This window comes from Littorina saxatilis, linkage group LG1 (genome assembly GCF_037325665.1).
Source record: "Littorina saxatilis isolate snail1 linkage group LG1, US_GU_Lsax_2.0, whole genome shotgun sequence".
NCBI classification, from domain to species: Eukaryota; Metazoa; Mollusca; class Gastropoda; order Littorinimorpha; family Littorinidae; genus Littorina; species Littorina saxatilis.
The window spans coordinates 75,508,600-75,580,688 of NC_090245.1; the positions used below are offsets into that span (position 1 = coordinate 75,508,600).

Consider the following 72,089-nt stretch of genomic DNA (forward strand, 5'->3'; position numbering starts at 1 on the left):
AGACCACTTTTTGTTTCATGCTGATAACTACCTTGTTTTCGCGCAAAGAAGTTTCATTCTTTCTTTAGGTAACCGTTAGGCCTAATTAGAGCGAATTAGCTTTTTAATAGACACTGATTCGGCATTAAATACAGAAAATTTCACAACTGGTCCATATTAGGAGCCTGGGGTTGTTTGAAGGGGTGAATTTAACTGGCTTGGGACAAACACAGAGATACAGACTACTAGAGTAGTCTTTATCTGTGTTGGCACATCACGTAACCGGCGCAGACGGTTAACACGAGTCAGTCAGTCGGCCACGGACAACTTAGTATGGAAAAGTGCACATATACCATATATATATACATGAAGTTGCTAGCGTAGCCGGCAGAACGACTTATTTGCCAGTTTTGCATGATAAATAAACGTGTTGGCTCAGTAGAGACTCAGTTGACCTCAGTTGAACAACTGCATCATTTTTGTTATGAAACTGTTTCATTGCCAAGTGCAAGAAGAGCGCGTCAAGAAGAAAGAGAAGAAAAGTTAAACTAGCTCAAGGGGAACTACTTTCTCCTTTATGTTGAAATGTCAGCTGTACGAGTGCCTTCCCTTACAGCCGTCTGAGAAGCACAACAGACACTACTTGATACGCACATTATACACTTGCAAATAAGTAACAGGCATGGGAATTGTCCGCCATCTTTTGTCCCCCTCAACCGAATTCCGATGGGACATAGTCGAAGGCACGAGGAACTCCGTTGTTCACCGCTTTCATAACCATTATTTTTTTTTCAACGTCAGCTGAGGCATGTGTGTGTGTGTGTGTGTGTGTGCGGTGTGTGTGTATGTGTTTGTGTGTGAGTCAGTGTGTGTGCGTGCGAGCGTGCCCCCATAATAGTCTGTCTTTTCTTTTGAGGCATTATTTTATGGTGAGGCCCTGTGTTTCCTTCAATCGATGGACGCTCGGTTGATGCGTTCATAAAGACAAGTATGTGAGCAAAAGAAGATAGTTTACTGGATTGTATGGGATTGGCTGCGTGTTATACTAACACCGCCCGCGATTTCCTTTGCTCATTTCGAACGCTGTACTCCGACGTGAAATACTGCATAGGGTGGCCGCAGTCAGTGGTACGTAAGCTAAGTGCGCCCTTTGACGCGCTGAAGTGAATTCTAATGGGACATCGAACCCTGTATAATATTACCGCCGCGTTGTTCAGTACCCGGCGGAAGAAACGCGCCCACTGTTGCAAGTGATTTTTCGTCATTTTCAAATTGTCGTAAAATATGAACCAGATAAGGTACATAAAATAGGAAGACAGATTCGTGGAGGATATTTTACTGGCTGTACGATTAGTGCATATTATTTAATCTTTTTCTGTTTTTACCTTTTCATAAACTGTGTTATACAGGGTAGGGGTCAAGTGAGTTGTGATTGCAGGCGAACATGTCACTTCGATACGTTACAACAATAGTAAAAATGTATTTTTTTCAACCAGGTAAAGACAGTTGTGTAGCAAATTCATCTCTCAACATGATCATTTAATTTGAATTATTCGCCAAAGCGTAACATAATTACAACAAGTCGCGTAAGGCGAAATTACTACATTTAGTCAAGCTGTGGAACTCACAGAATGAAACTGAACGCACTGCATTTTTTCACAATGACCGTAGTCCGCCGCTTGTGCAAAACGGAGTGAAACTGATGAGCCTGTTCAGCGCGGTAGTGGTTTCGCTGTGCTGCATAGCACGCTTTTCTGTACCTCTCTTCGTTTTAACTTTCTGAGCGTGTTTTTAATCCAAACATATCATATCTATATGTTTTTGGAATCAGGAACCGACAAGGAATAAGATGAAATTGTTTTTAAATCGATTTTGGAAATTTAATTTTTATCATAATTTTTGAGTCACTTGAGAAAAAGTGACTCTATGTAATCGGTCAGTGTTAGTCTGTCCGGCCGGCCGTCCGGCCGGCCGGCCGTCCGTAGACACCACCTTAACGTTGGACTTTTCTCGGAAACTATCAAAGCGATCCGGCTCATATTTTGTTTAGTCGTGACCTCCAATGACCTCTACACTTTAACGATGGTTTCGTTGACCTTTGACCTTTTTCAAGGTCACAGATCAGCGTCAAAGGAAAAATTAGACATTTTATATCTTTGACAAAGTTCATCGGATGTGATTGAAACTTTGTAGGATTATTCTTTACATCAAAGTATTTACATCTGTAGCCTTTTACGAACGTTATCAGAAAAACAAGGGAGATAACTAGCCTTTTCTGTTCGGCAACACACAACTTAACGTTGGGCTTTTCTCGGAAACTATAAAAGTGACCGGGCTCAAATTTTATGTGAACGTGACTCCCAGTGACCTCTACACTTTGACGTCTGCTTTGGTGACCTTTGACCTTTTTCAAGGTCACAGGTATGTCTTGAAGGAAAAAAATTGAAATATCATATCTCTGAAACTATTCATCGGATTTGATTCAAACTTTATAGGATTATTCTTTACATCAAATTATTTACATCTGTATTGTGTTGTGAATAGCAATTTCTTCCTGTCCATCTGATGCCTCATATAATATTCAGAACTGCGAAAGTGACTCGATCGAGCGTTTGCTCTTCTTGTTATATTTTTAATTTTCAGAGCTTGTTTTTAATCCAAATATAACATATTTATATGTTTTTGGAATCAGGAAATGATGTAGAATAAGATGAACGTAAATTTGGATCGTTTTATATAAAAAACATTATTACAATTTTCAGATTTTTAATGACCAAAGTCATTAATTAAATTTTAAGCCACCAAGCTGAAATGCAATACCGAAGTCCGGCCTTCGTCGAAGATTGCTTTACAAAAATTTCAATAAATTTGATTGAAAAATGAGGGTGTGACAGTGCTGCCTCAACTTTTACAAAAAGCCGGATATGACGTCATCAAAGGTATTCATCGAAAAAAAACAAAAAACGTCCGGGGATATCATTCCCAGGAACTCTCATGTCAAATTTCATAAAGATCGGTCCAGTAGTTTGGTCTGAATCGCTCTACACACACACACGTACAGACACACAGACACAGACAGACACACACACATACACCACGACCCTCGTCTCGATTCCCCCTCTATGTTAAAACATTTAGTCAAAACTTGACTAAATGTAAAAATGATCATAAATCACTTAGACGGTGTTAAAAAGGGTTGTTTGGGAAACTCGTATAAACAGTGACTGTGACAATATCATTTCAGTAGCACGGCAAGGCAATATGAAAGTAGTAGCTGAGGGGGAAGGGGGGGGGGGGGGGCGTTAGACGGGTGTTTGGATGGGTTTACTGGGCAATAATAACAAAAGTATATATAAGCCATGGGCCGTTTAGTGTGTGCATTGACTGTTTTATCGATTTATTTTCTCGCTGTGAGTTATCATAGTTTCAAAAAAGGCTTAACCTTCTGCTCGTGTTCTCAGCCTTGAGATGCATTTCGGAGTTAAATTGAACGGCTGCATTTCGTCTCGAATGACTGGCACCTGAGATCCAGTATCCTTGAGTGTATGCGCACAACCAGTACTTGAGCGTCCTGCGTTTCGTTATTTACGTAGCCGAACAACTACACTGCCTTGACGGATCTGACTGCCGCCACACTGAGGCACTAGAAACACTGAGTTAATTGTGTGGATATCATAAGCCTCAGTTCATGACTTGACTGTATGCACGGAGCTTCCTCGGAAAGCAAATGGAGATTTATTTATTTATATGGGAGATTTATATAGCGCTTGACGTTCTCTAAGCGCTTTACATATTAATTTCTGCCGTGTGGGATGGAATTTTTTACACAATATATCACGCATTCACATCGGCCAGTAAATCTCAAGCCATTACGGCGAATATTTACTTTTCACGGCCTATTATTCCAAGTCACACGGGTATTTGGTGGACATTTTTTTTTATCTATGCCTATACAATTTTGCCAGGAAAGACCCTTTTGTCAATCGTGGGATCTTTAACGTGCACACCCCAATATAGTGTACACGAAGGGACCTCGGTTTTTCGTGTCATCCGGAAAATTGCTTACGCCCCGGGTCGAACTCGCAACCTCTCGCTTCCGAGGCAAGTGCACTTACCACTCGGCCACCCTTTCAGTGCAGTGAGGGAGAGGGAGCCGTTGTGTGTCCACAGCGGGCGTTGATTACAGCTTTTATGATGACATGTGTAATGTTCCATAATTAACAGGCGTAAAATTTTAAGGGTCTTCATGAATTCTGACCTTTGAAAGTACTGGACAGTTTTGCGTGAAACTGACATGGGCCTCAGTATGTAGTAACTATAGACCTGCCGTTTTAATCAGCACAAAGGTTAGACGGGTGTTCCTATATAAGTTGCTTGCATCTGTACGAACATAAAGTGTTTGCAATTAAAGGTCTCACTTCAGTGAGTGAACTTTAGATCATCAGTAAAAATACTGCTTGAAGACTCGGAAATTCAGTGATATATGTATGCAAAGCGTTGAGTTTCCATGAACACTGAGTTAAGTGGTCGATTCAGTAGTTGTTATAAGACGTACAGCTGTTGTGTGTGTGTGTGTGTGTGTGTGTGTGTGTGTGCCACGGTGTGTGTGTGTGTGTGTGTGTGTGTCAGTGTGTGTCAGTGTGTGTGTGTGTGTGTGCAGTGTGTGTGTGTGTGTGTGCCATGTGTGTGTGTGTGTGTGTGTGTGTATGTGTGTGTGTGTGTGTGTGAGTGTCAGTGTGTGTGTGCGTGTTTGTGTCAGTCAGTGTGTGTGTGTGCCAGTGTGCCGAGTGTCACTGACTAGCTGTGCCGGGTGTGTATGTCAGTGTGGATGTTGCAGAATGTGTGTCAATACTGACAATATTTGTGCATGTCACTCAGTTGTGAGTCAGTCAGTCAGTGTAGACAGCGCTGATTCCCTCAAAAGCTACTGGCCAAATGTTCATGAAACGCTACTGTGAAACGTAAATTCGTCCAGAATAAAAAATAAAAAAGACTTTTTGATACACCCCTACTCATTGTTTTTGATTGCAGGATGAACTGTGAGTTAATGTGATTTGGAACAAATAAATGTTTTAAGCCTTCCTCAGTTCCTGTGCCTGTGGGCTTCGGTCATTTAAGGGAAAGAGAGTTGTCCCCCTTGCCGCCCAACAGCGCTGTCGTCGTAAAATGAGCGAAACTAGAGTCAAGTAGAAAACGTTAGAGGCAGATTGTGACTGTACTGCGCCGATCTGACCGCTCCAGGAGGGAAAGCTGGGACAGCGAGACATGCTATATGTCAGGTACACGGAAATCTTCGCGAGCAGCGTGATTTTGTGTGTTTGTGAACGTTCCATCTGTTACTGTTGACTGCCCTCAACAGGTGAGTTTTGGCATTCTCCCACTGGGCTGGAACTGACGGTTAAGCGGCACTGTCACAATCACATTACGATTTAACGAAAATGTCATACAAATTGCAGGCCGTATCTAGATTCTCCGTACTTTCTACGAATGGGTCGATCTGACTGATAAAATATACCGGTACATCCACCACTCTCTTGTTGCAGTTGAAAGTTTTACTTCAGCAGTGAAGTTGTTGAAGCTTGAGATTACAATTTACACTGGACTCCACTTCAGCTTCTTCCTGTCTACAAAACCAATGAAAAGGAAATCTACTTTAAATAGAAAGGAAACCTTTGAAGGAAGTTGACATTTCTGAAAGGTTTAAATAAAACGTAAATGAAATGAGCCAAAATCAAAACAACAGAAATAACACACCAGTCCACACCGTGAGACACACACACACACACACTAACTTGACTAATAGTAACACAGTCATGGAAAATATTCTGCTGTTGTGTTAGGAAAATAAAAGCACAGGTCTGCTGTTGTGTTAGGAAAATAAAACCACAGTCTTGATTGTAAATAAATCTGTAACTTGCAATCATCATCACAGTTGTGCGGTATTGATTTCAATGTAAATTTGATCACACAAGTAACAGGTTGTTCGCAACACACACTTGTTGCTTTTGCTGTAATGTAATTGATAAGAAGATTACAACAGTGTGTGAAATTAGTAGTTGATGCATAGCTATTTATGCGCTTGATTAAGCTTAATGAAGAGGTATATATATATACATGTTGTAACAATCTGCTAAATTTTAAAGCCCATGAGTTTAAATTGATAGTGATGAAGGCACTCGATCGATCTGTGATCACAGAGAGGTTTCTTTGTTCAGATAATTAACAGCAGTTGTCATTATTGCTTTATGGCTGATAGTGATGAAAACACTTGCTATTGTTTTAAATCATAATTAATTTGACAAAACTCAAAGTGTTCAATGGGCCCTGCCCCGTGGGTGTACAGATGCTACTGCCACAGCTGTTGGAAAATCATCTCTATCTTAATCTTATTACTTTATTTTTTTTGTTTTTGTTGCCAAGCACATCATTGTGGGGCTTTTAATCAATAACATGCATCCGTCTACAATGTATTATCATTCATCCTTCAACATGTATAATAAATATGTAAATGGCAAGTATACAAGACATATATTACAACATTAGGACAGACAGACGGACATATAACATACCGTTCGCCTACAAGTAAGGCCGGAGCATAACATAACTAAACATGCAGATTACAATACTGATAAAAAGAAAGAGAGGGAGTGGGGAGGGGGGGGGGGGTTAATGATGGTGGTGGTATCATTTATAATGTATACTCTTAGATAATAATACAAATAATAGATTCTTCTTGAAGTTCCACCCAACAATAATCAAAAGTCACTAAAATACAAGACACCCATACACCCATAAGATTGGACAGGGTGACAGACAGATAAGAGGATAAGACAAGCAGACAGACATAAGACATAACACACACACTCTTGCCTAAAGTCTTATAAAAACCTACAATTTTAAACTGTGGAAAAAGTGAAGCTGTGTTCAATGGGCCCTGCCCCGTGGGTGTACAGATCATTTGCTACTGCCACAGCTGTTGGAAAATCATCTCCATCTTATTACTTTATCCCCGAGTACGCTAGTACAAGGGCTCAGCAGACGTTAATTGTGTGTCTGTGTGTCTTTCTCCGCTTAACAGCTTATTGCTGGGAAACTACTGGGCGCAGTTCGTTCAAAAGTTGATACACTAACTTGATAATAGGTCCGATTGATCGTATTAAAACTTCATAATGTTACCTAGGACCTAAATGCGAAATAAACCACAAAAACGACTTGGCCGTAGGAGGAGTTCACATCGGCGGGGCAACACGCAGCCATTGACCTGATAGAACAGCCGAACGCGTCACACAAAAATACGTCATGACAAAGTTACACGCAAAGCGAAAGAGACTTTGACGTCATTTACTTTTGTTCGGAATTTTCCGTCTGTTCCTAGCTTGTCAGTGAAGACCTGACATGAGTAAGCTTACCCAAAACGTCTTTGTTCTCTATTCTCATCGCAGCTGTGAAATAATCAGTCTTGTGTCTCGGTCGTGTAGGTACAGAGTTTGCTTCTGCAATCATTGTGTTCGTGTTGATGGCGGCTTCATAAGACAAAATAATAAGCGAATCTATCGCGAGGAAGACGTTTATGTACAAATCACCGAACCCAACCCATTTTGTGTGTGCATTTTTCTGAAGAATAAACTGCATGTGGTTAATTTCATCCGTTTAATGCTTGTCGAAACATATCTGATCACAGATGAGGTCGCAGTTTGTAGGTTGATTCTATGAATCGGCCAGAGATAGATCTGCATTTCTGGTCAGAAACCAACATTCACACCACAGACATTCCAAACATTTATATTTATTGAGCGAGCCAGTCTGAAGAGTACTCGGGTCCAGCGCGAGCGTTTTTTATTGTTATAACAAAACCATTATGAATTCCTAAGGACCACACAACTTTGCTTAGGTGTATACGGGAAATGACGTACATGAGCTTGTAATTACTACTGACCAAGATGTCTGTTATTCTGAGTTATGTTTTGATTCAAATCGGACAGTCACTGTTAGTGTTATTTACAGTGTCAGTTATTCAGACACATGAGTTTGCTGGTTTGTAATTTTGCGCGCACATGTGTGTTATTGCTTGCTTTTCATTTTTCAAGGGTATCATAAAGCTTGACAGGATGATATATTAATTAATTTATAACAATACATCCCTTTCCCATAGCATAAGTCCTGATGACAGCTCTACATGCTTTAAAAAAAAAATAACCGCCCCCCCCCTCACACACACACACACTCTCTCTCTCTCTCTCTCTCTCTCTCTCACACACACACACACACATTCACACAACAACATCCAAATCTTAATCATCAAATAAAACAGAAAAGCAAACTAAACTGTCTTAGCAATAAGATGAAGCACAAAATCAACAATGCCAAAAATCCTTTAGGCATTGATGCCTAAGAACACAATCTGTCCAGAAAATGGGTAACTATCTGAGTTTTAACTGTGAAGTGTCAAGCTACGAGTACGAAAGTGGCAGACCCCCATTTGTAATACTGAAGGATATCTCATATGGGTGTACAGGCAAATCCGGATAAGACGAAATTGAAGGGACCGAATTGTTATTGTGTCCTATCCGAAATTTCGACTTGGTCATAGTACAGTGGAACCCCTCTCTAGCGACCTTGAAAATGTTGACAAAAATCGGTCCTTATGGAGGGGGGGGTCCTTACAGAGGGAGGGGGCGGGGCCACAAAGAAAGTCACCTCAGATTTTCTTAAAAAAAGAAAACAGAGAAGTTTGAGTTGCTGACGACCGTTTCCTCAAGCAAACTGCTTCGATTTCATGTTTGACATTGTCGATGGTGTCCACCAGTTCTGGTGCATGTTTCAATGCAAAAAGAGTTAGTTTCTGAGCAAGCATTTCTTTACAGCAGTCCCTGCAATGATGAAGGCCCTCCGAGAAAGAGAGTGAAAAATCGGCCACCGTTCTCAGCATCGCGTATCTGTGTGTAACCTAGCTCTTTCATTGACAAGATACTCTTGTTTCCCTGCAGCCTTGACCAGTGAGTCGGTTACCTAATCTGTGAACCCTTCAGTTGTGTTGCTTTGTCAAAAGTTAGACACAGTCAACTAGTTTTGCTCTGAGTGAACAGTGCAGCTGGCCTCAATTAGCCGGTGACACCTCTCTGGCCACAGCACCAAACAGTACATGGCTGGGGGAGAGAGAGAGAGAGAGGAGGGGGGGGGGGGGGTAGCTGGCTAAACTCAGTGGGGTGTCCGGTGTCACCGAAGTCAGCAGGAAGAGCATTGGAGAGAAATAGAGAGGTGTACTCTTCCAAACAATTTCCAAGGATCAGTTGTCAGGGCTTAGGGTAGTCAGTGAGGAAGAGTGAGAGCGGTTTGTGTACAGTCCGACTGAAGAGTGAAAAGTCACTGCCACAAGATCGGCATGCAGTCAATAAAGCCAGACAAGAAGAATGATTATGACATGCGGCTCTATCTGCTGTTTTTTTTTTATTCAAACTGGTTTTCAACGCGTATTCTCACAAAGCATCTGCACACCTGCCTCTGCCTCTGTGCTGTGTTTGACGGTGTGGCTGCTTTCGTATGATGTCAGTGCATGGTGAGTGCGTTCACTGCCTTGTCACCACTTCCCCACTTTTTTCAGAATGTTTTCTTGGAGTTGGATAATTCTCCTTACTCCTCGCCCCCTCCTTACTCCTCGCCCCCTCCTAACTTCAGTTCATACTTTATTGCGTGCCGACTGACCAGTCGGTGTGGCGTCCGTGTAGAGAAGAAGGGAATAAGGTTACACAATGCGCTAGTGTGAGACGCCAAGTTTCGTGTTTCGAGTTGCTGTAGTAAATATAGAGTAAACTTTGTCTTTGGGACTGACTTTCTGTTGTGTGCTATCCGTCTTTCGACTTACGTAAGAGAAATCCCATTTCGAGCTCAGGGTACTTTGTACACATAGATAAAGAGGGATAATTCCGGACCAGAATTTCTTTGTGTGCTAAGCGAATTTTTGACTTAACCGTTTGTGAGTTAGCTGGATTTGCCTGTAATTGTAAGCTGAAGCAATCAGATGACAGATAGGTTGGTTTAGGGATAACTGAGTCACTACACCAGACCAGGAAGCTTGGGAGATCAGATTAAAGGTGCAATCCTTCCCCTGAAAACATTTGGCTCACCATCTCAGATTTGGCCAGGCTTTTTCGTGGGTCAAATCTTCCCTTTCTTCAGACACATATCAAACATCAACCTACTGACTGCCTTATGTGCAGACTGGACATTTTATATCAATTAATTTATCAGATTGACACAAGTGTAGCTTTTAAGAAATTTATTCACACAAAAATCCAATTCTGCATAACGAGCAGCCAGGATGGTGATTTTTGGCTCACGTAAGTGTGGCCTATGCGATCGTAACTTTGTCTGTCTGTGCGTGCGTGTGTGTGTGTGTGTTTGTGCATGTGTATGTCTGTGGTAGAAACTCTAACATTTGAAGACGTCACATTACATTGACGTCACATTATGACGTAAGAGGGTTAGACGTCACGCGAAGGAAGTACTGAAAGTCTCGGTCATTATTATTTTGAGCGGGCCGAAACTAGTGTACATGCAGACAGACAGATCTAGATCTAGTGTCTCGCTTTCTTGCACAGTTTCACCTATTCTCTTTCTCTGTGTGTGTGTGTGTGTGTATGTGTGACAGAGTGATTGAGTTTGTGTTACTGTTTGTCGATTTCTTACGTGAGCCTTGATGGCTTCGCCTCTTGTTGGTTATATTTTCAACTGGAAGGATGTTTTTATCTCATGTAAAAGCCTGGACAGGTCTAAGATGGTCAATTCATTTACATGGGAAGAACTGTGCCTTAAACAATTTCTCAGTGTTTCAGTTCACATTTCAATGAAGAACATGACCATGTTTCATTTGCTTGGGAATAGGTGAATCTAACATCAGTCTAAACACAGAGATGTGCTGTTTGTGTCTCTGTCAGTCTGTGGTGTGCTCACCTGCTTCGGATAACTGTAGTTTGCTTCTTTGAGCATCAATCCTCTTGTGTGTCACGATTTATCATTGGTTGATTGTGTGTGTGTGTGTGTGTGTGATAACTTCTGAACACAATCACTCATCTGCTTTGTTAACAGCCAATGTGGGAAAACAAGCAGCAGTCGATTATTTGCCAGATGTGACAAGCATTAATCAATAGAGCATGTTGGAGACATTAACACATTAAGTGTTGAATCTTGCCAGACAATTTTTTCTCCGGTCAACTTGTTTTCATCAACAAGGGAGCAAAGATCTGCTAGTGCTACGTACCTCTTTGGCACATGTTAACTGTAAACATGGGAAGTTTTGTTGTCAGTACACTCTTTAGGTAGACTTTTGTGTAAAATGGGCAAAGCGATTGGCAAACTAAAGAGAGCACTGTGAGTGGATGGATTGACCTATCAATGACAGTTACAGCTTGGATAATATCTTGGGCATGGACGATTTGGGTTGAGTGGGTGTGTGTGTCATAAGCGTGGATGTTTTTTTTCCCCAAGAACATGCTGTAAATTTAACTTCAAGTTGCATGGGGTCTCTAGCAAGTATGATTGTTTCTTTGCCTAGATGCACAAAAGCGTCCTCCTATAGCTACTGATTATACTTTATTTTCTTGTCTGTTCAGGTTTGTTTGATTCTACAATTCCAAGAAAAGAAGTAAAAGGCCTTGTATGGTAAAGTCGGACAAGGCCTGTACACCAAGATGAGAGGCCTTCTTCACCTGGCATCCCTTTTCTATTGCCTAGCAACAACTCTGGCAGCTGTGGTGGATACAGGTGTCTCCGCCTCTTCTGCCACATCACATTCACACATGGACATTCTCATGAAGGGGGCCAAACCTCTACAGGTAAGTTTCTTGTGTGTGTTATTGGTGTGCAGATACTTACTGTCTTTTCGTCAGATGAAATTCGAGCTGGAAATTGCACTGCCCGGTATTTTTTTGTTTTCTCTAATTTTGTGTGTGGGTTTTTTCCATGCCCTTACACTTTCGCTGAGAGCTTGGGATCCTCATCATGTACATGCTTGCATACAAGGGTTTTGGACACCAACAAGTTAAGAGTGTGCACAAAGTGGAGTGTTAAAATTAAATCTCTGAGCAATCCTGGGAATTACAACCTCTGACAAGTGACAACTGTAAAGCAAGGTACAGTACTGACTGAGCTATGCCCCCTGCCCCCGAAGGTTCTAATAATTTGTGTCTGTTTGAGGTGGTGATGCAGTATGATGGGTTTTGTTTGAAGCTGTACAGTGTTGAGTGTTTTCTTTTCATGACCTAAGTTTGTATCATGTGTATAAGGAACTTGTTTTTAAATCAGGCCATGTACAGATAGGACACAGTGATTTTAAAAGAAAACTATGTTTTGGCTCCTGCAGGTGTAGTATTGATCAAGTGTAATGTGTTATTTGACCAGGTGCTCTGCAGCTGACATGTCAATGGAAAAGAGGGGTTTGTTGGGGATGCTCAAAAGTGACCTGAAAATAGCATTTTCCAGATCAATTTTTGTTAGATTTTTATCTTGAAAAGTATCTTGAGATTCTTGGAAAAGACATTGTGTCAGTTTTAGATTGGCTGTGATTTTGTTCAATGTTTTGTTAATTTGTCTTGCACATGAATTAGAACTACATGTAGAAGCGCAAAGAAGATGAATGACTTATTTTGGTTTCATGTATATAATTTGTATACATCTTCTATAGTTGATGGGTTGGAATAAACAAGAACGCAGTCTAAAACTTATGTGGTCTTAATATATCATCATTGACTGTGAAGATATTTGTGTGTGTATATGACCCTGAAATTGGCGCCTCTCTGTGCTACTAGCTACTTTGTCTACTGCAGCTGCATGTACCAAAGCATTCAGTTTTATTGATCCCTGCATTGTTACCTATACTTTCACTTGTATACATTGTCTCTTCCAGCCTGATGCTTATCTGTGTACCAGTTATGAAGTCAATGAAGAGGAATTGTATGTGGGTGAGTTGCAACTTACATCCTGTTACATTGACAGTTGTGCCAGAGTGACAGTTGCTTTTTCCTGTTTGTACTATTGGGGAAAAAATGATAGGGTTTGCACTGCCTGGGAATCATGCTTTCTGAAAATGCAACAGCTGGGGCTGTGATAGAATAAGAGGGGAATTGCTTACTTTTATTTACATTTTATCTCCATCTCTGAAAGGGTTATACGTCTGTGTCTAAAGTTGACGTGGTGGAACTCCCTTTCAGTGGGAGCCAGACAATGAAAATGAATGTTCAAAGCTGAGCTTTTTTTTTAATTTTTTATACTTGATATAGGGTCATGTAAATTTCATCGGCTGAATGTTGACCTTTTGTGTGTGTGTGTGTGTGTGTTGTCCCTGTGGTGTAGTTGGTTCATCATGGTTGTTAACATTATGCGCAACCACTGCAAATATGAAATGAGCATAGAATACTTTAGCTTAATCAAGTTAATGTCTACAGCAAGATTTTAATAATAATAATAATAATAATAATAATAAGAACATTTATATAGCGCTAAATCAAAAACTTTCGTTAAAAAGGCTTGCTCTAAGCGCTTGACATCTAAACTAAAACGTCATTCACACTCTTTACAATGATGTACAAGAACTTCATGTCACACTCTTTCATTCAGTATTTTGATCATTAGAACATGTTTAGTATCTATAGCTTAAAAACAACAGCAGAAAGTCAGTCTGACACTTCTGACATGTTAAAAATTGATCAATTGCAGGAATAACTATGTCTAGATTATCATGGGCAGTGGAACCGTTATATATTCCTTGAAGATGAGACGAGCTGAGATCTATATAGCTTAGTGGTACTTACGGCTATTCTGCATGTTTTTGAAAGAAAAATGATGATGCCTGCTAGATATTTTGTGCTCTTTTTCGTTCAAACACATGCAGATGAGAACGGATTATTCATGTCTCCACTGGTAATTGCCCCTGACAGCTATATGTAACTCTGTCTGCCTCACTTTCAAGGAATAGAACTTTTCCACAGCATGTGAAAAAAAATCTAACAGAATTATTTCTGAAACATTGTCTATTGTTAAAGCGTAACATAGTTTATTGAGCAACTACTCTTGCCAAGAAACAAGCAAGCAGATAAATAAACAAACAAACTTGTCCAGGGTGTTGGTCGTATGGTTTGAATTTATTGGATTTTAACCACTTGTTTGCAGTGAAATTTGAGGCCCTGGCAAACGCTGACACAGCTCATCACATACTGATGTATGGGTGTCAGGATGGACCCTACAGTAAAGATGACATCTGGTGGGTATTAACACGTTCATTCAGCCAGTAGGCTGGCCGAAAACAGACGTCAAATATGTGTGTATTGTAGGATATAAACGCTATCAGCACGAGTGTTGCAAGTGTGTTGATTCTTGTTGACATACATGTATTCCTTTCACCCCTATACAAAAAATGCAGCAGTGTTACTTTCCTTTTATGTAGGTGTTGAAAGTTGGACTGTTTGTAAAGTCAACTATGTCCATGTTTTTATAGTTATATGCTTTGCGTTTCAAAAATGTTAACCTGAATGCTTTCAAATCTTAGTGGCTGGTGGATCATTTGCTAGAACTGCAGTTTGTGTGTTAGTTGGCACTACCCTGCAGGGTTTAGACTCAGTAATTAGTGAGGTTTCCTGCTTGCAAAGAACATAGTGTAAAGTTCTGTGTTCAAATGGTAGTTTTATATGGACAGATACTGCACACAAGGGGCAGTCTGTGGCCTGAACAAATACTTCATTTTCAAATCTCTAATTTAATAATATATATATATATATATACGACAAGGACCTACCAAACCAAGTACTCTGTTCTTGGCCCTCTCTTCCGAAGTGAAATCTGTAATATAAATAGAAAATTAAAAATCTAGAATATGTCTCAGTGTGAATAATGGCGTCGCATAAATGTTCTGTTACTTCCTTTGTTTGTCTCCCAAGGAACAGAATTTAGAAAATGAAGCTTGAATCGGTGACTTGGTCATACACTGTACCAGCAGTGGAAAATCGTTCATGAAGTGACCCCAAGAATGTGTATGTGTCAGTTTTGTACATGTATATAATTATTTTTAATTTATCTGGGTTTCAGGGGATGTCCACCCATCTGCAGAGGTGGTCCACAGCAGATAATGTTTGCCTGGGCCAAGAATGCACCACCCACACAGCTTCCGGATGGTGAGAGCTGGTTTCTTGGTTCTGGTGGAATTAAACTGCATGTCTGACATTGTGAAAAAATGATACCTAGTATGATACAGCCTAACCTAACAGGTTGACAGGCGATGGAGCTTTTTATGTAGCATTGAACAAGATGAGTAGGCTGTGTGTATGAAAAGCATTTTGATGTCAAGAAGGAAAATCTCAGTTTCACATAAGTTGACAAGTATAAGGCCAGCAAGCGTGAAGGTTGGCCAGCAATGTTGGAATTTATGAAGCTATTACTGTGGGATATTACTGTATTGTAAGTTTAAATGATAGTGCACACTGACTGGTTCATTGAATTTTTTACCTCGATAGGGAACTTAAATAGTTGTTCTTAAAATAAATAGTTATATTATGTATCTGTGAAAATACTTATCCTTTATTCTTTGTGGTAATGATAAGGTTTTTTTTTATCTCTTCACGTCAAAGTAAAACTTTTGATGTGGATGTGTTTAATCACATGGTGTCCTGTGTTCATAGGGGTTGGATTCAGGATTGGTCGGAGGACAACAATTAAAACCATAGTGATGCAGATCCACTATGCAAAATCTTTCAGTGGTAAGCCTGTCAGATGTGTTGACTGGTTAAAGCTCAGTGTGTGGCTGTGTGAGTAAGAGAGAGAGAGAGTTACAGAATATCACTGGTACTGTGGACCCCCTCCCTGGTCCCCAATTTAGTTTTAGACCCCCCCCAATTTAAGACAACACCTCCCAACCACCTTTTAAAGACTCAGATTGTTCAGTTTCTGTTTATAATATATCTGTAAACTAACCTCCATTTTAAGACTCTTCTTTTGAGGCATGATTTTGTGAGAATTTGGTGTTCTGACTGTACTGAGATTGGGAGTGGGGATGGGGTTATTGTAAATTATCTGCTGCAACTCCATGACCGTGTCCAACTAGGGGTACCCTCCAGCAATTAGCCACATTTTGTCACGAAAGGCTATAGTGATTGATGAATGTACATGACAGGTCAGAGGGACTGGCTGGGCATTAATTGTGTTTTAGCCTGGGGTGATGGATTTGGCCAGTTGACAGGTACAGCAAGGGGTGTTCTCCTTCAGCATATTACCTGGCCCTAGAAATAGATTTTAAGGAAGTAAATGACTTTGTGGTGTTGACTTTGTGTGTACTTCACAGCATTTCAATGTGAATGAACTTGTCTGGGGGGGGGTAAGTAGGTAGCGGAGAGGAGAGGAGGATGTAGATGAAGGGGGAAGGAATGGGAGAGAAAAACTCAGCAAGACTGCTGATGAACAAATGTTTACTGGTGTTTGGGGATACTGTTTTGAGGTTACACACCTTGTCTCAGTGGATGTACAACTATTGGTAGATTAGTTTGCGGATCATGAAAAGTTTGTGCTTTTTCATGACCGCAAACCAAGGCCCATACTTTTTAATTCAGGTAGAGGGTGTGTGTGTAATCTATTTATTCCACATTTTGTCTTTGTTGTTTAAACAAAAAGGGTGTACCGTACTTTTCGGACTATAAGGCGCTGCCGTGTATAGGGCGCACCCCCTACTTTTTAAAAAAAAAATGAAAAAAGCCTAGAATAAGGCGATGCCATGGATAAGGTGATGGTGTCGTGCATAAGGCGATGGGATGAAAGAAAAAAATGAAGAAAAACATCGTACATAGAAAAAAACAAAAAACAACATCAATGATCAAACATGGCGACCGCTCAAAATCGGCAGGAAACACTGTTTCAAACAGAAAGTCAGGGAAAAGATCAGCGGTACCTCAATCGTCACTCGTCGTCGTCGTCGTCACTCTCACTCCCAGAAAATCCAGAGAAATCTGAACCCTCAGAGTCCGAACAAAAGAAGTTCATGAAAGCCGCTGCTGACATGGCACGCGAGCGGTTCCCACCCGTCGAAGTAGATGGTCCAGCTGTGTCCTCATCTTCCGTTTCCGGTTCGGTATCGTCCTCGTCGTCTGCTACAGCGTTGTCAGCTTGACCGTCTGCTTCGATGATGCCAGCTTTCCTGAAGCCGTTGACGATTGTTCGTGTTGACACCTTCTCCCATGCCTTCACAACCCAGGTGCACACCTCAACTCAACTCAACTCAACTCAAATTTTATTGGCTTCAATTTTCATGGAAGAATTTGTCTTGCGCTTGGGAGAAAGTAAGAGTATAACATATAAAAACAGCATTCATATCACATTTCATGTATCACACACAGTAATCACTAGTATAAGCCTACAATTATCACATTTGTACCTGTATCATACATGCAAATAAATAGTATCACATTTCCACGTATCACACACAATATATACATTACATACATACAGCAAGCTTCCATCTCCCGCGCCCCCCCCCCCCCCTCCCACACATACATATCCTCGCACGTGCGTCGACTCCATACAAATGACATCATCAGTCCATTAACTAAAATGCACAATGACTAGTAGTGGGTACATGATACTTAATACGTGCTCAACTAGACCTGCTAACTAAAATAATAACAGAAACAAAAACAAGGACTGGGCACAACATTTACACGTGTGTGACCTACTTACATCAGGTGCCTGTGATCTATAAATAACAATGATTGCGTTTAAAGTAAAACATGAATAATGCCGATGTTTACTAACAATGAATACATAACAACTAAGATAAGAATGTATGTGTTTTCATAATATGATTATTTTATAAAACACAGTGGGGAAATTTGGAAAATAATTTTTATACGAAACTGCGCACATCGAGTCGAGCTCTGTAGCGTGTGTGTTCGGAGGCAGGAGACACACATGGCTGTGGATATTAATTGTTCGGTGGATTAAAAAGGATACCCCGACTTCGGCAGGGCAGAAGGAGGTACAAGACGGTGTGCTGTATTGCTGTGTGTGTGTGTGTGCTGTGCAGACATTCTGTGTTATGTGCATGTTCTATTCTAGTCTGTCCGTAGGCTTCCTCTGAGGGCCTATTGTGTACAAGGGGAGGTCACTTCCGCCTTATAAACAAACACATGTGGAGACCCACAGAAATACCATAGCATCGTAATGAAAGAGGGCAAAAATACTGATAACAGCAAGGTAAGACAGGTCTAGGACATTATTTCTAGGACTGACTAAGCAATAGAACAACATCATGATCTTCATAAGCAAATGATAGTGAGAACAAAACGAAATTCTTACTCTTCTGACTGCTCCCAGTGATTGACATTCAAAACATCCATCCTGTTCTATTCTAAATAGTTGTAAAAAAACTTCATAAGAATAGTATTAAACATACATACTTAATTTGTTTAAACATAATTCTAGTGTAAAAGTATACTTTATAAGTTGTGGAGATAATTTTAAAACATGAAGATAAAAAACACAACAATAACATGACAACATTAGAGTACAATGCATTCCTAGCTAGCTCTGAGGAAAACACCATTGTACATTTTTCAGTTTCACATGCATGCACTAAGTGGTATCATTAAGAACTGAGATGGCGGATGGAATAAACGACTTCCGCATGCGAGAGGTTCTACACTTTGCAGCTCTGTATCTACAGCTATCTCTGCGATGGTAGCGCGTCGAAGTCGTCCCGTTTTCGTGAAGGAGTGATCGCCTTCACTCATCCATGCTTCCCACAAGCCACGAAGATGGGTCTTGAAGGGACGATTGCAGGAGATGTCGAGGGGTTGGAGATGCTTGGTTGTTCCTCCTGGGATGATGACTGGCACAGAGTTCAGTTTGCCGACTGCTTCCTTCACGTTTTTTTGTGATGTGTGCTCGCATGCTGTCCATCACCAACACAGACTTGGTCCTGCGGAAGAATCCGCCTGTACGTTTGCTGTAACACTGCCTCAGCCAACTCATCATCTTTAGCTCATCCATCCAACCTTTGGGATTGACTTCGACGACGATCCCTTTCGGAAACTGTTCCTTCGGCATGGTTTTACGTTTGAAGATCGCCATCGGTGGGAGTTTTTGGCCACTTGCTGTGCATGCGAGGACAACTGTGAAATGTGTTTTTTCATGACCAGTGGTGCGCAAGTTGACCGACTTTGCTCCCTTTTTGTTCACTGTGCGGGTCAGAGGCATGTCAAATTGCAGCGGCACCTCGTCCATGTTTATAATCTGATCGTGACCGACACTATGTTCCGCGATCACTTCGGAAACAAAATTTCGGAAACTGACAAGTTTCTCTTCAAAGTCGGGCGGTAACTGTTGACACATTGTTGTCTTCATGCGAACCGACAGATTCCTCCGCCGCATAAAACGAAAGCACCATGACGCTCTCCCAGTGAATTCGTCAGTATTCTTCGCCGCTGCCATCTCCTTTGCCTTCAATCGAACTTGAACGGTTGAAACGCCTCGACCATCGGCCCTTTGAAGATTAACCCAGTCCTCCAACTCTGCCTCAAGCTCTGGCCAGCGTGCACCTTTTCCGCGGAAAGACTTGCGTGACTTTTTACATCCCAACAGCTGACCTCTCTGTTTACGCCATTTGCGAACCATGGATTCATTCAGGCCTAGTTCGAACGCTGCCTTTCGGTTGCTCTCCAGTCGTATCGCAAGATCGATGGCTTTAATCTTGAAGGCAGCATCGTATGAAGCTCTCTTCGTTTTCGGCATCTTGACAGTGACAAAGTCGAAGTGCAAGTTGAAGCGGTACCCAGTTGAAGTGTCAAGAGACCGACTGTCGACTGTCGTGTTTCAACGCAACTAGTGTTCAGGTAATTTTTTCGGCGATCAACATTGCTTGAATTGTGTTCACTTAAATGGTTGTTAGTTGCTCATTGATTTCAAGTTCACAGTGCTCGTGAAACCTATTTTATCCGAGAATAAGGCGACGTCGTGTAAAAGGCGACTCCACGATTTTAAGTAAAAAAAAAAAAAAAAAAAAGTATCGCCTTATAGTCCGAAAAGTACGGTATTTATGCCACCTTTTGTTGGTTTGTGTCAAGTCCAAATCTTGGTGTCACTGTCAGTCTACCTATGCATTTGGAAGCAGATCTATGAGTGAATAATGCACAGCAGTGTAGTTATCTCAAAATAATTCTATCCCGTTATCATTTCACAGCACTTATTTGGGGTTCATATGAAATCAGACACACTTTTACATTAGCAGTGTATCTGTTTTTGGATTTTAACTCTTTTAACTTGTTATTTTGCTGTAGCGGCAAATGCAGATACATTTGTGTTCTTCTCATGTTTTGCTATGGTACGGAAATAAATTTGTGTCCATATAATATAGCAGATGACATTCTTTTGTTCATTTACCTAATGTGTTATGAAAGTTAAAATACTGCAGGAATATTGGTTTTTTGAAGCAGTACAGTGTATGCAACTGCTTAATTTCCTAAGATTTGATTGGGCATTTGCTGCATGTTTTCTGTTTATGAAATGAAACATTGTTGACTGTCAAATGATAAATTTACGATCAATCGCAGTTTTTTTGTCAAAGTTGTGAAGTATGAGAGTTACAGACCTTGGTAGTTGAAATTGGAACCAAACAAAGACTCAGCTCTTAATTGTTTGATAATTGCTTGTGACACTGTTCCGTACAAGGTTGATTTTGATTCAAAGTAAAACAGACCTTGTGGTTTTATATTGGATTTGCATGTGTTCAAGTGTATAGGTGTTACATTATGTATGCAGTGTTTGCACCAGGATTGTGTGTTATCTGCAGTTGAATTTTTTAATCGCAAGAAAGTAGTTCCCATCGGCCATGACTGCACCCCACAAGCTATTGAGGATTCAGGGTGGTTTTTATTTGAATATTTCCTGGTTGCTAGGGGAATACGATAAATACACACCCTTCTACTTTCTAGCGTACTGATGGAAAGAAGCGGGGTGGTACGTGATATGAGATAAAATATGTGAACATTTTACTGTTATTAGCACTGTACATTTTGTTTGTTAAGTTAGTTGTACATTGTACAGGTCTGCATATCTTTATACTGTCAAGTGCTGCTGACCGTTTATGTGTGAGTCTGAGGGAAGTTGGCAATTGTGGTGCTGCGTTCATATGAAAAGCCAATGTCAGTTTTCTCACGGTGGACACCTATCTTGATCTTTATTGTTCCAGTTGACGAGTCTCCAGACAATTCAGGCATACGATTGCACACCACTACTGAAAGGTGAGTAGTACTTGTTGTGGCTCACTGTATCATAAGGCATTTTTTATGTATGTCATGTTAAAGTTCACAGTGATAGAGGTTTATCAGTAGTCATTCTTACATCTGTAGGAAACTATTTCTGACGATGTGCACAGCAAATGAGTTGTCAGTGATTTCCAGTGGATATGTCTGTTGGTTAGAGAGAGTACTAGCTGGTGTGTTTGCGTGTGTGTGTGTGTTTGCGAGTGTGTGTTTTCTTTTGTATGAGTGAGTGCATGTTTGTGTGTTTTTTCTTGTTAACTGGAAATGTCAGATTATTATTGTACCAGGTATAAAGTGGAAGATACTGGGAACGTTTGTGTGTGCAAGTTTGCTTGTGTGTGTATCTGTATATTTGCAGGTGTGAATGTGTGGTTGTGGGAGTGTGTTAAACTGAAATATTGATGTTAGAAATTGCAGCAATACAGTGAAGGTAGTCTCAGTTTTTCTGTGTGTTTTGCAGACAACCAAACGTGGCTGGCATTTTTCTCATGATGTCATACAGCTTTGCTGTGCCGCCAAACAGTCCCAGTAAGTGTTGAGTTTGTGGTGATCAGGGATAATTAGTTGATTTGAGTTACAGCTGGGGTTGGAGGGGGGGGGGGGGGGGGGGGGGGGAGGGGGGCATAGGCAGAGATACAGATGCACTGTGTTTGAAGATTGTTGCTAAATATCTTATGTAACTTTTAGTGTGCTTTTCTAAAATGTTGAAGATTTCTGGTTTTAAAGAATTGGTTGTCTCAGGGTTCGTACAGGTCATGGAAAACCTGGAAAGTCATGGAATTTGATTTTTAATTTTCCAGGCCTGGAAAGTCATGGAATTTCAATTCAAGTCATGGAAAGTCATGGAATTTAACAAAAATAAGAAAGAAAAAAAATTAACCTTTAGCACGCCAGCGGCGATTTTCGTTGCCCAGCCATTCCCCGATTTGCGTCACCAGCACAAGGCTTGTTCGTATGACCAACTTCTCGTTCGTATTTGCATACGAGAATAACGGTATTTTTAACGGCACTTGAGCCAAAGCGAGGCTCACTTCCTTCCGTTATCTCGTCGTGTCGTCTGCGCTGCATTTGAGTCGGTTTCGTCGAAGTTTTCTGCTTTTGTTTTTGCATCGATAAAGTACATTAGCGCTTCGACAAGCAAGATGGAGGATGATGAGTTTGAAACTTTCTTTCGAGTTGTTTCTTGACAACAAAAAGTATGCGGAATTGGAACGAATTACCGAGGAAGATCTTCGCAATGAACTGTGTATCACGGTGAAAAAAATGACAGTTCGTCAAGTCACAGTGACGGTTACGAAACGGAATTTACGAAAGTGCAGATGGATACAAACAGTGGCTGGTCCAGTTTAGTGAAATGACAGGACCAGCAAACATTACCGATAATCTGACTGCGTAGCAAATGCTTGATTTGCTTGTCGAAGAGACACTGCGTAGAAACTGACTCAAATTCAGTGCAAAGCAAGCCAGTGTCAAAACTGGCAATGACAAGACGTAAAAAGTTTGCGTGTTCGGAAATGGCGACCTGTGGATCTAGTCATGGAAAATGTTATTGAGGCTCATGGAAAGTCATGGAAAAGTCATGGAATTTTGTTTCTAAAAACCAGTGGGGACCCTGTTGTCTTACTCTTAGCTATTTAATTCAGGTGAAACATGCTAGTCACGTCACAGCTTCCAAGAAGTTATTTTGATGTTTGGAAAAGGTTGCAGAATTGTTATTATTTTAGGAGAACATATTGAATTATATTATTGCTGAGATGGTGAATGAAATCAATGTTGATGTGTATGTGTGTGCAGAGTACCATGTGGACATGAGCTGCCAGTACAACAAGCAAAACAGCATGTATCCCTTCGCTTACAGAACACATTCCCATGGCCTGGGTAAACATTGCAGTCTTTCTGTATGAATGCCGTGCTATTATACAGATAATATGCGAACAAATTCCTGAAAAAATATTCTTTAAGAGAGGTGCATTGTTGTGTGTTGGCAAGTGTTCATTCACCAATCGATGTAGGTGCTGTTCTGAAGAACAGTTTCAGTGTCTGTCCAATACTGCAATGCGATTAAGCATCAATATGAATTATTTTACAAAATGCAAATGTCAGATGCCATGAGCGTATGTGTCAGCATAAAGTACAGCAACTTGTACATGACACTGTTGGCTGGTTACTTTATGTTTTCAATGTATTTGCAGGAAGCGTAATCACAGGTTACCAGTACAACCGTACAGGCTATCACATGATTGGCAAGGGCAATCCTCAGTGGCCACAGGTATGTCCAGCCCTCAAAGTCCAACAAATGGTGTACTCGCCTTTGGCTAGTGATTCTAAAAATGTACTAGCCGGAGAGCAAACTTTACTAGCCAAACCAACAATTTGTTTCAGCAACTGTACTCGCATTTGGCGAGTAGATGAACATTTCTACTCGCCAGTTACACGTTTATACACGTTAGAATACTCGCCACTCTCACTATTCCTCCCGTGTTGGTCGGATAACAAGCGGTCCAGTTTTACATTGAAGGGGGTTCCTTGTTCATTGAAAACACATCAATGGGAAGATGATTTTTGAGACGTTTAATGTACAGTATTTGCAAGTTTTCAAGTACAGTAAACCCACAGCTTCTGTTTTGTGTTTAGAAAAGGAAGCATAGCTGAAAGCTGGAGAAAATGTTGGGCAATCCCATGAAATAGCTCCATGTTAGGGTTGTTAATTGTTACACTGAACAAATCTCAAAATGTTCACTCTTCTTTCAGTATGTGATGGCACTTTCACGGGGCTAATTCAGGAGATATCTGAACATTGTGTTCAAAATAGAAAAGGTCTATTCCTAGGTATTGTTAATGTGGTTTTTTTTTCTTGGGGATTGCAGGCTTTCTATCCTTCCAATGCCAGCATTGAAGTCAAACCAGGTGACAAACTGGTGAGTGATGACTTATAGTACTGTTGTTGATTCATGTTCAGATGAAAGAAGCATTATAGGCGGCTGAAACTGAAGGCATGTGTGTGTTTATGTGTTTGTGTGTGTGTGCACACACATATGTTGGCACATGTGTGTGTGTGTGCGTGCGTGCGCACACATTTTAATACATGTGTTCTTGTGAGTACAGCTGAATCAGCACAAGACATGAACTCACAGAATGAACTTATTCACATTAAGACAAATAACTTAAGTCAACAAGGAGCAGGAATTTATCCCCCCCCCCCACACACACACACACACTTGGACAATTATCCACCCCCAACCCGACCCCAACACATTGACACACACACAGACTCGCACAAAATTACATGCACTGCCCCTGCAGCCCGCCTATCCAGCTGTCACCTGTTGCGTGAAGGTAGATTTTATCACCAGTTTTAATGGGGGACTAAGCAGGTATGCTGCTGGTCATGAACAGCAGGATATTTTCCCAGTGTGACTCTTACTGACCAGTCTGTTTCGCCAGCTGTTACCTTTGCTAAGGGGCCTAAACCTGACACCCTCAGTTGAATGACCAATAGTAATGTCCCTTACATCCGCAACCTTTCTTGGAGGATTTGCAGTAGGCATTTCCTCTGTGTCAGTGATTGCGCTAGTATTTGTTCAAACCGGTACGCAAACTTTTATGATGCAAACATTTTCCAGAAAAAAACTGTAGGCTGGTCATTGGAACCAGTAAGAGTCCAACTCAGAGTACTGTTTTTTGTTTGTTTTACCAGCGAAAAAAACCCGGTAGTTCTAAAAATCAGCCGGTAGGTCATACCGGCAGCCAATTTTGTTCCGGTATTTTCTTGTTTCAGCCGGTAAAATACGGGTAATTACCGGTTAACGCCAATACTGTGTGTAAAACAGAAGGACAGCTTTCTTTCTTTGACCCTGGTTTGTCACCTGTTACCTATGAGTAGCGAGTGTTTAGCGTGCAGGGTCTGGTGAATGCCTAGTCACTACTTCCGTGAGCTTGAGCCGCTTTAGAGACTGACTGGTGGCAGGTGTAGGAAAGTTTCTAAGTGACATACATACAGCTGACTGTCAAGAAAGTATATTTGTATTTGCTTCCTTTCCAACAAAGACAGAAAATTATCATAGAAACTGGTGCATGCTTTAGTTATAGATACGTTTAAAAAACAATTCTGTTAGTCTGAGGAATTTTTTAATTTACACAATATCACCCTGTGCAAGAGAATGAGTCTGCATGTTGTAAAAAATTGGATGTACATTTGTGTGTGTGTGCGCGTGTGCGCGCTTGCTTTGAAATCGACTCTTTTCATGTCATGAGCAACCACGATATGTTGGATTTTTCACTGGCCCCGGAGTGTCCTCTGCTTAGGGAGATGATTGTCAGAATGAGAAGAATGAAAAAGTTAGACTGGCTGATTGTTGACTGGTTCAGGTGAAATAAAACTTCAGCCACATTGTATTATGTGCTTATTTTCAAATCAAACAAGTCTGTTGTTGATGATGCAATTAGTGTTTACGAATCTTTGTTGATGTGTTTTAGGTGGCTAGATGCACATACAACTCTACAGGAATGAATCACATAGTGCATGTTGGGTGAGTAACACTTTATCTCCGTGAAATTGTTTGTAACACACATGCCTTGCTCTAACTTTCAAGTTGTTGTAAAATAACGTTCCTAAGACTTAGGAAGAGAAGGACTGGTGTGAGAAAATGGGGCTGTAATGTAGCGGGACAGTGTAAATGGAAGGGTTTGAAACTGAAAGATGTTTCACTGTATTCTTTCCTCATCACCAGGGTGATGGAGAACAGTGAGATGGGCAACTTCTGCATCATGAAATGTGTGAAAAGGGAAGGTGTTAAACCGGAGATTTCACTGTATGTCCACCTTGCCTATTATCAGGGCCACTGGCAACGATGAGATGTGCAACTTCTACATCATGTTCTACACGGACGCCTCAGTGCAAAACCCGGCCGGGGAGTGCGGGGGTGTGCAGCTCCAGAACCTGGTGGACAACATGCCGGCTGACTCTGACGTCACGCTGCCCCCCAACCCTCTGTTGGACGAGAGGGCCCACGGCCACGGCCACCACCACCACTCCTCCATGACCCACACGCAGTACGTTGCTGCTGGCTCGCCCACTGCTCCTGGCTCGTCTGCTGCTCCCACAGGTACTGCTGGTCTTGTGGACTTGGTCCTTGATGTGGGTCTGTTCTTCATGCTTGATGCCATCATCATTATCATCATTCATCATGACCATCGTCCTTATCTTGATTGTCATCACTGTTGTCACAACTGTTACTGCTCTACATTATACAGAACCTGTAGTGAGGGGAGAGCCCACAGGTTACATCATCATCTTCATCATCATCATCATCATCATCATCAGTTTCCACAGATGCTTAGTTTAACCCCGTCATCAGTCGGTTTAACGCCTGTAATGGCAGGTACATGTATTGTTAACATAATCTTTATCACCAAACGTGTTGAAACTAATCTGCAGGGAACTTGCCAAGTCTGCTCTCACCACCAGCTTTTCAGAGTCAGGAGAGATGGCTCGACTCATCCATCGCTGAAAATTCTGAAGGCAGACAGCCTTTAGCACACTATTTAGCATCAAACAGAGCTGAAAACAAAGCAGACAGCCAGTCAGATGAGACTTTGCCCAGCTATTCTGACCCCTTGCTGGAAGGAGTGGATGACATTTACCTGCAGAAGCGAATGGGTGGAGAGTATTATGATGATTATGCAGCTAACGATGAGAGAGAGCAGGGAACATTTACCAACCCTAACTCAGGCCTCAGCCGCAATCGCAACAAGGCGTTTGAAGCCATGAACCAGGAGCTGAAGGGTTTTCAGCACATCAAGCCCCCTGGTCAATCAGGCTCCCCCGCTCGCTGGAAGCAGTACCCCCAGACCAACTCCAGGAAAAAGATTGGATCCAACAGGGTGGTGCCAGGTTCGCGTCAAGGCAACGGCGGGCGTGAGTTTGATGTTGTGAAAGCATCAGTGGAGTCTCATGTTGCATCTTGATTCCAGCCCTGATGGTTATCAGTGTCTTCACTTTGCTTTGTTTCACTGATCCCAGCCTACATTCTTTTTCAGCCCATTTTGTCTTTTACATAATTGCATGATTATTGCAGTGAACCAACATCTCTAGTTTGGATGGCTGAAGCCCTGATGTGTGTGCAACCCCACTGTGTGTTGTAGAACAGAGAATGTCTTCACCAAACCATGCTGGGCCTTTACGATGTAGCTTGCTTTTGTGATAGTTGAATCTATTGCTTTCACTTAGCACACATTTTAGCTGTTGTTGGTCTAATTATTAGGGACTGTTTGAGTTTGCACATCTATTTGTCTGATGTCAATAATATGACTGTTTCTGTTGCAGCTGGTGTAGCACTGCATAATCATGAGACAGTGCTATAGTAAAGAGAAAGCATTCTGTTTGAGTTGATGCTCTTTTGAGTTTTCCTTCTCTGAAATGTCATTTGTTTGCAGCCCACTGTACTTTGAGTGAATCTGTACTTAGCTCCTCCCTGTATTTGAGTAAACCCTCATTATTCACAGCCCTAGCACTCCACCTGAACATTTGTTGATGTTTCACCAGTGATCCTGTGTTGAATTTGATTGTTGTCTGTCTTTGTTGTTTGATATGAAGTGATGTTTTGTACATTAACTCATTGTCGAGTTAGTCTGTGGTTGCATGTTGAGTCTGTTTTATGTGCTGGTTATAAAACGTTTAGTGATTTACTTCTCTGGTGTGGAACATCGTGGGTAGATTAACAAATAAGAATGTGAGGTATGTAATTGTTGGTAATCGAGATGTGGTTTTCTTTTTCATGCCTGATTTCAAGGAGCATTTTACATTAACTTGATTAAGTCAAGTTTTCAGACAAGGGTGGTGGTGTACGTATGTGTGTATGTGTTGCTTGCACAGCAATTCTTTGACTCGGTCCGAACTATAGGATAACATTTCAGCTTGGAAGATTAAAAATTAGTTAATTAATTTGTTTATTTAAGTTGTCACTAAAATCGAAATTTCACTAAAAGCTTTAAACACATAAAAGTGATTGCATTATATTCCTTATCAATTCCTGATTCCAAAAATGTATTGATATGTTTACCCTGAAAATGTGTTCAGAATGAAAGAAAAATGGTTATGCAAATTAGGTCTGATGTTAGCGAGTCTGATGTTAGCGCGTCTGATGTTAGCGTGTCTGATGTTAGCGCTATAGCATGCTTCACCAAGACCATCTCAATTTATGGATTTGGGCTAGTCAGGTTTAAATAGTCTTGATGATGACTTATTTCAGGTTTTCAGTGTCATTCTTTAGGTTTCAGGCTGACAGATTGATTAAATGTTTTGATATTGCTTGATGTGACTTGTTTAGTTCTTAGGAAAGAGTATTGATGTGTTTGTGTGTGTGTGTGTATGTGTGGGTGTGAATAATGAAATCTGATATGTAATTCGACCAGAGTAAACAAATAAGAAATAACATGAAATTTAATATCCGATTCACAGTGTGGGTACCACAGCACAAAGGAGTACTGTGTGTGTATATATGTGTGTGTGTGTGTGTGTGTGTATATATGTGTGTGTGTGTGTGTGTGTGTGTATATATGTGTGTGTGTGTGTGTGTATATATGTGTGTGTGTGTGTGTATATATGTGTGTGTGTGTGTGTGAAAGGTGTCTGCAGGTGTATCTTTTATCTGTTCCCAAATTGTAAAGTATATCACATGTCACATTATCAAGTATATGTCAAGTGGATCACAAATAGCATCTTTCCTATGTTGCAGTGTCAGCAGAACCGTTGGAAGGTAAACTGGTCTTCACTGGAGCGTGGCCAAGCAATGAGATAAGGATCGGACAGGTTGGAGGTGTGGCCACCGATAAAGAGGGCAACGTCTACATTTTCCACCGAGGAGAGCGCATCTGGGATGCTTCGTATGTTGAGATTGTTTGTTTACCTCTGCCTGTCTCTCTGTCTGCCTCTGTCTGTCTGTCCGTCTCTCTGGGCCTGTGTCTATTGGAGAGAGTGTGTATTTTGTTTCCCTCTGTCTGTCTCTCTGTCTGCTTCTGTCGGTCTGTCTGTCTGTCTGTCCGTCTCTCTGGGCCTGTGTCTATTGGAGAGAGTGTGTATTTCTGCCTGTGTGTGTGTGTGTGACTTTGTGTGACAGTGTAACCAGTACACTATTGGTGTGTGCTAACCCTTCACAGTTTTTGTCTTTTGTGAGATCATTTCAAGATGAGGAATTACCTACCCTCTTAGTTCTTCATGTTGAGGATTACATGAAACGTGATGAGTAGTGAAGTTTACATCCCTTCTTACATGATGGGAGGGTTTATTCCAGGATGTTATCTCAGATCAAGATTGTTAACAGATATTGCTTTTTTGTGTGTTAGAACCTTCTTCACTTTACTGTGATAGACCTAAATGTAAACAGTATCAAACACGGAGACCACCATGAAAACTGAAAAAGGAAACAAAACTGAATGTGTCCCGAATAACCACAGAGGTTGAAGGACATGAAGCCCCAACAAGCAACCAATCCTTCACAATGTAGAGTCTATACCTCTCAAGATGCATAAGCTGGTCAGTGGCAGTGTCTGTTTTAGCTATCACATGCTCATCAAGTTATTTCATTTTTGTCAGGATGAAACCAGAAAGGTGCAGAGTTGTTACATTCAAACATTGTGTGTGTTTTGTTTGTGTGCAGGTCCTTTGACTTCGATAATAATTTCCAGTTGACCAACAATCCCATCATGAATGACACTGTGATCATTTTCTCTCGAGACGGAAAATTTATCAGACAGTTTGGCAGCGGAAAGTGAGTACTCTTGTCACAAAAAAAGTAGGAAGGGAGGGGGGGGGTTGAGTAACAGATTATGCAAGTGGCCATGCTCTGTTTTCTCATGTTATTGTAAAGAATAGTTGAACATAATTTCTTTTATGAGTGCTTGTCCTAAGCAAAGGGGTATAGCTTTTTGTTAGAGGGTACAAGCGAAAGGGGACATACAGGCACCAGTCCATGTAAAAGTAGCTGAGCTTTCAGCGCTTGCCACGCAGTGTTGTGCATGTGGCATTGTGCATTTTTTACAAAGCACACTATTGCAATGCGCCTGTAGCTGTTCTTCAAGTACTTGATAAGTCTTAAGTCGTGTTTGAAAACATAGCTTCAGTTCCTGTTTTAAAGTTCAATTTGAGATGAATTGAAAAACGAGACACATGAGTTTCTTGGTGTTTTTGTGTGTGCAGGTATTTCATGCCCCATGGTATTGAGGTGGATGATAATGGTAACATCTGGTTGACTGATGTCGCTCTGCATCAGGTACAGTGTGTGTGTGTGCATGGGTGTGTGGCTATTTTTGGGTGGAGGTGAAAGTTGTGGAAGGGCATTTTATGCTTGTTCATGGTTTGTAGTGATACCAGAAGAGTGGAAGTATTACCATAATTTTGTCTCCGTTCTTATATGAGCGGCTTTTGTCCTTCAAAGCAGAGAAAAAATTCCATAAGACAAAAGCAGGTGCAGGGGAGGTAATCTGTACAACAGAATCAATATCTTAAACTCAGGGATGATGATTTGTCCTGCTTTTACTGTTAGACCTGAAGATAATTTTCAGTTTGTGTCGCCAGTACGCCTTTCCTATAGTCAATGGTTTCAGTAATATGTGACAGAAGACATTTGCCAATTTTTGTTCCACCACTGTTAAGAGATGTAGCTTGAACTAATGCTGTGTTTCGACCTTTGTCAGTAGAAAAGGAGCCTCCTTTTCCACCGCTGTTCAGAGATGTAGCTTGAACTAATGCTGTATTTCGACCTTTGTCAGTAGAAAAGGAGCCTCCTTTTCCACCGCTGTTAAGAGATGTAGCTTGAACTAATGCTGTGTTTCGACCTTTGTCAGTAGAAAAGGAGCCTCCTTTTCCACCGCTGTTAAGAGATGTAGCTTGAACTAATGCTGTGTTTAGACCTTTGTCAGTAGAAAAGGAGCCTCCTTTTCCACCGCTGTGAAGAGATGTAGCTTGAACTAATGCTGTGTTTCGACCTTTGTCAGTAGAAAAGGAGCCTCCTTTTCCAACCCTCTCTCAAAGACCCTGAGTGCTTTCTCACATGGTCTGTCAATAACACCTGTACATTTACCTTCATTTTTCTCCTTTTTAAGACCTAACTATCTTGAATTTAGGTGGTGGTAAGATGGCCGTATCTCACCAAACAAGACCCGAGAGGTTTGGGAGAGTTGCCAAGCAAACGGTTTTTGATACTGATGATGTTCTGTTTGTTGTTGATAGGTATTCCGGATACCTCGTGACGGCACAGAGCCCGACCTGACACTGGGTGAGCGTTTTGTTCACAAGGAGGACGCTGCTCACTTCTGTAAACCCACGGATGTCGCTGTCCTCAAGTCAGGAGAATTCTATGTGTCTGATGGGTCAGTGCTATGTCGTGTGCATTGTTTTGCTCAAGGCAGTCCTTAGTTGATCCCGAAGTCGACTTTGCGAAGACTTCCAGAAGTCTTTATCGAAAACTCAATGCTTAAGCTCCGTGCGGCTAGCTTCACGAAGCATACTTCGCGTAGTCGACTTCGCCCAATTCACGACGGGCTTTAGCGTTAAAGTCACTTGGGTGTGACAGAGAATGTGGATTACAGTAATGCACAGGGTTTGAAATGTGCATCTCCTTGTAAACAACCTGTAAAATTGAACCTGAGAGAGAATATGCAGTTTGTCTTTGAATTTTTAGATTGTGTGTGAATGAGAGAGAGAGAGGGAGGGGAGGGATGGGTGTATGTGTGTGAGGGAGGGGGGAGAAAGAGTGAGACTAGGGGGGGAGAGGGGGGATGTGGAAGGGGGAGAGTGTGTGAGTCAATGAGAGAGAGAGAAAAGGGCGAGGAAGGGGAGAGAGAGAGAAAGGGAGGGGGGTGTGGAAGGCAGTGGTGGGAGGTTGAGGAAGGATAGAGAGGGAGGGGAGTGAATGAGTTGGTGTTTTGGAGCAGTGTACTGTTAGAGTGATATAGTGCTTAGTTTTACGGAAGGATCAGTAAGGTAGGATTTGTACTTATTAAAGGCACAGTAAGCCTCCCGTAAACCATCACAGAGCTCCCCGAGCGTCTAAATACAGTACAAGCATACTTCCATTTGAACGCTCACCGAACGGGAACATCCTGGCTGCTTTCTGTCGAGCGTGAGACATTTTCAAAGAATTTATTTTCGTAGACTTGTTCCGTTAACAACAACGGCGCCTCGTTTTTGCGCTAGACCTAACTTTTAAAATCTAAATAATAAATTGACAGCTTGTTACACAAACATTCTTTAATCATAAAAGAATTCGTTTTTCACCAAGACAAGATCAGAACAATTCGAAGTTGTGAAAGTTTAAAAAAAGAAAAGCCCGGAAGCAGGGTCACGCAAGGGTCGTAGCAGACGACGGCCGGTTTATCAGTGCAAATCGCCGTTCCTCTCAACAGTCAAAAGCCATCGCTAGAGTTCTTGTGAACCACAGCCGTTGTTTCGTGCATAAAAAAAACGTGCTATTGTAGATAAGCTCACGTCGAGTCGCATTCAAATGACTAACTATGACGACTGCATTGTGAAAAGGGAAAACTGGATCACACGGGTTCACGATGGCTCAGGGGTAAGATAAACCACGCAAAAATAAATTCTTTGAAAATTGTTCGCTCTTTACGGAGGGCACCTAGGATGTTCTCAATTGGTGAGTGTTTAAATGAAATGGTGTTTGTACTGTGTGTAAAAGCCTGACCGTATCTGTGATGGTTTACGGGAGGCTTACTCTGCCTTTAAAGATGCTGTTATGTTATGTTTTCCAGGTACTGCCACAGCCGTATACTCAAGTTCTCAAAGGAGGGCAACTTGTTGAAGCAGTGGGGAAGAGGGAATCCCTATGCACGTATGTCATGGTGTTATTTGCGGCATTAAGGCAATACTTGACATAAAAACCATATGATTGCATCTAATGTTTTGTTATCCAGAGGACTAACCTCAAATCACTTTCACTAAATACAGCTGCTGGTATGTTGGTTAATGTGTGTGTGGCTTAGTCTTGTATACATGTAAAAAAAGAAAAAAATTGTATGTGTCAAAAAAGACTTAATTGAAATCAGTACAGTAGAACCCCTCTCTAGCGACCTTGAAAATGTTGACAAAAATCGGTCCTTATGGAGGGGGGTCCTTACAGAGGGAGGGGGCGGGGCCACAAAGAAAGTCACCTCAGATTTTCTTAAAAAAAGAAAACAGAGAAGTTTGAGTTGCTGACGACCGTTTCCTCAAGCAAACTGCTTCGATTTCATGTTTGACATTGTCGATGGTGTCCACCAGTTCTGGTGCATGTTTCAATGCAAAAAGAGTTAGTTTCTGAGCAAGCATTTCTTTACAGCAGTCCCTGCAATGATGAAGGCCCTCCGAGAAAGAGAGTGAAAAATCGGCCACCGTTCTCAGCATCGCGTATCTGTGTGTAACCTCTTTCATTGAAAAGATACTCTTGTTTCCCTGCAGCCTTGACCAGTGAGTCGGTTACCTAATCTGTGAACCAAGTTTCAAGTTTCAAGTTTTATTTATTCCAATAAAACCCCGTGAGGGTACATGGAAAATTAAAAAACACAATAAAAACACATTTCATTCAACACCAAATAAAAGGAACCAAACCTTCAGTTGTGTTGCTTTGTCAAAAGTTAGACACAGTCAACTAGTTTTGCTCTGAGTGAACAGTGCAGCTGGCCTCAATTAGCCGGTGACACCTCTCTGGCCACAGCACCAAACAGTACATGGCTGGGGGGAGAGAGAGAGAGAGAGAGGGGGGGGGGGGGGGGTAGCTGGCTAAACTCAGTGGGGTGTCCGGTGTCACTGAAGTCAGCAGGAAGAGCATTGGAGAGAAATAGAGAGGTGTACTCTTCCAAACATCAGTTGTCAGCGCTTAGGGTAGTCAGTGAGGGAGAGTGAGAGCGGTTTGTGTACAGTCCGACTGAAGAGTGAAAAGTCACTGCCACAAGATCGGCATGCAGTCAATAAAGCCAGACAAGAAGAATGATTATGACATGCGGCTCTATCTGCTGGTTTTTTATTCAAACTGGTTTTCAACGCTGCTTTGGTATGATGTCAGTGCATGGTGAGTGCGTTCACTGCCTTGTCACCACTTCCCCACCTTTTTCAGAATGTTTTCTTGGAGTTGGATAATTCTTTGAATTTGCGATTTTCCAACATCAAGACTTTTTGCAATCGCGATGGCAGTTTCTCCCTTTTTGTGTCTGTTCACAACATTCACTCGATTCTCGAGAGTTAAATATTTTCTTTTCTTTGTAGACGCCATGTCGATCTCCACTGCTCTTCTGTCCAAAGACTGTCTATTCTGACTGAATTGAACGGTGTGTGTTGGTCACGTGAGTTTGTTTTCTCGATGATTGGTTTGTGATGTTTACTTAGCCCACCCAACCATCACACCTCTCAGCGGTTAATTAGTGCCTTTGCTTACGCAAGACGGTTATAACTGGTTATAACCGGTTTGTCAGTGATGCGTTACGCTGACTGAGTCTTGGCTTTGTCTGACAAAGTCGTTACACAAGCTGTTAGGTCGGTCCTTAGACGTTAGAGCGGGGTGGTCGCTACACTGGTGACAACTATATAAGGAAACACATCGGTTAAAAAAAAAAGGGTCGTTGTGGCGGGGTAGTCCTTAGAGAGGGGGGTCGTTGTGAGGGGTTCTACTGTACTTGTATTTAAGCTTATTACTTTCTCTTTCCAAAAGCAGCTCAGTTGTAAGGGTGAACTAATTCTTATTTTTGAAGTTACAGTCGTTAAAGAAAAACTAAACTAGGGTCTTTCTGAAGGTGGATGTGGGCAGGTGGTGGCTTTTAGGAGGTGGTGACAAGGGCAGGTTTGACTGGAAAGGAAGAAATTGTCTTTGATGAAGCGAGTTTTAAGTTTTATTCAAGACATACTTTCAACATCTGTGAGAAGGTGGGTTAGGGTTGAAATGGTTGGTTTTGTCTTCAGGTCCTACAGGCATGGAACCATCTCCAGGTGTGTTCGCCATTCCTCACAGTGTCACTGTGGCTGAGGATTTGAACCTGGTGTGCGTGGCTGACAGGGAGAACGGTCGTATTCAGTGCTTTGACCTTGACGGCAATTTCCAGTACGTCATCAAGTATGCTGAATTTGGACCTCGCCTCTTTGCTTTGGAGTTCTGCCCTCGTCACGGTGAGTGCTTGGTAACTGGTGGCCCTGTTTTATTATGATGATGCAGGTGCTTCTGGTGTGTTAGTGGGGCATTTTGGGAGAAGAAGAAGGAAGAAAGCGAGCTGAAGTGGCTTATGTGCCGTCAGGTTCCTGTGTACCAGGATGTGCTGTGTTACCTTTGTAGCCAAACCATAACTGAAAAATGGGTCATACTTTGAACCTTGTACTTGAAAACTAACTTCCGATTGGTGGACGAGTAGGTGAAAGAGGGGTTTGTGAGAAGGGGAAGGCCTAGGGTGAATGCAAGGATGAATAGAGTCTCTGCCATTACATTAACTAACTGAACTCTGTGTGTTTCTCTGTTTTGTGTTCAGGAGGGCTACTGTTTGCTGTGAACGGGCCATCGTATGATGCCATGAAAACTGCGACCGTTCAAGGTTTTACCATCAGTTTGGGAACACGCACACCACAATTGCTGGAGATCTGGAACGTCCCACACCAGGTATGCTTATAAGTTCAAAACGGTTAGTCTCAGCTTGCTGAATTTATACATGGCACATGCCGACAGGTGGTATACATTCAAGGTCTGTTGCATGCTGAGAGTGGTCTGCATCACGAATTTCATGTGCTGAATCATCACAAGTGTGCAATGATGACAATGATGGAATGTGGGTTTGTTGACACTGAATGTCGGACACAATATCTTCTTTGACAGAATAGCTTTTTTCTGGGGTAGGCGAGAAAAGGGGGGTTGTTCAGGTTGTTGTTGCTGTTGTTTTCTGGGTTTAGCGTTGATTTCAGCACCCTCTGCGTCTATTCATAGGTAGCTTGCGACAAAATCTTTGTTCTGTGGCTGAATTGTCAGTAGTACTTAAAGTACCTTGTAAACGCCAAGTATCGAGCAAACGCCCACCCCCTACTTTGGGTCAAACACCTCGCAGAGGTTATAGTACATAGTAAACGCCCACCTCAAACATTTGGATCAGTGGGAAATATTTTGGTATTGTTTTATTCAAATTGTATTGTAAAGTTCTGCATGCGCTGTAGACATTTCCTCAAAGTGAATTGACAAAATGCTGCGATACAGTCATGTCTTTCAGTTCAAACTCTTACCAATGGTGTATCAAAATAACAATGCCAGAAGAGGATAGAGATTTGAGAGAATGTTCTTGGGCTGAAGAGGTCGACTTTTGGGGATCCAGTTAGTGAACGGGCCGGTGTTTGAATAGACTGTCCATTTCATGGCAACAAGAAAATGTAACACACTCATATTTATTTATTTATTTTTGTTCTTGGTGGCTTTTTATATAATTATATTTGCATAGAAACACATCCTATTCACATGTTCATACCAGCTGACCAAAAAATGCTCTTGCTAACCAGGAACTGATCATGCACAGGGTACAATACCTGGTAAACACCCGCCTTCTACTTTGGAGCAAAATTGGTGAATAAGGGGGGTGGGCGCTTGCGAGTTTAAAGTCGCAAAACAATTACGGTTTTGCTTTCCTCTGCTTACACCCTTTATAAAATGAGGGGATTTTCGGCGGGCAGGGCTTCAAGTGTGATGGATTTGAAGTTGTGCAAATCGCACCTGTAGAACAGCCGCCCTGCTTGGTTTTGTGCTATCTCGCCCATGGGATGATAGTGGTTTACTTTACTTTATTTGGTGTTTAACGTCGTTTTCAACCACGAAGGTTATATCGCGACGAATGATAGTGGTGTGATGGAAAGGAATGTGAAGAGATGTAGTTGGCAGACACTTCATAAGCTTGTCAACGTCATGCTACAGGGTCTGCAGAATCCGCACGATGTAGCGGTGGATGTGGCGGGTCACAGTGTGTATGTGGGAGAGCTAAGCCCAACAGCTGTGTGGAAATTCCAGCGAGAGGGAGGAAGTCCTGCCATCACCACCACCACAGCCACCACCAAGACTGTGACCACAGCCAAGAAATCTACAGTCACCCAGATTGCAGGTACAGTGCAACTCACCTGTGAACATCCTGCTTTTTCACATTTTCTGTTCACAACATCTGTACATTTGCCTCTATTTTAAGACTTCATCCCTGTTAAGTTTCATTTTCTCAGAATAGTAATGTATTGTATTTTGAGTTCTGTGTATATTGAAATTTGGTAGATGAGAAACAACAACCTGTACTCTACTATCAAAAAGTGAAAGAGGCCGGAGGGTGAACGAACACATCTACATTTATATTTTCCTTCCAAAGTATTCTCCACTTTGGAGTTTTTTTTTATTTTATGGTTTTCCTGCATTCCCCAGACAATAAAAGGATAACAACATACCTTGACACTGTATTTTTATCTTCCATCTGTGAGGTTTTATGTTACTCTGGCTGACACTGACAAAATGGATAACAATACATTTACATTGATCATTTTAGTTCCGTCTGAACTGTCCTCTGCCTGTGAGGTTGTATATGTTGGGGTAAATGATTTTAATTCTGAACGATTTTTGTTGTACCTAAATCTGACTGATTTTCCCATTTACATCAATGACTTAGTTCTCACGTAATTACAACCAAAAGAATGCCTTTCATACAAGCGTCGTTCATTGGCTGGTTGATGACACTTCTTCGCGGACCAAGCGTATCGTAGTGACAGTTATTTGCATCATCTGCACTGCAGTGCAAAATTGTTCCTGATGTCTGCTGCATTGTCACAGCTGATGAAAGGGAAAAGTAGAAGTCTTTAGAGTAAGCTGATGACTTGAAGTTTCTTGCAAAAGACGATATCATTTGATGAACAGAGCTTTGTTTACTTCATATGGTTGTTTATAAGAGGTTTGGGAAGTATTTTTTGATAGTTTTCACTAAATTTGCTGCACATTTTAAATCGAAATTAAGAAAATCTCATCGGTATGTAAATCCTACCACTGCGCAGAAAGTACAAAACGCTGTACAAGATCCCAGTAAAATAAAAAAAAAATTTCGTTTATGATTCTTAAAAAAATATAGGAACACTTCAAGATATCAGATAATGTAGTTCTAAATCATTTAGATTGGATCTTGTGTTGATAAAGTTAAAGCAGCCACACCACCAACTTTACAACAGGTACGCACATGAATGAATCGACACTGACCTTGCAAGTGCGGGGATAAGTGCTGGTGTATGGGTGCTAATAGTGTTCCTGTTTGTCTCAACGAAAGTTTGTACTTGATCATTACTAAGATTACACGCACAAAACCATCTGGAAAGAAACATTACGTTATGCATCATTTTGGTCGAGTAGATTCCGATCGGATTTAAATACCTCCGGTCAGATTTAAGACACCACACCTACCTCAAATGTTTATTGATAACCTCTCGTTTAAAAAAAGTTAAAGTAAACATATTAAAAACAAGAACTGCTTAGGGAATATGCTGATCTTGCCAGACATTGACATCTACATGTATGCTAAACTTTGCGATTTAGAGCCCTGAGAATGAAACAATAATCTCAATCGGTCGGAATTAGATACACTTACCCTACTCCTTCTGTCTCCAGACAAAAAGGATAACATTGCCCCCAGTGGTGGTGAGCAAGGAAACAACGATGTGGAGAAAGATGACACTCGCAAAGAGGCACTAGCCAATGAGCTGTCCAAGGATGGGATAGTGGTGGAGGAGGAGGAGGAGACATCGGACTTCACCCCCTCCATCATCATCGGCGTTCTCCTCGTCATCCCTGTTGTCCTTCTGCTGGTCATCACCCTGGTGATGCGGGTTCATCACAAAGGTATGTTTGTATCACTTTTATGTCACCCTACCCTCACCAAACCAGTCTTAACTCGCAGCAAGATGAAGAGAGCTACAGGCAAAAATAGTGCATAGGTCAAGTCAGTCTGGGGCATTCACTCTTCAGACACCAAACGTCTATATGTTTATATTGTTTTGCCCTTAAAGTGTCACTTCGTGCCGTTGATTTACTAAATCCTATTTTAAACTGAGACAATTTTGTCTCAACCCTGGCAGAAGCCCTCTATTGTGTTGTGTACTGCTGGAAGCTTTCTGTCTCGCCTTTTTCATGGTGAATATTTTGTACAAAAACATGTGATAGTAATAGTGTCAAATTACGGGATCAAGTTCTTATGAAAAAGGTGAATGCAGCCAGAGCTTAAAACTTCCAGGGTTTCTTGACATTTAGATACGACACAAGTCCGTTCACTCCTGTCTTATTTCAAGGTCAGGGTGGAGCCAACTTGGGGTCATAAAGTAGGAAACAATCATGTTTTTGAAGCTAGATCTATGAAACTTCAGACACTTTCAGGGTAGGATGACTTCCAGACATGAGGCAAGTCTGGTTTACCCTCGTCAAATTTGAAGTCCACAGTGAGATCAAGTCCACATGGACTATCATTATCAAGTTTCAAGTTTTATTAGTCAAGTCCACATGGACTATCATTATCAAGTTTCAAGTTTTATTAGTCAAGTCCACATGGACTATCATTATCAAGTTTCAAGTTTTATTAGTCAAGTCCACATGGACTATCATTATCAAGTTTCAAGTTTTATTAGTCAAGTCCACATGGACTATCATTATCAAGTTTCAAGTTTTATTAGTCAAGTCCACATGGACTATCATTATCAAGTTTCAAGTTTTATTAGTCAAGTCCACATGAACTATCATTATCAAGTTTCAAGTTTTATTAGTCAAATCCACATGGACTATCATTATCAAGTTTCAAGTTTTATTAGTCAAGTTCACATGGACTATTATTATCAAGTTTCAAGTTTTATTAGTCAAGTCCACATGGACTATCATTATCAAGTTTCAAGTTTTATTAGTCCATAACCCATGGGGGCATTTTGAACAATAAATACAATCAATACAATCATGATATATGCTGATAAAGTAAATAAATGGAGGGGGGAAAAAAAAAAAAAAAAAAAAAAAAACAAGTCCAAAATATTCTTCAGCAATTTCTTTTTCTTAGTAGCAAACAACTTTTTAAATTTAAGTGCATTAGGTTTTTTCCAATAGTAAGGTGGTAACAACTCGGCTCTTTCTTCTTTGAAAAAATCACAGACAAATAAATTATGAAATTCATCACCTATGTCTTGTGATACACATTTGGTGCAAATTCTTTCTGACCTCGGGATATTAAGATAGCGTTTTTTTTGTACAGGCAAATTGTTGTTTAATGTTCTAAACTTCATCATTGAAACACATTGCTGATATGACAAGTGTGTGACATAGTCTTCACATGCCAAAATATCTTTAAACATTCGATAATTCCAAAACATTTTTTTTTCCAATTTCTGTAAACCAGTTATGGATATACTGGTCATACAAGCTTCTTTTTACTTTCTTTTTAAACCATGCGCTTGAGTATTGAACATTTTCTTGAAAAGTCCAAAGGCCAGAGAGACCAATTTCATTTAAAATTTTTTCAATAAAACATAAATAATCAGATTCAATCATCTTGTTGATATACAATTTATAAGTAAAGCAATACACAATACTTGAAAATTTATTTTTATGAATAGGACATTCTCAAATATTTTTTTAAGCTAAAGCTTTAAAACAGTACACACTCATAGGATTTTATGAATTTCAGACATTATCCAATTCTGGTTTGTTCTAATATTTTCTAATTGGTTAAATTGTTTTTGATTCCTATAAGGTAGGACAAAGGTGAGTCGAACAAGCATTTGCTCTTGTATCCATGCGTTCACCACATTTTTTTTCTAACAGCTAACATTTTTAAAAGATAAGTGGGAATGATGTTATTTTGCTCCTGGTGGCAAGGTTGGATAACTTCTTGACTGGCTGGTTGTTTTCATCACTTTTTTCTTTCAGAAAATGTATCTCAATACTGCCATTTTCATTTTTCAATTGTTGTTAAGAGTGTTCTGAGTAAAGCACTATTCTCTGGTGAAATTGTATTTTAAACACTACATTTAACCCCTTTTTAGAGGTGAAAGAGCAAAAGGCATTTTTTTTCTGAAATATTCAGTGTTTTGCGTTTGTGAAAAAAATGTGTGTGGCAACTGTGCATGATGCTGAATAATCAGTGGACAGTTGTGGGCATCAACTAAGGGATTTTGATTTGACTGCCATGTGCAGTTTCAGGAAGTTTGGTTTAGATGTGAAGGGAATGTGCAGGGGATATGTAAAATATTTGTACAGCCAGTTTTTTCAAAATGGCTGTAAGTATTGTGACTAACTTCAAACAGCTATAACTTAAAGTTACGGAATTTGTCACGTCCAGGTGCACGGAGTCCCTAGGGCTTTTAGTCATGCCTCGGGCAGCTGTCAATTTGAAAAAATACCAAGTTTCGTTGACTTTCATGCAAGGAGTCAAAAAGTGCAAATTTTTTATGAAATAGTCTGTCACCTGGCAAGAACGAGTCACCCCCGACCAGGCTCACATCAGGTCCCGCACATGAACTAATTACATGTACGTCAAAAGCCTACTTGGAAGTCTGTTAATCTTGGCGAGAGGGAGAATTCTTTCTATTTTGGGTACTTTCCGTCAAGACATAGTGTTTGATTACGTAAGAAAATAGTAACAGATGGCATGTGGGTCCATTTTGGCATACTGCACACAGCCTTCAGACCCAGAACGTAATCACAAGACATGTTAATTACATTTTGGCGGGAGATGCGAACTGACAAACCACATAAAGTTTTGTTTGGCTGGCAACACTATACGTATGTGTAGGCATCTGTGAGATAGTTGTGTAAAGCTTTTGACTGTTTATATTGTAATCTGCGACAAAAAGACAAATCGATGCCTCAGCAATGCTGTGACCCCTGCACTGTTTGTCCCAGAGCTTTCATTCATGTATTGAATCAATCAGCAAAAGCTGCACATTTGAGAAAAAAAAAATCTCAAGACAACCAAAATTCAGAATAAGACTGGTGTGGTGAGAGAGGGTCACATGTTGCATGTGAATACATGTAATTGTAGAATTGTACCTATCTGTAACTCATAGACCCAAACACTGGAATAAAGAACAGGTCATATTATTATGTAGCAAATGCAAGCTTAACTCGATCCTTTTCAAACTGGTAACCTGGCCAAAGTAGTAAGTCAATCTAAAAATCAACACAGCCATTCAGTTATAATAACAGGTAAAATTTGTCACAGGAAACACAAGCAGGTAGAGCTAACTGTTTGACAGTTTTGGTTCCAGTACTTTTAGTGTGTACTGAGCTTTCACTGAGGGGACATATTACCTCCTATTTAATGTGTGTGTGCATGTGAGTGTGTGTCTGTGTGTGTGTGTGTGTGTGTGTTTGTGTGTGTGTGTGTGTTTGAGAGAGAGTGTGTCTGTGTATGTGTCTCTGTGTGTGTGTCTTTGTGTCTGTGTATGCGCATGGTCTTTAGCCCTCTGTGGTGCTACAGTGGAATCTGCGATGAAATTACCCCTTTGATATCAACCCAAAGTGTCCCTTCATTTATTGCAGGTGGCCTTCGATGAGAGAAACTCTTAAATTTATGGGTGAGCAGAAACCACAAAATGTCCTTTATTGAGAGGTGTCCTCTCGTTGGAGGGGCCTGACATAACAGAGACTACTGGAAGAGTATATTTCACGTGCAAAGTAACATTGTTCATGATGTGTGTGCAGGTTGGAACACATGCTTCTCCGGAATGCGTACTCCTAAAGTTTTCAACATGCAAAGCTTCCTGGGGAACTCTCACAAAGGATTCGACAAACTGAGCCAGGAGGACAGCGACCACGACGCCGACGTCTTGAGCGACTCTGACAACGAAGAATTCAAAAAACCAATCAAGAGCAAAGCATAGTCTGTTGTGTATGCACATGATTCAGGGGGGGGGGGGGGGGGGGCAGAATGAAGGGTATGAGGGTGCACTCTTGTTACATGACAAGTTTTTGGACAAACCCTGTATGGTAGATATAGTAGCTTTAATGGTTGTCTTCTTTGATGATGTGATTATTTTTGCAGTCCAGTTGTTGTGCATAAAGAGATGGGGTGGGGAGAGGGTAAAGGGGAGGGTCGAGGGTTGTGAAACAAGGAAAAACAAGAAAGAAAAGTAGAGGTGGATGGCTGGGGGGAAGATGAAAGAAAACCGAGAAAGCCAAATTGAGAAAAGAAAAGAGACAGTGAGGGAAATTCCGCTGAATATATTAGCTGAGCAGGCTGGAAGATGTGATATAAACTCCAGGGTGCAAGTTGTTTTCCTCTTTGTGTGTTTTTACTCTTTGAAAGCGAAGTAAGCAGAAGCATAAGATGTGAAATAATTCCAAAACTGTCCTTTTGCAAGTGTGCTAAAATTTGAATCCTGTGGGTTTAACAGAGACTGATTGTTATTTATTGACCTGGACAGCTGAAGGTATGGGGTCAGCTTTTTTTAGGGGGGGTGGTGGGGGTGGTGGAGGGGTGTTTTGTATATATTGTTGTTGCGATTTCAGAACCATGGTGTTTCAGATGGAGCAATATTTTTACACATGTTATTTTGAGTGTTTCAGAGTACATCAAATGTAAAGTGGTTTTGGATCTTCATTTTGAAGACAATCTTTCATTTAGAGCTTCTGTTTGAGGCTTTATTTGGTTTTTATCTTTGTGCAATGTAACTCATGGATAGACTTCAACTTTGTTTTTAAGCAAATATTGTATATCATACATACTTTGGAAAGTTATTTCCATAAAATCCAATCCGTATCGGTTTGAGGAAACTTGAGTTGTTTGTGGAGAGAATTAGCATGTCTCTATGTACGTGCGATATCATTTATTTTGACATATCTTTTCAAAAGAAATACACCATGATGTGATGATTTGTTTTTTCTTTCATTTGTTATAAATTATGTTTTGCTTTGCATCTGACTTTTTGTGTAGTTGTGATTATTTCACAGTTATTGAATTTTAGTAAGGTATACAAAGCTTCATCAAAAACTTGAATTGTTTCAAAATTCTCTGTGAAGATTGTACAAACCTGCAAGTCAAACAATTTCCTTGATTATGGCATTATGTTGATGACAGGACTCAATTCCTTCAATGGAGTAATTATTAGCGTCGTTAATGTTACACTTCCAGCAAAATGTCTGTCTGTCTGATGTAATTGTATTTTCTTGTTGTGCAAAGTGTCCGATTTGTCTGTTTATATTGGTAACAAAACAGCTGCCATTTTGATATCACACCCCCACTTAGGAGAATGAAGAACTCACAGCATTATAAGACCGTTCTAACTGTTGTGTTAGTGCAAGCAGCATTCCAAAGTCACAGAATCTCTTTCTCCTTCCGTTTCCTTTTAACAATGTACACACCTTCTTTAAATCCCTCTTCCTCACCCCCCACAAAAAAACAACCAAAAAAAACCCCAAACTGCCAGTGATGTAGTTCACGGAACAGCTTGCTTTTTGCTCCAGGTGTATGTTGAACATTGAATGGAGGTCAGATCAGTGAAGTTGATACTATTTGGATGACGGAGCCACCAGTTCTCTGTGCCAAGTGGTCATGCCAATGTTGAATTTGGGTGTGTAAATCAACAACAACAGTAATACTAATATATGGTGTTACGAGCAGCTATTCATATTGTTCATGAGGAACTTGTGGGTTTCCATGCAGTGAGCACAGTTCAGTCAAACATGAAACATTGGTTCTTCCAGAGAGGAGACAGTAGGTCTTTGTGAGAGGAAACAAGTTGACAAAGGTTTACTGAAGGTCCTGCCTGTAGGCAGCAGCAAAATCTTTTCTTCCTTCCGCTTCCCAAAATCCTGACCTTTTACGAGACACCCCCCCCCCCCCCTCACCCCAACCCACCCTCACCTATTGCTTCTGACTTTCTTGGAAAAACTGTCTCTCTGGACCTTTTACCGGTTTGCATATCAAACCACATTTTAGTTTATCGGATCAGTGATTCTGGATATTTAATACAGCTATTGATCACAGAAAGAGCAGCATATCAGATTAATTATGTCACTGGCAAATATTTGGATGAATCAAAGTCAAATAAGCTCCCTAATCAAAAGAAACAGATGCAAAATCCACCAGAAATATGTGTGAATTGTTACAAGGACAAACCAAACACAAGGTACCACTCACAAAAGGTTAACCTATTGGAAATAGGTTGGGATTATTTTTGAACTGGGATGACTTTCAGAATCAAACACTGAGCCTGATAAATAAATAAAAATGCTGTAGCAGGTGATGTTGATGTTGTGTCTTGTCCAGTGTTTTGCTGAAATACATGTTGGTTTTAACGCTTGCATGTTTGTCTTGTACAGTTGAAATGGCAAGTCTTATTTAATTCATCAATGATGTCTGGTGACTGCACTTATTGTACATAAACACGTTATATGATTGACATGCATCAAAGAGCTCTATTTTGTATCTGAGTTTTATCTCATCATTGTGTTGAAAACTATGCCAAACCACGAAACTTGAGTGAACCCGTGCTGAAGCACGGTTGTAAAGCAGGTTTGTTAACTCATTTATTCTTTTTATGTTCATTGATTGTTTTATTTGTGCGTTTTAGATTTTTAACACTGTCTGTAGCAACTTGGCAGATAGAATTCTGCAATTCTGACGAAATGCAATTCACTTCAAACCGTGAGCTAAAACTTAACTTGATGTTACCTTCAGCTCATGAATTATAAGGAAATGCAATTCACTTCAAACCGTGAGCTAGAACTTAACTTGATGTTACCTTCAGCTCATGAATTATAAGGAAATGCAATTCACTTCAAACCGTGAGCTAGAACTTAACTTGATGTTACCTTCAGCTCATGAATTATAAGGAAATGCAATTCACTTCAAACCGTGAGCTAGAACTTAACTTGATGTTACCTTCAGCTCATGAATTATAAGGAAATGCAATTCACTTCAAACCGTGAGCTAGAACTTAACTTGATGTTACCTTCAGCTCATGAATTATAAGGAAATGCAATTCACTTCAAACCGTGAGCTAGAACTTAACTTGATGTTACCTTCAGCTCATGAATTATAAGGAAATGCAATTCACTTCAAACCGTGAGCTAGAACTTAACTTGATGTTACCTTCAGCTCATGAATTATAAGGAAATGCAAACTGTTAAAGTACAGATGCATGATTGTGTTAAATTGTAGCACAGAATATCCCTGAAGATAAGAACATGCAAGTTGCTAAAGTACAGATACACTGTTGTTTTAAATATTAGCACACAATATTGTCCCCGCAATTTTGAGCTAGTCCATTTGACTTGTGATCAAGTAGAAGTGTCTAGTCTGGCATAGTTTATACAAGTCTTGTGTCGAGTCGGACACAAGTTTTACTGTCTTTCAGTGCATTTTTCAGGGAATGTTGCTTGTGTAAAGATGAAAATGCAGGGTACAGTTTAAAAATAAGCATTGTACGGTTGCTCATCGGATGAGTTAGTGGATGTGCTTAAAACTATAAAAGCTTTTGCCCTGTATTGCTGCCAACAAGTAATTCGTTTATGAACTACAGCCATCATTTGTCTGTATTTAGTTTCTGTTACTATTTAGAACGAGAGAGGGAGTATTTGCACACAGTTGTATCAACCAGGGTCAGTTTGAAAAAGATACAGGGAACTCAGACCATATTTTACCTTCAGTTTTATGCAGATCAAGAGCAGCTGTGGCGTCCCAGCCAAAGTTTTAAAATGTTTGTTACGCTTCGCTTCAAGCACCATGGATCTGGTATTCCTTATGTTCTTTGGACGTACTGTTCTGATTTTTTTCTTTTTCCCAGCTGGAACAGTTGGTTGTTAGACCAGTATTAATTGAATTATCTTGGACTTATTTGAATACGCAGTACCTCCGGTTGAAATAAGTTGCTGCTTTACCTTTTCTGGACGGCATCTATCAAACGTTCAGTTCCGTTACAGTTACCATCCCAAGTACAGTACCTTATAATCTTTATCGCCACAGAGCTGTCCAGGTTAACGTTCACTTGGAAAATTCCAGCATCCTCTCACTTAAAAACGTGTCAAAGAAAATCAACACAGGCATGGGAATTGTCCGCCGATCGGCGGATTTCCGCCGAATTTGTTTTTTGTTCCGCCGAAAAAGCAAAAGTGTCCGCCAAAAAAATAAAGGGGTGAGGCACACAAAAAAGGCACCGGTTACTTTTGCCTTTGCGCAAAAGCCCGCGAAAACTTTCTGTACTTTGTTCACGCACTGCTACCGCCCGCCTCAGTTACTTGAACTTTTATGTTTGAAAGTAAACCAGATTGCACAGATTGTGTTACAAGTTACATTTTCCTGTTTGTCTCAACAGATCAATTTTTTAACAAATTTAAACCATATAATACTTGTATATATTTTTTTTCTTCAAAAAAGCAAAAATTGGTACTAAAAACTCTGATTCTAAAAACAGAATTTAATGGCAAACTTGGAGCTCAGATGACACCAGATTGCACCATCTGGGTTCTTTGGAGAAATTTTTTTCCGAGGGGGCATGCCCTCGGACCCCCCTCGTAAGGCTAGGCGCTTCGCGCCGTCTACTTAACGCTTCGCGTCTTCAGTTATAAATTTTCAGCCTTTTTTACAATTTTCAATTCCCATGCCTGTCAACAGCAGGGTAGTCTTCTGTGCAGAGTGGGAATTTCTTTTGCTTTTTGAATTTAGTAGATTGCCATTGATGTAATGGTCGTTACAGATTAATTCAACAAAGAGTTGTGACTTTGCACAGGTATATACTAGGCAGGCTGTTGATTTTCTGCATGTGTTGAGGTGGAAGGGAGGGCTTATCCTGCATACAATATTCAACAGATCTGTGGTAATCAACTTGATTGCTTGCAAAAAGGAGGAACATTTTAGCCACTGCTGTTGCCAGGGATTTGGGAGTATTATGAAATGTTTGTATCAATAGCCTGGCACGACAAAGAAACTATCATTTTTTGTATTGAGCATTGTTTAGATCATGTTTTTGTGTCCTCATTTCAAGAAGGACTCCTTTTATATTTAAAACACCAACATTTCTAGAATTAAAAACCTTGCATGGTCTTTTTGCAAATACACTACAGTAATTTTGTTGAAGCTTGAGGTTGAATTACATGGAATCTAATTTCATTTCATTTTTAGGCCAGGTAATTTGAAAGAAACAGGTTTAGCTGAAACAGGTTTAGCTTTTGAATTGTCTATCTGCAATTCTCACTCTCAAATGGTTTTTTTGCATTGTCTGTTTTTTCTTGTCTTCTTACATCACGAACATGAAAATATCTGTTAAGTCCTTTGTACTGGAAACTTGCATTCTCCCAGTAAGGTAATATATTGTACTACGTTGCAAGCCCCTGGAGCAAATCTTTGATTAGTGCTTTTGTGAACAAGAAACAATTAACAAGTGGCTCTATCCCATCTCCCCCCCCCCCCCCCCCCCCCCCCCCCCCCCCCCCCTTTCCCCGTCGCGATATAACCTTCGTGGTTGAAAACGACGTTAAACACCAAATAAAGAAAGAAAGATGAAAATATCTGTGTCATTATAGATTACCATCATTATGAACTTGTGATATGCTGTGTATATTGTGATTTTGTTATTATCTTAACCAGTGATCTGTTTTTTGTCTTGTCGGTTTTGTGATGTAAGGAGGTAAGCTTGTTCCTATCCACTTTGATGAGCGCATATTGGACAAACGAGCAATGTGTGTGTCATAAACAACTCTTAATTCCTGTCAAAGTTTCTTTGGTAATTAATGTTGAAAGATTGCGTTAAAATGTTCTCCTTTTGTAGTACATGTTATAGAAGTTTGAATGAAAATAAGGTTGACATTTATGTTACATTCTGTTGGATTTGCTGAGTGATACTTTAAACTGTTCTTCTTCTGCGGTAATACATTTTGTAGGAGTTTAAAATAAAAAGGTTGAGGTTTCATGTTTTAAATTCTGTTTCCTGAGTGTCTAAGAATGGTTAACAAACTTTCTTCTGTGGTAGTAGATGTTACAGAAAGTATAATTCAAAATAAGGTTGAAGCCATTTGTTGTATTGTGTTAGATCTCATAATTACTGTTCAGTTGCTGCTCTTTTTTCTTCTTTTGAACTATGTAGTTGAAAAATAAGGAATGGTCTTGTTGGACTTATGGTTAAACATTCATGTGCTTGTGTGAAGTAAACTCAGTAGGCCTGAAAAGTCTCATATATATCTTTTTCTTGTGTGCCCCAACAGAATGAACGAACGTAACATTTTAGGGAGTTCTTCTAAAGTTCAGAATTAGAGTCTTGGTGAATTGCTTGCTGAACAATAGAGCCTGTGCTATCATTTTCTGGATACTGGTTCAGTCATTGATGTATGTTAATACTGTGACTGTTCTTAGCCAATGCCTCTATTCCCAGTGTCCTGCAATGGTTTCAATAATGCTGATGTTTGATGTTCACATATAAATCAGAAGATTTGGTTTGCCTCAAAAGATCTGGTAACATTGTTTAAGAAACAGCTGGAGAAGAAAGGGTACTTATTTTCTGAAAGATAGTTTTGTTTGTAGTTAAATTTCGTTCGTCTATGCTATGTTCCAAACCAGCTGATTGTATTGAATTGGTTCTTTAAATTGTGTGAGTTCTGTTTTTCATAAAAAAAAGGCCATATTTCCTCTTCGATCTGGAAAAGTAGTTATTCTGGATATGGTTAAATGACTTCATGCCCACCCAAGCCAGTTTTAAGTGAATGATGTGTCAGTGTCTACAAGGTGCCATAACGCAATTATAATCGGCCATCAAAACAGGGTAAACCACAGCAGCAATTTGTTATAGAATTTACAAGCAGATTTTTTTCAGTGTAAGGCTTATGCTATCAAGTTTTAGGGTGAAAATGAAGTTATGAAATCTATCTGTATAGGAATGTGCTCTCAGTTGAAATACTTTTTTTCAGTTAAGATTTGTAGGAACAAAGTTTGTGGGGTTAACACCTGGGAGCTTGCCAATAATGGCTCTACCGCGAGGGCCTAAAACAACATTTATGATGACCGGCACGGTTGGCCTAGTGGTAAGGCGTCCGCCTCGTGATCGGGAGGTCGTGGGTTCGAACCCCAGCCGGGTCATACCTAAGACTTTAAAATTGACAATCTAGTGGCTGCTCCGCCTGGCGTCTGGCATTATGGGGTTAGTGCTAGGACTGGTTGGTCCGGTGTCAGAATAATATGACTGGGTGAGACATGAAGCCTGTGCTGCGACTTCTGTCTTGCGTGTGGCGCACGTTATATCAATATATGTCAAAGCAGCACCGCCCTGATATGGCCCTTCGTGGTCGGCTGGGCGTTAAGCAAAAAAAACCCCAAAAAACCCAAACATTTATGATGACAGGTTGGGAAGGAATGGAAAGAGGGTTGGGCTGGGTTGTTTCAGGATGCAAGGGAACTTTGTAATACTTGTTGCTAACATATTCATTTTTGTTGTTGAAATGTTTTGCATTGGTGTTGGATCATTAGTCCACCTAAAAATACAGCTGTGGTATAAAGGTTTTCATTTAATACTTGTCTTGTCTTGTCGTTAATGGTGCACATAAGTGTATGTGTCTGTATATTTTGTTGTTCAACGTCAAAATTAAAATAAAGAACAGCTGTACATACAGTGGATATCTCTGTCTTCTTCATGTAAGGTGTGCGCATTTACACACACACACACACACACACCTGTAATACAAGAGAGCCACATATCTCCACCACTCTTCCACACAGAAAGAAATCGCTTCGGGCCTTCCTCCCTCCACACCCCACTCCCCCCCCCCCCCACCCCCTTCTCTTCCAGACTTGCAAGAAGAGAAACGTGCAGTTCCGGCCCAGCACCACCCTGACTGCCTCCCCCAGTCTCTCCATCCCATAAATAGAGCATACTACGTGGCTTGCTGTGTAATACATGTACCACATTTTCAAAAAAATTCCACATTAAGTCAATATGTGTACATGCCCTTCGCGTGTGTGTGTGTGTGTGTGTGTGTGCCTGCGTTGTGGGTGTATGTCTGCTTTTGTGTGTGTCTGCGTGTGTGTGTGTACGCTCGTCCGTGACTGACGTGGTGTTTGTGAGCGTTTTCCAGCCAGTCCCGGCAATGAGGTGTAATTGCGACGTCAAAACTGGCGAAAAGTGAACTAACACAGATCATGCTGATCAGGTTTTTCACAAGAGATTTTCTTTCTGTATACATGTACTATTCTATGTGAGGTTCCTCTTACCTTCTACAGTCCTTTCATATTTTTCGGAATTCAACTTTCATGCTGTATTTTTTGGCCCATCGAGAAGTAACGTATAAATCGGTCATGTGGGTATCTTTCTCAATTTTGAACGACTTTTCAGAGTAGCATAGTGACTATGAAAATACGTTTTCCGCCATCCTGGCATAGACTTTTTAGCTTCTGAAATACTTCAATCTTGTAAACCATAGGCATAGGTATACGTACGTATCATTCAAAAGAACGCAACTACATTTTTTAACAGCACTGTCGGATATGTCAATTTACAGGAGACCTAGTTGGTCAGTGTGTACAGGGTGTTGAAATACATTCATTTGTGAAACGTTAAAACCCAAATGTAAGTCTAAAAACGTACAGACAATTTGTAATATGGACGGCGACACAGATATAACATCGACTTAAATTTGTTTTTATAGCATTTAATTTTTGTCTTCATTTCCTTCCATGTTCCATAGTTGTGCCTACAAAGTCAGTCGTACGCTCCATATGTGTCGATGATAAACGGATGAGAATGTTTCATGACTAGCCAGGCGCATCGTTAATAATGATAGTTTAAACGTTATTCTTCACTGTGTTTTAACAATAGGCCAAGGCGACAGCGATTGTACATTTTTACTGATAAAGGGTTTTGTGTGTGCCCGTCATTCAAGTTGTTGGCCTACCGCGGGCACTTCGTGTGTCAGTGTGTGTGTGTGTGTGTGTGTGTGTGTGTTTGCAGTGTGTGTGTGAGTGTGTGTGTGTGTGTGTGTGTGTGTGTGTGTGTTTGTGTGTCTGTCGGTCTGTCTGTCTGTCTGTCTGTGTCCGTGCTCTTGCTTGCCTTTAAACTGCTCGGAACTTGTGACAAGCCAGGCACCCGGATATTTAGTTTAAAAGAAAAAGGCCGTACTTTAGGTTTACTTGTGGTGACTCAGTGTGCTGTAAGCTAATTCATGTGGAAATGCACTTCAACTAGAACTGTGTTCTATTTTTACGACTGACTACACGGCAGGTGGCACAGTTGACAGACAGAGAGGGGTGGGGGTATAAAAGGCGGAGTGCGCCGCCATGTTCCTCACTCTTAAAAATCATATTGGTCCAACGGAATGGGCCCAGTGAGCGCCGGCGCTGATACCGCCTGAGCTGCTCAAAAACCAACACAAAATACAAATTGATGATTATGTGGATAACTAGATATTAAATATATTGGGGTTCTGTGTGTGTGTGTGTGTGTGTGTGGGCTGTTTCTCAGTGTGGTGTGCCTGTCAGTGTATCTGCGTGTGTCAGTGTGTGTGTGCGTGTGTGTGTGTCAGCCGAGTGTGTGTGTGTGTGTGTGCCGGTGTGTGTGTGTGTATGCCGGTGTATGTGTGTGTGTGTGTGTGTGTGTGTGTTGTGTTGTTTTGTCTGCCGGTTTAAAGTGCCAGTGTGTGTGTGTGTGTGTGTGTGTGTGTGTGTGTGTTTGTTGTGCTGTGTTGTATGTACTGTGTGTGAGTCAGTGTGTGTGTGTGCGTGTGCGTGAGTGTGCTTTTCAGATTGTGTGTGTGGGTTGTGTATGTTTGTGTGTGTGTGTGTGTCAGTGTTGTGTATCACGGTTTGTGTGTCATATGTGGAGTGTGTGTGTGTGTGTGTCAGTGTGTGTGTGTGTGTGTGGTGTGATTGTGTGTGTATGTCAGTGTGTGTGTGTGTGTGAGTGGGTGTATGTGTGTTTCCGTGTTGTGTGTATGTGTATGTGTGTGGAGTCCCAGTGTGTGTGTGTGTGTCAGTGTGTGTGTATGTGATTGTGTGTGTCAGTGTGTGTGTGTGTGTGAGTGGGTGTATGTGTTTTTCCGTGTTGTGTGTATGTGTATGGAGTGCCAGTGTGTGTGTGTGTGTGAGTGTGTGTATGTGTGTGCCGGTGTGATTGTGTGTGTATGTGTGTGTCAGTGTGTGTGTGTGTGAGTGGGTGTATGTGTGTTTCCGTGTTGTGTGTATGTCAGTGTATGTGTGTGGAGTGCCGGTGTGTGTGTGTGTGTGTGTCAGTGTGTGTGTGCATGTAGTCAGTATGTATGTCAGTATCTGTGTGTCACAGTGTGTGTGTGTGTGTGTGTCATCATGCACGCGCGTGTGCCGTGTGTGTGTGTGTGTGTGTGTGTGTGTGTGCAAGTGTTCCGTGCGTGAGTGTGTTTTTCAGATTGTGTGTGTGTGTGTGTGGGGGGGGACTGTTTGTATGCGCGCGCTTACCTTTCTTCAAAGAAAAATGGCTTGCTTCTGGTTTCCATGTATTGACAACGCTACAGTCATGTGTGACTTCGCTGACAGTGACTGACGTTGACTTCGGTTCTATATTCAAGTAGCAGATCATACGGTGAAAGATTAATGTGTGCCGAGCTGCCTTAACAACAACACAAAAGATAATTGTTGATGTCAAATTATGTAGACATAGAGTATGTCAGTTGGAACTGTGTCAGCCAGTGTGTTTCCGTGTGTGTGTGTGTGTGTGTGTGTGTGTGTGTGTGTGTGTGTCAGTGTGTGTGTGCATGTGTGCGTGCGTGTGTGTGTGACTGAGTGTGTGTGTGTGTCTCTCTTTGTGTAGGTGTGTCAGTGTGTGTGTGTGTGTGTGTGTGTGTGTGTGTGTGTGTGTGTGTTTGTGTCTGTCTGTCGCCGGTCGGTCGGTCGGTCGGTCTGTCTGTCTGTGTCCGTGCTCTTGCTTGCCTTTAAACTGCTCCGGCGGAACTTGTGACAAGCCAGACACCCGGATATTTAGTTTAAAAGAAAAAGGCCGTACTTTAGGTTTACTTGTGGTGACTCAGTGTGCTGTAAGCTAATTCATGTGGAAATGCACTTCAACTAGAACTGTGTTCTATTTTTACACCCCCGGTATAGGGGTGTGTATAGGTTTCGGTCGATGTGTTTGTTTGTTTGTTTGTTTGTTTGTTTGTTTGTGTGTTTGTGTTCGCATATAGATCTCAAGAATGAACGGACCGATCGTCACCAAACTTGGTGAACAGGTTCTATACATTCCTGAGACGGTCCTTACAAAAATTGGGACCAGTCAAACACACGGTTAGGGAGTTATTGGTGGATTAAAATTATACAAGGACTTATAGAGGGACATCTTAATGGTCAAAGGGAAATAACCATTCTCACTCAGTCACTGCCACCAACTGAAAAGGTTATTTCCCTTTGACGGGGGTGTTTTTCCTACCTCGGAGGAATTTCTTGTTACGACTGACTAAACGGCAAGTGGCACAGTTGACAGACAGAGAGGGGTGGGGGTATAAAAGGCGGAGTGCGCCGCCATGTTCCTCACTCTTAAAAAATCATATTGGTCCAACGGAATGGGCCCAGTGAGCGCCGGCGCTGATACCGCCTGAGCTGCTTAAAAACCAACACAAAATACGAATTGATGATTATGTGGATAACTAGATATTAAATATATTGGGGTTCTGTGTGTGTGTGTGTGTGTGTGTGTGTGTGGGGGGGGCTGTTTCTGTGGTGTGCCTGTCAGTGTATCTGCGTGTGTCAGTGTGTGTGTGCGTGTGTCAGTGTGTGCGTGTGTGTGCTTTTCAGATTGTGTGTGTGTTGGGTATGTTGTGTGTGTGTGTGTGTGTGTGTGTTGTGTATCACGGTTTGTGTGTGTGGAATGTGTGTGTTTGTGTGTCAGTGTGTGTGTCTGCCGTGTGTGTGTGTCAGTGTCAGTGTGTGCGTGTGTGTGCTTTTCAGATTGTGTGTGTGTTGGGTATGTTTGTGTGTGTGTGTGTGTGTGTTGTGTATCACGGTTTGTGTGTGTGGAATGTGTGTGTGTGTGTGTGTGTGTGTCTGCCGTGTGTGTGTGTGGTGTGATCAAGTTGTGTGTGTATGTGTGTGGGTGTGTGTGTGTCAGTGTGTGTGTGTGTGAGTAGTGTATGTGTGTTTCCGTGTTGTGTGTATGTGTATGTGTGTGGAGTGCCGGTGTGTGTGTGTGTGTGTGTAGTATGTATGTCAGTATCTGTGTGTCACAGTGTGTGTGTGTGTCTCATGCGCGCGCGTGTGACGGTGTGTGTGTGTGTGTGTCAGTGTCAGTGTGTGTGTGTGTGTGTTTCTTTCGTGCGTGAGTGTGTTTTTCAGATTGTGTGTGTGTGTGGGGGGGGGGGGGACTGTTTGTATGCGCGCGCTTACCTTTCTTCAAAGAAAAATGGCCCTTGCTTCTGGTTTCCATGTATTGACAACGCTTCAGTCATGTGTGACTTCGCTGACAGTGACGTTGACTTTGTTCTATATTCAAGTAGCAGATCATACGGTAAAAGATTTGGAGGTAATGTGTGCCGAGCTGCCTTAACAACAACACAAAACATAATTGTTGATGTCAAATTATGTAGACATAGAGTATGTCAGTTGGAACTGACTGTGTCAGTGTGTGTCCGTGTGTGTGTGTGTATGTGTGTGTGAGTGTGCGTGCGTGTGTGTGAGTGTGTGTGTGTCTCTCTGTGTGTAGGTGAGTCAGTGTGTGTGTGTGTGCATATGTGTCTGTGTGTGTGTTTGTGTGTGTGTTCTTTAGATATAATCTTCTTTAAGCGATCATGTTCACCACCACACGGGACAAAATGAACCAATTTTGTAAGTCCCATCTATGTCTACGTCAATATATACAGAACTTATCAAAATACAATACAGCCACGCTACTGATTTCTGGTATGTGTCCCAGTGGAAGGCTGACAGATCTGTGGCGGTGAGCATGATTGCGGGAAGGACGGTAGCCTACCTTGGCAAAACTGACGATGCCGTCACGGTGGACAGACTGACAAGCCGAGTTGAACAGCTTTTATAGATTGGTCCCAAACCAGCTTTTTTAAATTTTTTTTTAAGAGTGACTCGCTGACTGGCATGGAAGTTAATTGAAAGAGGTAAACACCGTCGTGTTGTATACATTCTGAGCTTCTCCACTGAAGTGTATTGCTTTTCAATTGACTGACTGAACCTATATGTTGGTTGTATGTTACACAAGGGAAGTAATCAGGGAAATCTGTTTTCGCCCAGACAGCTCCATTACCCCATTCAATGAAGACCGCAAAACAAATGGTATTACCCCAATCACTGTAGACGTAGTGACGTCACGAAGAGACACTGAGCTGAGGAAAACACCATCCTCTTTCTGTCTTTTTCTCATCAAACAGTGCCAGGTCTCGATGTGGTGTGGAAGATTGCTGTCCTTCCTTCTGTTCTTGTTGTTTTTTTCCTCGCACTTTTCCCTCTTCTGTCTCCTGCAAAAAAGGCCAGAGAACTAATGGTGTGGAAGAGTAGTGTAGGAATGTCGGGAGAATGCAATTATTTGAACAGCAAAGCAAATATTCCTCCTCTTCCTCCTCCTCCTCCTCCTCATCATCATTATAAAAAAAATGGTGATCCGATCCATTTACAGCAAAACTCTATTTTCATCGCAGAGAATGAAATTCTGTTTTGGTGCTGAAGAAAACTGGCTTGGTTTAGTTCCACTTGTAACGGACAACCACATTAATAAACTGTTAATAAATCACTAATAACCGATTCAGTGTGAACAAAAGTCTGGTTGTATCTGTTCTTCTTCTTCTTCTTCAGCGTTCGACGATGGCTGTGTCTAGATTCTTTGGCCCGTGATGTTGACGAAGTGGGCTGTCATTTCCAGGTCCTGAGTGCTGCCCCATAGCTTGGTGTGCAGCGATGTCCCTGTGGGCCAGACATGTTTCCTCTCACTGCAGTGGAGTTGGCAGGTCTGCAGGAAGTGGTCCGGTGTCTGGTCCGCCTCTCCACAATGGCACAGGGCCGACTGTCTGATGCCGATCCTTTTTAGGTGGCTGTTTAGTCCACAGTGGCCTGACCGGAGGCGGAAGACAATGGTCTGCTCGTGACGAGTGAGCTGATGGAGGGCATCTTCTTGTGGATTATATCCATTGTTTTTCTTTTTGAAGGTGGATTTTTGCCTGTTTCGGATTAGGGTCCTGGCTTCACTGTAAGTGAGATCAGAGGGTTGCTGCTCAGTTTTGCTGCCCTCCTTTGCCAGCCGATCCGCCACTTCGTTGCCCACAATCCCCGTGTGTGCAGGGATCCACTGCAGGACAACCGCTGTGGTTTGGGCCAGTGTGTTGATGTTCTGCATCATGTGTTCCATGGTCGAGTCTGGATTGCCCGAACACAAGGCCTGGAGTGCTGACAAAGAGTCTGAAAAAAAGAAAGTTTTCTTGGGACGGTTTTCCCACTGCAGGACTGTCTCTGTGGCTTTGTGGAGTGCCAGAACTTCAGCCTTGTAGTTGGAGCACAATCTCCCTCCGGATGCTGACACAGAGACTGGGGGCAGGCCTGGTTTCTTGATGAATACGCCACATCCTCCGTTTCTTGTGGCGTCTTCAGCTGATCCGTCGGTAAAGATGTGTGTCCATCTAGCTGCAGGGTGGCGCTTGTCGATCTCCTCCATTGTCAGAGCTTTCAGCACAGCGTCACTCTGGTCTTCCTGCACAGTAATGCCAGGGATGGTGGTTCTGACTTCAGCTTTAAGGGTTTTTGGGGGCCAGTTGGTTGGATCAAGTCTCTCGCACAGTTCGATGTTTGCCGTCAAGATGTCATCCTGCATGCGTTGCTCTTCCTTGACAAGATGGTTCAAGCTTTTCCGTTTTAGCCTGTTCTTTGTCAGGCTTTTTAGTTTGTCATGCAGGGGGTGGTCTGGTAGCCTCTTCATCTTTTCGGCATGTGCAAGAAACTTGCTTCGCTGTCGGCTCTCAAGGGGTTCAATTCCAACTGTCTTTTCCATTGCGGCAATAGGAGTGGATTTCATGGCGCCAAGGATTATCCTGAGGCCAAAGTTTTGGACCCGGTCCAGTTTGTTGGTGTGTGTCTTGGCTGCGGTTGCCCAAGCATTTTCCCCATACTCCAGCACTGGGCGAACTGTTCCTGTGTACACAGTCTTCAGTATCTTGGAGTTGGCCCCCCCAATGTGTTCCCGAGAGCTTCTTCACCAAGGCAAGCTTCTTGATCCATCTTTTCTCCATGTCTTCGATCTGGGGCTTCCAAGAGAGACGGGGATCCAGTTTTACCCCGAGAAAAGTGGGAGTCTCAACTTGGGGCAGGGTTTTGTCGCCGAGCTTGATGGTGACTTTCTCTTTGGTGGTGGAGAGAGAGAACACAGTAGCCTGAGGTTTGACTTCGCTGACCTGAAGACGCCAATCTTCTGTCCACTGGTGTACGTCATGCAGAGCGGTCTGGATCCTGCATACTGCAGACGTGGCCAGGTCTGCTGCACTCCAGATGGCAAGATCATGTGCGTGCAGAGTGTTGGAGACATGGCGGGGGAGAACAGTGGTGATGTTGTTGATGTACAGGAGAAAGAGAGTTGGTGATACAACGCATCCCTGGGGAACTCCTCTCTTCTTCACACTGTGGCTCAAGTGTCCGTCCAACTTGACTCTTGCTGATCGTTCATGCAGGAAGCCCCGGATCCATCTGAACATCCTTCCAGAAAACCCGCTCTCAAGCACCTTCAGCAGAAGGCCCTCTCTCCACACTTTGTCAGAAGCCTTCGTCAGGTCAAAGAACACGGCGACGACTTTTTTCTTTTCCTGGAACGCCCTTTCTATGTCTTCGGCAATGAGGGCTAGCTGGTCTTCTGTGCTTCTGTGTCTTCTGTATCCAGTTTGTGTTGGTGACAGAATGTTACGGTCTTCAAGAAAGTAAAGGAGCCTTCTGTTGATCACTATCTCCAAGAGTTTGCCCAGGTAGCTGAGGAGACTGATTGGTCGGTAGCTGTTTGGGTTCTTCTTTTCTTTTCCCTTTTTGTGGATAGGGATGATGGTTGCCTTCTTTCATATGGCTGGAACAGTGCCGGTTTTCCATGACTCATTGAAGAGTTTCAGTAGTGTTCATTTGGCAAGAGGTCCGAGGTGTTTTAGCATTTCATTGGTGACACCATCCGGTCCGGGTGCTTTTTTGGGTTTAAGCTGTTTGATGGCGGCTTCAATTTCATTCATGCTGATGGCTTCTTGCATGCATCTATCCGTTGGTCTCTGGTTCTGCCGCTCCTGTATTTGTGTTCTGGCCAGTCTTGTCCGTTCTCGTGAAAGCTTGACACTGCTCTCATGTCGGTAGTGATGTGCCAGATGGTTGGCTGCTTTCTTTTGTTTGAGGAGTTCACCGTCTGACTCTAGGACAGTTTGCCGACGTTCTGGGTTGTCTTCGTTCAGCAGCTTGGTGAGCTTCCACAGCCTGTTTGTGTCTTTTTCCAGGTTTAGGGAAGAGGTTTTTTCATGCCATGCTGCGCGAGTTTGTTGAAGCTTCTGGCGTGTGTATTCTGCTTTGGCTTTGTTGTGAGAGGCTTATTCTGGTCTGTAGGGGACTGTTCCATGTTCTCTCTGAGTTCGGTGACGGTGTTGTGGAGTTGTTGGAGCTCGTTGTTCCAACCAGGGGTGTAGGTCTTCCTTCTGCCTCTGGGTATTGAGTTCTTTGCTGCATTCAGGATGGCTGCAGTGAAGAACTCTACTTTGCTGTTTAGGTGATGTTGCCCGAAGTTGAGATTTTTTCAGTTTGTTTCTGCTTTGCTTTGTAAGTTTGTCCAATTTGCTTTTTTGTAGTTCCAGCTTGGGCACTGCTTTCTGCTGGAAGGCCTAGAGTCTTGCTCAATGTGGAGGGTGACAGGTTTGTGGTCGCTTCCTCCTAGCTGTTGTTCCACCTGTCGTCGCGTGACTTTGGCTACATCGTCCGTTGCGATGGCAAGGTCTGGGCAGCTTGTTGTTCGCCACGCCCTGGAGTAGTAGGTGTGGGGGTCATCAGGGTAGTTGATGAGCACCATCTGATTGGTGATGATCCAGTCTTCCACCTCTTCGCCTTTGTGGTCAAGATTCGGGTAGCCCCAAACTGGGAGAGTGGCTGTTGAAATCTCCAACAATTATCCACCTTTCTCTTTCAGGCTGAAGAGCTTGGAGTCGGACCAGTTTTGGTGGTGGGGAGTAGATGTTGAATATGGACAATGGTTTGCTTTCTAGCAGAAGTTTAATTCCAAGGACTTCTGTGTCTTCGCCTGCAGAGTAGACTTCTGCCGCTGGATGGGTGTTCTTTACCAGGGTGAGAAGTCCTCCTTTTGGCCCATTATCTCGGTCTCTTCTAAAGGTCTCGTAGCCTCTGATGGAGAAGCGATGATTTGGGTTGAGATGAGTCTCCTGTATACAGCAGACATCGATGTTTTGGTTCTTGAGGAAGTTTTGGAGCTCGAGCTTCTTGGCTCGGACTCCCTCAGCATTCCACTGACAGATCTTGAGGTTGTAGCCGGTCGCTTTACTCTGCCACATGATGGGGGTAAGAGATACCAGTCGCTGAGGGTGAGCCCCTTTGAGGCTGGGGGCCCGGCACCGTCTCTGCCTGGCTGCCCACAGAGACGACACCATCACGTTTCAATGATGTAGACACAACCATATTTGTCGGTGATGCGTAGACACTCGGTTCTCACCTCACCCTGAAGGTCAGTGTCTTCCGTCTTCGGTAGGCCTTCGTGGGTGTGATTTTGGACTTTTCCTTGTCCTAGACAAGTTTCCTCACACGGTTATCGGCCCTCATCTGGCCTGGTTTGACTTCCGAGTGTCCTTCTCCTAGGAAAGCTGCCTATCAGGGCTGACGAGTCTTTCCAACCCGGCGCTTGTGAAAGCAGCAAAACATGGGGCATCTTCATCCGCTAAAACAGCCGTTGGGAGCTCCTTGTCCGCCTGTTTTACCGTTGGGATGTGAGACTAAGGGTCCTCTTCCGCCTTCACAGCCGTTCGGAGTACAATCTCCTCGTCCGCCTGGTCAGCCGTTGGGACGTAGAGTCTTTGTAGGTAACCCATACCTGGGGGTTTGGTTCATGGGCGCCAGGGCGTGTCCACGCACCGGTGGGCCTGCATGCCGCATGTTCGGGGCCAAACCTTCTCCGCGCCCTTGCAATTCTGCCTGGGGACATAAGGCCCCCAGTTACTTTAAAGCTTGCATAGGACTTGTTGTGGAGAGGCTTACTGGCAGGGAGAGACTTACGCATGGCTGCTCTCTTTTTCGCCGGTGCTGCAAGCAGCTTGGCTAGCCGGCGGTGAAGGCTGAAAGCGAGATGTGACAAGCACATGTATGTACGTCAACACGCTGCGGGCGCATCACACAACCATTCGTTTGGCGTTGTATCTGTTCAATCACCGGCAAATTGTTTGGCAGTTTGCACTTTTTGCCGACTTGCCAATGCCAAGCCGCCACACCCAAAGTTAATGTAACTGGATTTAAAGTCCACGTGACAATAAAAGGAGAGAACCGACAGCACAGCAAACATGGTCGAATGAATTTAATCGGAAGCATATTATGTGCCTCGGTGGTCTCAGGCAAAGAAGGTACATGGAATTACATAGGACAAGCAAGGCGATGATCCCGATGAGTAACAGATGAAGTCTCCCAATCTGTGAGACGACGCTGTCTTCAAGTTTGGAGTAAATGTTTTAACATAGACTGGGAATAGAGACGTGGGTCGTGGTTATGGTGTGTGTGTGTGTGTGTGTGTGTGTGTGTGTGTGTGTGTGTGTGTGTGTGTGTGTGTGTGTGTTTGTGTGCGTGTGTGAGTGCGTGCGTGTGTGTGTGTGTGTGTGTGTGTGACGTGTGTGTGTGCGTGCGCATGAAGAGCGAATCCGAGAAAACTCCTGGACCGATCTTCATGAAATTTACATCAAAATTCTTCAAGGTAATATTAGACTAGGACAGATTTCAGAAAATCTAACACCCTCGGGCATTTGTGGGTAATTAATGGCAACAGGTTGTTTCTTATAGATTTGGGTGTGCTGAATCCATTTCTGCCTGTTGCCAAAGTCAAAAATGCCTATATTCGTTACTATTCAACGGTTTCCAAGATGGCCGCCATGATATCAAGAGACTACTAATTCTCAAACAAATGCTTATATCTTTGGTGTTTTTAGAGATACAGTGTTAATTTTTGGCTAGTTGGTAGATGACCGATAGGCAATGGTTGCCTTGTCAGAGTATTTGACCTTGACCTTAAGTCAAGGTCACATGAGACTTGACAATATTGACTTGTACTGTTTTGTCATGTGTGCATTTTAAGTTGTCTTTTGGCAGTAAACTACTGCGAACTAATCACTAAAAATAAGTGATATTACCCAGTAGGTATTCAGCATTAAAATGAATATACATTGATCATCATTCTGACAAGGTCAAGGTCATTTTGACCCCATATTTCAGATGTGTTTAAACTTGGACGCCATCAAGATTTGCAGTGGCTCACCTGTTGTACACACTGGACATCTGATTCAACAATTACATTTCAGCAGGGGTTCAGATCAATGGTGCACAATCAACTAGGTCAAAGGTCAAGGTCAAGGTCAAAGGTCACTATTTGGACCATTTATTCTCAAAAACGGGGCCTAAAATAGAGATAGGCCATTTGTGAGTAATTATGGTGTGCTCTTCCCATTTCTGCTGTATGACAAAGTGTATATTTGCTAGTTTGTCCTGTATCATTAAATATTCAAAATGGCCGCCACAAGCCTGAAAACTCACCCACACACAAAAACTGACAATTCTTTAAACATAACCACTCTATTTATTATCAACTTTTGTTTCAACATACGTTTGTATCAATGACGTTGCATAATCAGTACAAATTTCAACAACATTTAAGATGTTATGGTATTTCTGTGGCAATTATAACACAATATACACAAATCTCAAATGGGCTAAAGCTGAATATCAGAATCTGCTGGTAGTGAGGCTCGGTGGTCTCCATACGTCCCTCAACTTCCTCAAAGCCATCGGGCGTCACATGGAGTGCTCTGGTCTTCTGGATCTGTGGGTCGAGAGCAATATCCTTGGCCCGAAAACAGCTGAACAGGTGCTGGCAGGCAAGTCCTATGTCAGAGGGATGCAAACTCATAAGTTGACCTGGCAAGCCTTGTGGAGAATACTCCTACCACAGTTGCTGCAGTACGTCCACGGCAGTGATGATGAGCTCGCACAAGAGATTGAAGACGAGATGGTTCGTGATGACACAGCAGCACTTGTACATCTTCTTGCCAACAAACGCTTCACAGACCTTGTGGACTCGTTTGCTGCTTCGCGGGCCAATCCAAACTTCCAGTTCTGGTGGGAGTACCTGAAGATGGTAGACATTCTCCTCCAGTTCACACGCACCAGTAGAGATGGCGACTGGAATCTGCATCTTCAAGCTTTCACGGCAATGCTCCCCTACTTCATGAGATATGATCATACCAACTATGCTCGATGGGGCACAGTCTACGTCAGTGAAATGAATCAGCTCCCCGAAGAAGTGAAGAAGTAATTTGAAGCTGGGCACTTCGTTGTGAAGAGGAGCCAGAGCAAGTTCAACCAGGTGGACCCAGATCAAAGTCAAGAATGGCTGAACGGGATTGGAAAGTCATGTGGAGGGATTGTGGGCATCACAAAGACACCGTCTGCTCTGAACCGTTGGGCCCTCTCGTTCAATCTCCAATCTCACATTGCAGGAGAAACAAGAGCAGTCTTTGGAGCAGAGGTTGACGAGAAGAGCATTCACAACGAATGCAACAAGGCCAGAAAAAGACAAGACAAAACTGATGAAGAAAAGTTGTTTGACAACCTTAAACGCTTCAAGGTTTTTTCTCTGGATGTGCCTGAAGATCTGCAGAACATTGCATCGAAGGATCTTACAACCAAGAACATCGAAGAAAACCTGTTGACAGCACGTGAAAAAAGACAAGAACAGGTGAAAACATTTGTTCGGGAGAGACTTGTGCCCTGTGAAGAGAGGAAAGTGAAATTCCGCGATGCTCTGCCGAAGAACAAGCCTCTGACATTTGCCAGTCTGTACGAGGTGAAGCAGAAGGATGCAAAGAGTGGGAAACAAAAGACGGTCAAAGCTGACAGAAAGATTCTTCAGCGGTTGATCACGGCCTATGAAGCAGGGCGCAGTGTTGATCTTTCTGTGATCATGAAGCATGAGCTGATGCCAGTACCCCCTTCACTTGCTGAAACTGATGGCAGTTTAAGGTCAGGATCAAAAGCAAGCTTGCTTAAAATCCTCACAAGTGGTGTAAACTGTCCTCCAGGCATTGAAGCACATGAGCTTGGAGACAAGACAACACTTGTCGTTGATGGGCAAGCACATGTTTGTGCACTTGGAAAGCCACAAGGTGCAGCTACATTTGGTGATCTTGCTGACACATTCGTCAAGTCTCTCCTTGCCCAAGGACATGCCTTTAAACGCACCGACATCGTCTTTGATCGGTATGATCAGCTTTCAATCAAAGGTGGAACAAGAAAGAAGCGGAGCAAAGGAGCTCAGCCCATCAGGAAACTGATAGAGTCTAAGGACACACCCCTGCCAGCCAAATGGGACAACTTCATGTCTCACCCTGAGAACAAAGCTGATCTGGCCAAATTTCTGTCTCGGCAACTCATCCTGCAGGCACCAGATGACAAAACTGTTGTGGTTTCCGGTGGTTTCAGTGATCCAACTCAAGTTGAGTCATCCAAGCCAGACGTGGACACGACTCCGCTAGAGGCCAGCCACGAAGAGGGTGATACACGTGTTGTTCTGCATTGTGTGAACAGCGATGCAACCAGCCTGGTTGTTTCTTCACAAGACACAGATGTAGCTGTATTGATTATTGCACATTTTGACAAAATGAAGTGCAAAAAAGTGTGGATGAAAACTGGCACAGCAAAGCGTAGACAGTACATCCCAGTTCACAATATTGCCAAGAGACCTGACATGGAGAAGGCAAAGCTCCAGAACTTGATAGGATTCCACGCCATCACTGGCTCGGATTCCACATCTTTCCTGTCTGGCCAAGGCAAGGTATCTGGGTGGAAAGTGTTTCAGCAACATCACCAGCTGCTGGCAAATTTGGGGAAAGGGCAGCTGACAGACGACACGTCAAAAGAAGCAGAGCAGTTCGTTTGCAAGCTGTACATCTCAAACTGTGAGACTGCAGATGGTGCCAGAACCATCATGTTCCGGAAAGCCACCGCCCCAGAAAATCTGCCCCCATCCAGTGATGCTCTGAGCTTCCACATCAAAAGAGCTCATTATCAGGCCTCAGTCTGGCAACGAGCTCATGAGAAGAAGCCGAACCTGCCGCCGATTGAAAGCATGGGCTGGCAACTGAAGGATGGCGTCTTCCTCCCCGTCCTGAAAACCCTTCCGTCTGTTCCAGACGCGTGCCTAGACATCATCTTCTGCACCTGCCAGAAGCAGTGCAGCAGTGGAAGGTGCAGATGCAGAAAGGCGAAGCTACCATGCACAGCAGCGTGCAAATGCCGGGAAATGCACGAGGAGTGTCTTAACGAGTGGTGAACTGACCGTGACCCTTTGGACGTGTGTGATGTTCATTGACCTTACCATATGAAATGTGAACATTTGACATTGTTTGCTGAATGCCTGTACATAGCTGATATGTTTACCTGTTGCTGAGCTTGTTCTCAACATGTTTCGGAAGTTTTTTTTCTCGTGACAGAGTATTATGGAACATTAACGTTTGTCATGCTTCAGATTTGTGTATATTGTGTTATAATTGCCACAGAAATACCATAACATCTTAAATGTTGTTAAAATTTGTACTGATTATGCAACGTTATTGATACAAACGTATGTTGAAACAAAAGTTGATAATAAATAGAGTGGTTATGTTTAAAGAATTGTCAGTTTTTGTGTGTGGGTGAGTTTTCAGGCTTGTGGCGGCCATTTTGAATATTTAATGATACAGGACAAACTAGCAAATATACACTTTGTCATACAGCAGAAATGGGAAGAGCACACCATAATTACTCACAAATGGCCTATCTCTATTTTAGGCCCCGTTTTTGAGAATAAATGGTCCAAATAGTGACCTTTGACTTTGACCTTGACCTTGACCTTTGACCTAGTTGATTGTGCACCATTGATCTAAACCCCTGCTGAAATGTAATTGTTGAATCAGATGTCCAGTGTGTACAACAGATGAGCCACTGCAAATCTTGATGGCGTCCAAGTTTAAACACATCTGAAATATGGGGTCAAAATGACCTTGACCTGGTCAGAATGATGATCAATGTATATTCATTTTAATGCTGAATACCTACTGGGTAATATCACTTATTTTTAGTGATTAGTTCGCAGTAGTTTACTGCCAAAAGACAACTTAAAATGCACACATGACAAAACAGTACAAGTCAATATTGTCAAGTCTCATGTGACCTTGACTTAAGGTCAAGGTCAAATACTCTGACAAGGCAACCATTGCCTATCGGTCATCTACCAACTAGCCAAAAATTAACACTGTATCTCTAAAAACACCAAAGATATAAGCATTTGTTTGAGAATTAGTAGTCTCTTGATATCATGGCGGCCATCTTGGAAACCGTTGAATAGTAACGAATATAGGCATTTTTCACTTTGGCAACAGGCAGAAATGAATTCAGCACACCCAAATCCATAAGAATCAACCTGTTGCCATTAATTACCCACAAATGCCTACCTCTTTTTGTTTAGGCCTCTTTTCGAGAATTTATCCTAGTCTATATCCCCAGACGGAGACGAGCTGGACCCGTTTCAGTTTTCGGGCTTTGGCTAGCGATGCCTTAATTACTAGCACAAGTAGTCAGAGTGTTGGCTGTTTTTGTGTTTTGGTCTTTTAGTTTCAGGCCGACAGATTGACTTGTATATCGCTTCACGCGACTTGTTTGTCCGTACTTGTTCCCTGCTCTTATGGAAATTACTTATTCCTTTACCAGGTAGACATGTACATAAGATAGGATGACGTGAAACATATCACAACAGATCTTCATGAAACTTAATATGATTGTTTCCCAAGATGATATCCTATCACGTTTTCTTCATAAAAAAATCCTGCTCAATGTCTTTGATGACGACTTATCCGCCCGTAAGAAAAGTTCAGGCCGCACCTTCTTCAATCAAACTTATTGAAAAAGTTGTCAAACAATCTTTGTCTCAGTTTTAAATTTGGGATTGCATTTCAGCTTGAAAGATTAAACATTGATTGGTCACAATTGTGCCTGAAATAGAAATTGCAAAAAGAGACACATTGTATTCTGTGATCCTAGGGTCGCGGGTACGAATCCAGGCCGGGACGGACACTGACGAATCAACTGTATGTGCGATGGGACAATAAAGTTAGGAAAATGAATAAAATGAAAATGAAAAATGAAAATGGTCCCACTGAACTGTCAGCCGAGGTTTGGTACCTCCGACGCAAAAGTAAGGAGATTACAAAGCTATAGAACACGCATGACCTTGATATCCGTTGGCCTTTTTTTTATGCAAGTCAAAAAGGTTTTAGTTTGATAATGTGGGTTGAATCAGTCACAGGAGTGAACTAGGCAACCACTGAGTAAAGTAAAAGGCAGTTAAGTCTATCTTAAGTAAGTAGGCGTATACCTATTCCATACGCAGAATACGCGACGCAATGACAAAGGCAAGTGCAGATTAGGCCATCGCCAAAGCTCGACATTGCGTAACGACAAAACTGATACGTCACTGCAAACAGTTCCTGACCTGTGATTTGGTCGTCTGAGTCTTTTGAACAGTTGTGATGGATATCATATACAGAGGGGTGCCGTAAGTGTATTGCAAATCCGAGGTCGACAAACTCACGGGGGATAACCGGTCAAAGGCCGAACAGAAGCCGAAGGCCGCTCACGACACGTGTGAAGGCAAGTTTTGTCTGTTTTCTAGGTATTGTTTGATTTATGTGGGGATTTAAGGTAAGCTACTGATTCAGCGATGACTAAATTTGTTTCTCGATGCATAAAAAGTCAGGGAGCGATTGATATTTGCCCGTAAATAGCCTTCAAAGCTGAAAATGTCCGCGATCGAGCACCGGAAATGGCTGTTCGATGGGTTTTGCAAGTAGAAATGTGCTTTATTTCACCAAATCAGCTCGTATTTGGTGTGGGTACGGGATTCTAGAGGACGAAGGAGTCATAAGAGGTGCAAAGAAGTGCTATTTGGGAGTAGAATAAATCTTCCGAGACAGTAGACAAGAGAAGGTCATATTTGAGAGACGCGCGTAGGCCGATTGTCTTTCCGACAAGCGAATGATACAGCAGATTTGACCAGAAACCTAGTCTCTAGTTTTTATGAATGAGTTTTTTAATTAAAACAATCACGAGAACTCTCTCGCTTAGCCTAATGGCTGTTCGATGGTTTTCGCAAGTAGAAATGTGCTTTATTTCACCAAATCAGCTCGTATTTGACATCGGTTTGGTATATATATTCTAATCCTACCGCGAACTGGATAGCAGACGCGGCACGACTGTGAACCCATTTTTTACTTCAAAGTGTGGGGGGATCTTCCCACACTTTGAAGTAAACTCAGTAACTTACTTCAAAGCGTGGGACTTTTGCATCGCCTGTTTGAGCCTGATGATTTTGTCAAAAAAAATGGCAAAGTCTTTTGGATGAGTGAACAGAAAAAGTGAGCGAGCCAAGAAACATAGTGATGTTTGTTATCAGGCTCTAAGCAATGTCCCATTGTTGAGTGTGACGAAAACTCGTGGTGACGATTTTAAAACATGTTGGGTCACGCATGGTCCAATCTTACATGGTCCAATCTTACATGGTCCAACCGTACATGGTCCAATCTTACATGGTCCAATCTTACATGGTCCATATATATATTATTGGACCATGTAAGATTGGACCATGTAAGATTGGACCATGTAAGATTGGACCATGTAAGGTTGGACCATGTAATATTGGACCATGTAAGATTGGACCATGTAAGATTGGACCATGTCAGGTTGGACCATGTAAGGTTGGACCATGTAAGGTTGGACCATGTAATATTGGACCATGTAAGATTTGACCATGTAAGGTTGGACCATGTAAGATTGGACCATGTAAGGTTGGACATGTAAGATTGGACGATGTAAGGTTGGACCATGTAAGGTTGGACCATGTAAGATTGGACCATGTAAGGTTGGACCATGTAAGGTTGGACCATGTAAGATTGGACCATGTAAGGTTGGACCATGTAAGATTGGACCATGTAAGGTTGGACCATGTAAGGTTGGACCATGTAAGGTTGGACCATGTAAGGTTGGACCATGTTATATTGGACCATGTAAGATTGGACCATGTAAGGTTGGACCATGTAAGGTTGGACCATGCAAGGTTGGACCATGCAAGGTTGGACCATGCAAGGTTGGACCATGTAAGATTGGACCATGTAAGGTTGGACCATGTAAGGTTGGACCATGTAAGATTGGACCATGTAATGTTGGACCATGTAAGGTTGGACCATGTAAGATTGGACCATGCAAGATTGGACCATGTCAGATTGGACCATGTAAGGTTGGACCATGTAAGATTGGACCATGTAAGGTTGGACCATATACGGTTGGACCATGTAAGATTGGACCATGTAAGATTGGACCATGTAAGATTGGACCATGCGTGACCCAACATGTTTTAAAATCGTCACCACGAGTTTTCGTCACACTCAACAATGGGACATTGCTTAAAAGCCTGATAACAAACATCACTATGTTTCTTGGCTCGCTCACTTTTTCTGTTCACTCATCCAAAAGACTGCCATTTTTTTTGACAAAATCATCAGGCTCAAACAGGCGATGCAAAAGTCCCACACTTTGAAGTAACTTACTTCAAAGTGTGGGATTACTTCAAAGTGTGGTGCAACAGTCGTGCCGCGTCTGCTATCCAGTTCGCGGTAGGATTAGAAAATATATATATATATATATATACCAAACCGATGTCAAATACGAGCTGATTTGGTGAAATAAAGCACATTTCTACTTGCGAAACCCATCGAACAGCCATTAGGCTAAGCGAGAGAGTTCTCGTGATAGTTTTAATTAAAAAACTCATTCGTAAAAACTAGAGACTAGGTTTCTGGTCAAAACGAATGGTTAATCTGCTGTATCATTCGCTTGTCGGAAAGACAATCGGCCTACGCGCGTCTCTCAAATATGACCTTCTCTTGTCTACTGTCTCGGAAGATTTATTCTACTCCCAAATAGCACTTCTTTGCACCTCTTATGACTCCTTCGTCCTCTAGAATCCCGTACCCACACCAAATACGAGCTGATTTGGTGAAATAAAGCACATTTCTACTTGCAAAACCCATCGAACAGCCATTTCCGGTGCTCGATCGCGGACATTTTCAGCTTTGAAGGCTATTTACGGGCAAATATCAATCGCTCCCTGACTTTTTATGCATCGAGAAACAAATTTAGTCATCGCTGAATCAGTAGCTTACCTTAAATCCCCACATAAATCAAACAATACCTAGAAAACAGACAAAACTTGCCTTCACACGTGTCATGAGCGGCCTTCGGCTTCTGTTCGGCCTTTGACCGGTTATCCCCCGTGAAACTACAAACTGAAATTTGGAGCGTCGTGCTCAAGTTCGCTTCGTCGGAACTAAACAGCGCAGCGTCACTAAATTCCACATGGTGACAGTACATAATGTGACCTTTTTGGCTCACGTAAGTGTAGCCTATGCGATGATAAACTTTGTCTGTCTGTGCGTGCGTGCGTGCGTGCGTGCGTGTGTGTGTGATAGAAACTTTAACATTTCCGAGTCTATGGATAAAGCTCGCATAAGAAGATTACGTCTCGGTCAAAAGTGTTTGACGTGTGTGATAGAAACTATTTGAAGACGTCACATTATGACGTAAGAGGGTTGGACGTCACGCAAAGGAATTACTGAAAGTCTCGGTCATTGTTATTGTGAGCGGGCCGAGACTAATTGGCAGATCCAGGGTCTCCCTTTCTTGCACAGTTTCACCTATGCTTACTGTGTGTGTGTGTGTGTATGTGTGACAGAGTGATTGAGTTTGTGTTACTGTTTGTCGATTTCTTACGTGAGCCTTGAAGGCTTCGCCTCTTGTTGTCCCAGAAGTTTATAACTGTTGTCCCAGAAGTTTATAACTGCGTCTGTCAGTTTTTCGCTGAGCGCTTGTGGGGTTATGCACATGATCAGGATAAGTAATAAGCTGACAGTTTGGTATAAACATTTTAGTGTACAGCTGAGATAAGTAATATTTTTTTCACAACAACAATGTATGGGAGAAACCAAGGGTATATTTCTTACTGTTTAAACGGCTTGAGTGGTGAGAAAGAGTGAATAACAACCCTGGATGTAGAAAGTCTCAGTGAGAGCGTCCATTTTTGTTCGTCGAGGTAGAACGTCGATTATGATTTCGGGCTGTTTGACCCATTTTTGAGTCTAACTTTTGAATGTATCGAATGGAAACGTTATCGGTACATACAAAAACAGCAGCTTTTTCTATGATAGTTGTTGCTAGGCCTAATGCAAGTTAAACATTTTTTATCGACTTTTCTTTAGGGCTTTCCGCTCTAAATTTACGTCTTCCAAAATATATGCATAACTTATGACACCTCCTGTTGTGCTGAGTGTTCCAGTTCTTAAATCGCAGCACTGGAACGCATTGAAACAAAGAACAAAACTTGACCAATTGTTAAAATGGTTCCAAATCAACTGGAAGAGATTCACAGCTCGGTGTTTGGGATACAAAAAAGACACAACACTAAGAATGCCTCATGCGACGACCACCACCACACACACACGCACACACGGGAGGGGGATGGAGGGTTTGATGTTCGGTGGGTAAGGGTGGGGTTGGGAGGGGATGGGGGGAGGTGAAAGGGAG

The 72,089-nt window shown here is 42.1% G+C and overlaps 1 protein-coding gene across 3 annotated transcripts; it reads left to right on the plus strand.

The window, feature by feature from the left end:
* The first annotated feature begins 5,099 nt into the window (after positions 1-5,099).
* On the plus strand, positions 5,100-43,515 carry LOC138979351 (peptidyl-glycine alpha-amidating monooxygenase B-like). 3 transcript variants are annotated; one of them, XM_070352041.1, is made up of 24 exons: positions 5,100-5,338; positions 11,589-11,810; positions 12,881-12,935; positions 14,143-14,233; positions 15,055-15,140; positions 15,645-15,722; positions 21,197-21,248; positions 21,730-21,797; positions 23,064-23,147; positions 23,462-23,538; positions 24,137-24,187; positions 25,746-25,798; positions 26,106-26,374; positions 26,707-27,186; positions 29,006-29,153; positions 29,927-30,037; positions 30,466-30,538; positions 31,498-31,637; positions 33,033-33,112; positions 35,212-35,415; positions 35,769-35,896; positions 37,187-37,370; positions 38,900-39,130; positions 42,971-43,515. In XM_070352041.1, exons 2-24 carry the CDS (start codon positions 11,667-11,669, stop codon positions 43,147-43,149), a joined length of 3,066 nt encoding a protein of 1,021 aa, XP_070208142.1. In that variant the 5' UTR covers positions 5,100-5,338; positions 11,589-11,666; the 3' UTR covers positions 43,150-43,515. The 3 variants fall into 3 exon arrangements, with proteins under 3 accessions (XP_070208142.1, XP_070208148.1, XP_070208160.1); XM_070352047.1 differs by having other exon boundaries at positions 5,100-5,258; XM_070352059.1 differs by lacking the exon at positions 26,707-27,186 and having other exon boundaries at positions 5,109-5,338.
* The last annotated feature ends 28,574 nt before the right edge of the window (positions 43,516-72,089 follow it).

Coding starts and splice junctions, on each gene's coding strand:
- LOC138979351 (XM_070352041.1), top strand. CDS start 11,667: ATGAGAGGCCTTCTTCACCTGGCATCCCTTTTCTATTGCCTAGCAACA. Junction 31,638..33,032: donor GAATTCTATGTGTCTGATGG/GTCAGTGCTATG, acceptor TATGTTTTCCAG/GTACTGCCACAGCCGTATAC. Junction 39,131..42,970: donor GATGCGGGTTCATCACAAAG/GTATGTTTGTAT, acceptor ATGTGTGTGCAG/GTTGGAACACATGCTTCTCC.